We start from the raw sequence: 71,842 nt of genomic DNA on the forward strand, positions 1-71,842 counted from the left end.
ATGGTCTATATGTTCTTTCAGGAACCCTTCTTTCGGGTGGTCAAGGCTTATGTCTTGATTGTTCCTCCTAGGATGCCTTCTGGTCTTTGGCTGCCTATTTGTGGTTATGCTGATGATACTGTTTTGTTTGTGGGCTTCTGAGGGTACCGTCGGTGCTGTACAGGACCTTATTCTGAGAGTTGAATCAGCCATGGGGGCCATTGTTAATCGTGCGAAGTTGTGTTTGTTGGTTTGGGTGGGTGGGCCTCCCGTCTCATGTGGGAGGGGTCATGGTTTCCGGTGGTTTCTTTTCTTCGGGTTCTCGTACTCACCTGGTTTGCCTCATATGATCGTTCCTTGGAATTGAATTGGGGAGCTGTTTCTCGTTCTATTGGGGTTGCAGTGGGGTTGCTCTCGGTTCGTCCATTGACGATCTACCAGCGGGCGCTGCTGGCCACTTGCAAATTTCTTTCGGGGGTGTGGTTTGTAGCTCGGTGCTTCCCCTTATATCACAGGAGGGCTCGGGTGCCTGGAGAGTCGGATGTATCACTATGTGTGGTGCGGTCGGTACCATCTGGTTCGTCGTTCCACTTTGGTGTTGGATGTGCAGGAAGGGGGTGTTGGCATCCCTGACGTTCTAACCAAGGCCAGAGCCTTATTCTGGGTCTCGTTGCGGCAGGAGTTGGCGTTGAGTGAGGGGCTCAATGTGTTGAGTGTCTTCTTTTGTTCAGTTAAGTTTAGCTATTTGGTTGATTTAGGAGCTAGTCATGAGGTTGCTTTGTATACCCCTCCAGTGTACTCCTGGGTGGTGGAGATTCCCCGGACCCTCTGCCGTCACCCTGACTTTTTTTCTCTTTCGTGTAAGGCTGTGTATGGGGTATTGTTGTGTCGTGTGCGCCCTCGGGTGGAAGCCTTGTTCCTGTGCTGAGATTGGGGGGATGTTTGGTCGGTTTTAGAGAGGCGGCACTTTGCGCCGCAGCAGAGGGAGTTATCGTTTCGCTTCTTGCATTTCTCGTTGGAGACTAATGAGCGGTTGTGCATGCTTGGGTTGCGTGATTCTGCTGCGTGTGTGCACTGTGGCTTGTGTGAGTTGCAAGTGCATGTTTTTTTTATTTTTGTGTGTGTGTTCAGGGTTTGGTTGCATGATGTCTTTGAGGTGTTTTGTGGGCCTGCATATTGGGATGGTGTTTTGCGGTTCTTGTTCCTCTCTTTTCTGTAGGGTTCACGGAGGGTGCGTAATACTTTGAGTATTTTGATCGCTGATTATGTGTACTGTGTGTGGGTTGGGAGGCGGGAGGGTTATGGGGTTGCTCGGATTTAGGGTTACTTGCAAGGGCGGTTGCGGTTTACCTGGTGGTGGTTGCAGGGCGCTTTCCCAGGCGGACTTTTGTCGTTTGTTTATGAATGAGTATGTTCATGGGGTTGCTTTAAGGCCGGTGGATGGGTAGGTGGGTGGTTAGGAGTGTTTGTTTTTGGGTGGGGTTGGGTTGTCAGCATGTTTTCGGGGGTGGGGTTGTTAGGGTTGGGTTGGTGGTGGGGATGGGTTTTCCCTGTGTTACCCTTCCCTCCATCGGACCTCCTCTACGGCAGTGTGGGTGGGTTGTGTACTCACCTAGTTGTGCTTGCAGGGGTTGAGCTCTGGCTCTTTGGTCCCGCTTCTCAGCCGTCAATCAACAGGTGTACAGGTTCCTGAGCCAGGTTCTATCATATCTACACTTGAAACTGTGTATGGAGTCAGCCTCCACCACATCACTTCCTAATGCATTCCATTTGTCAACCACTCTGACACTAAAAGAGTTCTTTCTAATATATCTGTGGCTCATTTGGGCACTCAGTTTCCACCTGTGTCCCCTAGTGCATGTGCCCCTTGTGTTAAATATCCTGTCTTTATCAACCCTGTCGATTCCCATGAGAATCTTGAATGTGGTGATCATGTCCCCCCTAACTCTTCTGTCTTCCAACGAAGTGAGGTTTAATTCCCATAGTCTCTCCTCCTAGCTTATACCTCTCAGCTCGGGTACTAGTCTGGTGGCAAACCTTTGAACCTTTTCCAGTTTAGTCTTATGCTTGACTAGATATGGACTCCATGCTGGAGCCGCATACTCCAGGATTGGACAGAGATATGTGGTATATAATGATCTGAAAGATCCTTACACAAGTTTCTAAAGGCCGTTCTTATGTTAGCCAACCTGGCATATGCTGCTGATGTTATCCTCTTGATATGAGCTTCAGGGGACAGGTCTGGCGTGATATGAACCCCCAGGTCTTTCTCTCTCTCTGACTCTTGAAGTATTTCATCTCCCAAATGATACCTTGTATCTGGTCTTCTGCTTCTTACCCCTATCTTCATTACATTACATTTGCTTGGGTTAAACTTTAACAACCATTTGTTCGACCATTCCTGCAGCTTGTCCAGGTCTTCTTGAAGCCTCAAGCTGTCCTCCTGTCTCAATCCTTCTCATAATTTTGGCGTCGTCAGCAAACATTGAGAGGAATGAGTCTATACCCTCTAGAAAATCATTTACGTATATCAGAAACAGGATAAGTTGACGTACCACAGGGTTCATTCCCTGTGGGACTCCACTGGTGACTTCACGGCATTCTGAGGTCTCACCCCCTCACTGTAACTCTCTGCTTCCTATTGCTTAGGTACTCCCTTATCCACTGGAGCGCCCTACCAGTTACTCCTGCCTGTTTCTCCAGCTTATGCATCAACCTTTTATGGGGTACTGTGTCAAAGACTTTCCGACAGTCCAAAAAAATGCAGTCAGCCCATCCTTCTCTTTCTTGCTTAATCTTTGTCACCTGATCGTAGAATTCTATCAAGCCTGTAAGGCAAGATTTACCCTCCCTGAACGCATGTTGATGGGTTGTCACGAAGTGTCTTCTCTCCAGATGTGTTACTAGGTTTTTTCTCACAATCTTCTCCATCACCTTGCATGGTATACAAGTTAAGGACACTGGCCTGTATTTCAGTGCCTCTTGTCTGTCACCCTTTTTGTATATTGGTACTACATTAGCAGTCTTCCATATTTCTGGTAGGTCCCCCGTTTCCAGTGACCTACTATACACTATGGAGAGTGCTAGGCAAAGTGCTCCTGCACACTCTTTCAATACCCATGGTGAGATTCCATCCGGCCCAACAGCTTTTCTCACATCCAGCTCCAATAGGTGCTTCTTGACCTCATCTCTTGTAATTTCGAACCTATCCAAGGTTACCTGGTTTGCTGCCACCTCTTCTAGTGCCGCGACATTTCCCTGCTCTATTGTAAAGACCTCCTGGAACCTTTTGTTGAGTTCTTCACACACCTCTTTGTCATTCTCTGTGTACCTGTCCTCGCCCACCCTAAGTTTCATCACCTGTTCCTTCACTGTTGTCTTCCTCCTGAAGTGACTGTGTAGTAGCTTTGGTTCAGCCTTGGCTTTATTAGCTATATCATTTTCACACCTTTTCTCAGCTGCTCTTCTCACACTAACATACTCGTTCCTGGTTCTCTGGTATCTCTCTCTACTTTCTGGTGTTCTGTTATTACGGAAGTTCCTCCATGCCCTTTTGTTCAGCTCCTTTGCTTTCATACATTCGCTATTAAACCACGGATTCTTCCTTTGCTTCTCTGTTTTTTCCTGTCGGGCTGGGACAAACTTACTTACCGCCTCCTGACAGTCTTGGGTGACATAGTCCATCCTGTCTTGTACGGACTTGGTTCTGAGTTCTGTGTCCCAATGTATATCCCATAGGAATTTATTCATCTCCTCATAGTTTCCTTTTCGGTATGCCAGCCCTTTGTTTCCCAGTTCTTTTTTGGGGGTGATAATTCCTAGCTCAACCAGGTACTCAAAGCTCAATACACTATGATCACTCATTCCCAAGGGGGCTTCCAACTTAACTTCCCTTATCCGACTGATTTAGCGTAAATATCAGATCAAGCAAGGCTGGTTCATCCCCTCCTCTCATTCTTGTCGGTCCCCTTGACGTGTTGACTTATAGTTTCTTGTTGCCACATCCAGCAGCTTAGCTCTCCATGTGTCTGGGCCTCCATGTGGGTCTCTGTTCCCCCAATCTATCTTCCCATGGTTGAAGTCTCCCATGATTAGTAATCTGGATCCGATTCTGCTAACCACAGAAGCTGCTCTCTTTATTATATTGATGGTGGGCAAGTTGTTTCTGTCATATTCCTTTCTGGGTCTTCTGTCATTCGGTGGGGGGTAATATATGACTACTACTATAATTTTCGGTCCTCCAGTTGCCATGGGGCCTGATATGTAATCACTGAAACCTTCACAGTTCTGAATTACCATCTCTTCGAAACTCCAACCTTCTCTTAGTAGCAAAGCTACACCACCACCGCCTCTCCCTTCTCTCTCCTTCACTACATAGTAGTCCTGTGGAAACACTGCATTTGTTACGGTTTTCGTTAGCTTTGTTTCTGTGAGTGCTATTATGTCTGGGTTTTCTTCTAGTGCCCATTCTCCGAGTTCACTTGTTTTATTTGTAATCCCATCTATGTTAGTGTACATTGCCTTGAAGCTCACTTTCTTCTGTTCATTTTCTTGTCCTTTTCTTGGTAAGCATTCTTCTGGTGTGGGAAGCTGTTCCGTGGGTGAGAAGATCTTTGAGGTGGTTTGCAAGGTCTCAGAGGATTTTGGGGTGGGGGTTTAAGGGAAGAGGGAACAGGTAGGGTGAGGATTAAGGAGATAGGGGGGACTTTGAGGATACGGGAGGAGGGATAGGGAAGGTATGGGATGAAGGGGGAGGGGAGAAAGGTGGGAGGGGAGAAAGGTGGGAGGGGGGACATGATGGGAATAGGGAAGGGGTTACAGGGTCAGAATGGGGTGGGGGGCGAGGGAGGGTTGGGTGGGGGCAGGTACGGTGAGGGGAAGGGAGGGTTTCTATGCAGAGGGGGGGGTGGTGGTGTTGCCCTCCCCTCTGGTGTTGCATGGATGCTGGTTTTGGGTTCCCCTCTTGTCTTTGGGACTGTGATTTCCTGGTTTGCTCCTCTCTCCTTGCGCTTCCTCGTTGCCTCTGCTGCCCTGGCTCTTTCCTCCTTCGTCCTGTCCCTCTGCAGGAATACTTTTTTGTATCCCTCCACATGCTGCAGACGACTCTTTCTTTCGAAAATATCCTCCTTCGTGGTTTCGTTTGTAAACACCACCTTCACAAGTCAGTTTCTGTACTTGTTGTACCAACCCAACCTGAAAACCTTCTCAATGTTTTGTTTAGCCCCTTCCATCTGTAACCCCTTCAGTAGCCCATGTACTGCCTCTCTATCCTTGCTATTCCATTCTGGCCTGTTGGATCCTTCCTGTTCTTTGATGCCTACAACTACCACTAATCTTTTTCTCTCCAGCAGCTGAGTGGTGCACCTTGCTGCTTCCTGTGATGTAGCTGCTTGCATGGCTACCTCCCTCACTATGTCCATTGCTACTGAGCTATTTTTCAGTCTTTTCACAAATGTTTTAGGTACAGAGGCATTTCATTCCAATGTAACATTCCCACCTTCCCTTTGGATGATAATCTGATGCTCGGTCTCTATATTTTTCTCTGTGAGGGATTTGATCTCCTCCCTTGCTGGTGTCAGCTCACTTTGCAGATTGTTAATTGTAATCCTTATTTCATGCATCTCCCTCCTGAATTCCTCCAGAACTTGGGTTAACATTTTCTTCGTTTGTTCACTCTAGCTGTTCTCTGTGTCCCTGTTGCGTTATCCTGCCATTTTCCCCCTTGTCAAGAGAGAGAGCAAGAGAGAGAGAGAGAGAGAGAGCAAGAGAGAGAGAGAGAGAGAGCAAGAGAGAGAGAGAGCAAGAGAGAGAGAGAGAGAGAGAGAGAGAGAGAGAGAGAGAGAGAGAGAGAGAGAGAGAGAGAGAGAGAGAGAGAGAGAGAGAGAGAGAGAGAGAGAGAGAGAGAGCAAGAGAGCAAGAGAAAGAGAGCAAGAGAGAGAGAACAAGAGAGAGAGAACAAGAGAGAGAGAGAGAGAGAGAGAGAACAAGAGAGAGAGAGAACAAGAGAGAGAGAGAACAAGAGAGAGAGAGAGAGAGAGAGAGAGAGAGAGAGAGAGAGAGAGAGAGAGAGAGAGAGAGAGAGAGAGAGAGAGAGAGAGAGAGAGAGAGAGAACAGCGAGAACGTGTGTGTGTGCGTGTGTGCGCATGGGATGGGGGTTAAGAGTAGGTGGGTGAGGTGTTGTCTGCAGATTACGGCAGGTAAGAGAGGGGGTGGATTATGAGTGAGGTTTTATCCCCTTTCCCCGAAAGGTGTTAATCCCTTTTAGCCTGACTGGAAGTATGTGTGTGTGCATGTGTGTGTGCTTGGAAACATATGTGTGCATGCGTGCGTGTGTTACGGGGGTCCCGTAAGCATAAACTTCTACCTAAAATGAGCCACTTTGAGATTTTTTAATATATATATGATATCCTGAACAAGAATTTGATAATATTTTACCTCAATCTGTACACCTGATTAATTGACCAGAGAGGGATACATACCAGTCTGCCTCCCGCTCACACAACCAGATGAGTAATGATGATGTATGGATGACGATGGTGCTCCGTCGTTGTCTCCTACTAGGTGATTCATTAAGTGCTAGTAGATTGATGATGGCAGTTCTGCTCTGTCTACCCAAAGCTCTGGAGTCAGTCACTGTATCGTTGTGTTACAGTTCACTAATTTGCTGTACCACTGATCACAGTCATCACCCAACTGCACCAGGTCGACCCACCTGGCCGTCAGGTCAGGTCGCTCCACGCGGTCCTCCACACTGTATATGCACCGGTGATGCCACTATCTCCACTTTGGTTTCTTCGCACTATCGCTAGCGATATGACCATGCTAGCTACACACTGCGAGAGGCCACATATTATGATCTAGCCTCTATACTCCTTCAATGTCCTGAGAAATTGACGAATTTCCACGGACCTCACTAATCGTGTGTGTCTCCTACCGTTGGCGGCCTACTACTGTGTGTATGTATGTCTTATGCTGGAGCTGCTCCTGTGCCTGTGTGTGTGTTTTGCTTCCTGGTGCCTGCGTGTTCCAGTGGTTGTCTGTATTCACCTAACTGTACTCACCTAATTATGCTTGTGAGGGTTGAGCATGTGTGTGTGTGAGTGTGTGTGCAGTGTGGGTGTTTGTTCCTGGCTCCTGCATGGGCTTCTGCTTTTATGTTTCCATTTGGCCTTTTGGATTGACCTGGCCTGTGCTCCCTGTGTAGGAGCAGTGTGTGTTGCGATTTGCTCTGCTACCGTTTTTATTCAAGTAATTCCTTCTCATTCTTTCTGGTAGCGTGCTATGTCATTATGTGACTGTGTGGTTGTTGTGTGGTGCTGTTTGTGTGTGTATGTGACTGTTTTTATGTATGTGTTTTGTGGCTGATTGCTGTTCTATGCTTTTGCCTCTTTGTATATGGTCTGAGAGGCTGGTTGTTTTTATGTACTGTTGTGCATCTATGTATGGGTTGTGGGGCTGGTTGTATTTCTTTATTTATATCCTTCCAGCTGTCTGGGTATGTTTTATGTCCTTTGTTTTCTGTACATTTTGCTTTATAACCTTTCTGTTTTTTGTTGTGTATACAGTCCCCAATTACGGGTTTTATACTTTTTGTGGTTTGATGCATGTATGTTTCATTTTTTGTTTTTTTGTTTTATATGTCCTGTTTGTTTTCATGTATTGTTACTTTGTTATGTGTATCTTGTTTGAATTCATGTATTGTCTCCTTCAAACTTTGCCTGTTCAGTTCTTTGTCCCTTGTGTATTTATTTTGTAAAAAAATATAATCTATGGCGGTTGTGGTAAAGCCGAGCAAGGGTTTGCTCAGGCAAATTATACAATTGTGATTATCATAATGATTAAATTATGGTTAATCCAGCTTCCATACCCCTTGTTTAAATGTTAACCAATCCTCGAACTAGGCTCAATGGCTGCCGACCCCGAAGACCTTCATAAACGTTAAGCAGAGTATATTAGTTTTTTTAATATATAAATTATTAGTTTCGGCTACGACCTATAATTATATACATAACTATAATCTTTTGCATAGTTAGGCAAATAGGTTTTGTTTAATTTTTAGCAAATAACCTTTTGAAGTATACGAGCGTAGCATTTATGGAGTAGATTTGAGCAGAGGTTCAGTGATGGACAGTTGGAGATGTGCTGTAATGTCATCAGAGTCGTGAGTAAACATGTATTCATAAATGGTTTGGCTGTTGGATTAAGAAGCATTTGACCTTTGATGACAACGCCAGTGTGATAAATAGGAGAAAATGGAATTCTGTTAGTTTGAACGCTGTTCAAACGGAACCTTTTTTCTTCAAATGCTCGAAACGTGCAGCTATTAATGCCTTTCCGTGTATTAATAAAAGCCTGAACGCCTAATTTACCATTTACCAAACTATACACAATCCCAATAAAATGAAACTTTGAATGAATAGTATAAAATTGATTGATGCATCTTGGAGTTTGCTGCAGCTTGAGAGTAATGCTGGTGGATGGTTGGCCCCGTGTTGCTACTTGCTTAGACTCGCAGGCTGGCTTGTGGCGACCATGACTTGTGGCCCCCCTCCCCTGATTACCTATAGATTATTGAGGTTTAACGGCCCTGTCTCTCACCAGACATCATGGTTGTCGGTCTGGTCAACCAGGCTGTTTGATGAGGCTGCTTGTAACCTGGCTGATCAGGTATACTTTGCAAGAGTTTCAAAAGTTTACTTTTCAGTGCACTATGGGGAAGTTTACCTCCTACATGTTCCCCTAAATTACTTTCCAGTAAAATGAATTCTATCAGCTTAGTGAATGTATAAAATTATGCGAAATTAACCGAAATATTTATTTAAATAGACTGCAAATTAGAAGATTACTTAGGACGACCAACAAAAATTCACAACAGACCAATTAGTGCAGACTTAAGTCATTTGCCGCTTGGGAGGGGTCACCTGGAAGGTCAATTGGCTGAGCTTGTCTACCTGCCGAGAGGTCCACATCTATAATTTATAGTAAATACAGGAATGTAATTATAACAGTGAAATCACTAGTTTGTATCGGCGCATGAATCTCTGAATCTCAAGATCAGAGAATTAGCCTAATCTAATAAATCTAATATTATAAATTTAATGCATCTCACTACAGTAATTGTTCCACTTATTTATATGAATAGAAATCACTGTTCAGGATAAATTTACTTACTTGCTTTGGTGTAAGACCCCACTTAGTAACCAGGCTCTGGAATTAACATTTAATCACAATACTTGGTACATTTTTTTTGCAGGGATATTCCTGCGCAGGCCCTAAGCCTACTTGGTACAGGATCCCGGGTGCTCATGTCAGGGTCTTTTGTCGACCTTATATCTTCTGGTTGGCTGTTGCATGTGGCATTCACCTAGTTAGTACCGTTTACAGTAATGTTTGTGTGTAGAGTGGTTCTAGCACTTTGTTCGGTTATAAATTCTCTCTTGAACTGAATAAAGATTTTCATATTGAATGAATAACACCTGAAAATTAAGGCACATGGTATTAAAACTGGGAGGTAGGCTCGTGGTGCATCTTGTTGCAGGTTCCCCCTCCATATCTACCCCATTGTTACTGTGAGGGGGTTTGGTGGGCCGCTACCGGACGGACTGAAGCTCCATGGGACAATCCTCTGTCCTTTTGTAGCTTTATGCTCCTTCTGCTGTCTTCTCGAATTGTACCGGATCACTTTCCTTTTCCTTATGTTTCGTTTTTCTTCCCCCCCCCCCCTCTTCTCCTTTCTCATTGTCGTTTCCCGCTGACCTTTTGCCAGGCTTTTGGCATTCTTCTGTTTTGACGCCCGGGTGTTTGAGGAGGCATACACTCTCACCCATAGAACTGTGGTACCCGACGTCGCAAGCGAACGGAACGCCTTTTTATTGTCAATCCTTCTTTCATCACTGAACCCGATCTCGACGGACTGACGGTTCTTAAGGGAGCGTTTGTGGGGGAGTATACTCACGACACACCCCTGGGGGGCTCCATCAACACCGGCAACATGTCTCTTGTTGGGTGTCCTATCCTCTAATTGTGGCTCCGTGGTGGGTGTGGTACACATTCGTGAATGAAAGGCTTTCCTCTCGTTTTTTTGTTGACTACTGTTCCTTTTGTACCTTCTAGAGCCTGTGGGGTAGGCGAACCAAACCCCTGAGTCAGACTGTGTTGGAAGACTGGACTCTGTATCTCCTGCTACATTGGGCCCAGACCTTGCTCCTCCTTTGACCCTCCTGACTACTCCCCTCGGCTTCTCTCCCATCTCTGTGGTTGGGTCGAACCACAAGCCCCCAGTGGTGACTACCTCGACCCCTGGCCCGGCTCAGTATCTCATTGTGACTATTGAGCTTTATAACCCCTCTCTCTGGGGGTTCTCTACGCCGTCCCCACCAAGGCCACACATACACGATCCCTTCCCATACTAATGTGTACCATGCCTTGTTTGTTCCTGCTTCGTGGGCTAAATACTTTGATCTCCTCCCTCTGGATTCTACACCTCCTGACGATTTCTCCCTCCATAGGCACATTGTTGATTCTGTAATGCCTCTGTTACTTTCAACCCCACCTGTCTCGGAACACATGCCGTTGCAGCTGCTCCTCAGGATACAGCCACCCACTTGGCCACTTTATCCTGCCCTAGCAAGACCCGTGTTCGGGTCTCCAAGAAAGCTCGGTTAAATGCCAGTGTTGGCACTGTTGTCCCACAACATGTTGCAACCAGTTTTAGGAATCTACAGGACTGCCACAAAGATATTCAGCATATCCTCGAAGCCCAGGGCCATTCTGTCCTCCAGGTGGACACGTTTACTCGTCTCCCTCGTGGTCGTCGCCGTCAGCCCCTTTGGGTTGTGAAGATTACCTTTGATGGTAGGAGCCTTCCGCCCTCTGTCATTCTTGGTGGTGCCAGGTGCTCTGTCCAGAAGTACATTCCCTCTCCTCGGCTCTGTAATAAGTGCTGGAAATTTGGGCATGATGCCCTCCGATGCTCCAGTACTGTCTCTCTATGCCCCATGTGTGGGGGCGATGACCACTCTAAGACAGATTGCTCATCTCCCCAGGCTCCCTACCTCAATTGTGGTGAGGCCCACCCTACCTTCTCCCACACGTGAATCGATTACAAGCTTGAGGAAGCAGTCCTCAACTTGAAACATCGGGATCGTTTGGCTTTTCTTGAAACGAGGAGCCAATTCCGCTGTCTCCATCCTTTCACTGGCGTATCTTATGCACGCATGTTGCGTTCTACCTCTCCTCGTCCTTCCCTCCTTCCTCAGTCCCACAACCGTTTCCAGGCCTTGGACCAGGACTTGCCCACTGCCTCCTCCCCTGTTCCCTTACGTTCTGTCCTGGAAGATCTCCCTTCTGATTTTCCTTCTGGAATTTCCCCCCTTCCTACCCTGTCCGCCATGTCTCCTGTGTCTTCTTTTCGTTCTCCCCCAATCCTTCTTCCCGACCCACCCCACAATCTCTTGGCCCTCCACGCCGCCTGTCTGTCCAGGCTGATGTCCATCATCCTCCCAGCAATCTTCATGTTGTTCACTCCCGTTCTTTTTCTCCTGCAGAGACCATTGAGTCTGTCGCCCAGTACGTTGTTGCTGGAACACCTGTCTCTTTGAGTCAGAAACGTAAGCCTGGCTCCTCTCCGTCCTTCTACAAAGTGGGTAAGAAGGCCTCGCTTTCTTCCTCGCCCCACACCTCTCACTCTATCGCTACATTCCCTCCCATTTCGCCGGTCTGACCCCCTGTCCCAGCCATGAAGATTTCTTTCACCCCCGATTCCCTCTCGGTTACTGCCATTGCTGAGGTGCGCTTCCCGGTTTCTGCCCCACCCGTGTTGGAAATAACCAACAATTTTCATACATCCTTTGTATTTTATACAACTTCTTTGCATTAACAACAAACAGTTACTAAAATTACTAACTTGTAGAATTAACCAGAATAATATTTCATGCTACGCAGTATTCTAATCTACCCTAGTCTCAATGATGCCGTAATGGCACCAGCCAGCCACAGGAAAGATCTCCACATATGTTGAATCTAAACAGAGTCCAGTCAATTATTTTCCTTTACTAAGGATAATCGCTTATTAATAAGTTTATTTACATAGCACGTTACTGCTTACTGGAACTCGCTTATTTAGTTAAAATTCATCACTCCAGTGGAAATTATTAAAAGGTAAAATAATTCAATTTTATATTCCTTTCATTTATTTAAGCAGCGTTAATAAACCAACTTACGCTGTGAGAGGTTATATTATAACTTGATACATTTAATTGTGACATAGATATACGTCACAATCTCTTCCTTTCCAAATTAACCTCGAAATACCTAAATTCATTTACGCTCGAGGTACCTACAGAAAGTCGCGCATGCGCAATCGGGGGAACGAGGAGGGAGAGAGACACCATTAACAGCATGGTCGCCAAGAGAAGAGCGTGGGCATCCATCCTGCCTGAGTTACTGTGTTGCAGAGCTCCCACTTAACGACTCATAGTTACGTTATCCTTGCAACAGCGGGTGCGAGAGTTCATTGAAGTCTACATCTGCATTCAACACAAGTTCCGGCGAGCATAATTCCTTTGGTTTCCTACTGATATTTGTTAAAAAGTGCACTTATTTAAAAATTTTGTGCAGGTTGCTCGTCAACACGCTGCACGACAACATCATAACTCATGTAAGTTTCAATTAAGTCTAGGCTCCCACTTTTCTTCAGAAATAGTGGTACATTAATTCTAGTGTAGTACAGCTAACATTCGAACAGCTAAGCTGACTTCATGTTACTAGTAGTGTAGTATTAGAGATATACTAACATTTTGTCACATGAATGATTTTTATCAAAATTGCCATTTTCTTATGAGTGATATCCATTATTTACTAACTCCATTTTATATTTGATTCTATGCGTATGAACTATAACATGAATTTGCATTTACATTTCCTTCTAACGGAAAAACCAGCGTTAGACTATTGGTGCTAGGACATAATCGTTTGGCGTTAGTACCCCCCAATTTGTGAAAGTAAATTTGACTCCTATTTCACTATAAAATACAGTCCCATTAAGATTCAAAGGACACTAGTTCTTTGTATCAATATTAATCCACTTGCTCATCCTTTGGTTTCCACTTTTTCTCAAAAAGTGGTGGTCTTTCCACCACTATTGAAAACTATTGAAGTTTTCATTAATTATTTTAAATATTAGAGTCAGATTTTCCCACACAAATTTTGGTCCTTCGAATCTAGATAGCTGAGAATTAAGCTATCATACACGTTAACATAATTAATCATCTACTAACACTAATTATCCTCTGTTACTATTATTAGGCTATACATATATTTCATTTATGGCTGTCAGCAGACTTGCTCATATTATAGCCTAAACCACATTAAATTCTATGATTACTGATTCACCAAAATCAGTAAATTCATTAACATTTAAAGACCAGCATATTAACCCAAATTGCTGCTCTTATATAATATATAAACACCAACTATTGAGTGTCAATATTATTAGGCTATACACCAGTATATTCCATTATTTGCGGCTGTCAGCAGACTGTCCATATTACAGCCTAAAACTCATTAATTATTATCAACATTTCTGCTAATTCCTCATGTATAAAGTAGCATTAGTGGGACATAGCCAATTGCCCACAACCCTTAGACATATACCTCACACCGAGGTGAGGAATTTTTAAGTCTCCAGGAGCGACTGCTCACAATTTTTCTAACAATCCAGCATTAACACCTGCATTAGACTGGCCTCACCATCAAACCATAATTTATTTAGGTGGTAACAATATACATCCTACTCGCCAACCAGCTGAAATAATTAATCACTAAAAACTATTAGCAGTTCATTCAAACTAATTAGCAACTCTGTAGTATTCACATTGGTGGAACCTCACCATCTAAAAAGTGATAACTGTTGACGAGTGAGTCCCGAATATTACCAACGTTCTGCTAAATACATAAACTTTTGGCTGAGAAAAAGAGTGAGATTGGAAGCCACTTATATTCGTTTTACACCCAAACCACATCAACAGAGCTTGGCCTCAAATGGTGTGCATCTGTCAGGAGAGTCCAGGACCCATGTGGTCAGTATATTAGTCAATATTACCAACCATCACAAACTGTTGTGGCTAGCACGTCAAACTTAGTGTATATACTTATAATTTTTCACTTGTGTTTTTAAGTGCACATATTATATATCACATATATATCAAAAACAAATCCCAAAAATATAGCACTATATATCCATATTGCTATTTATTTATTGTTATTTACTATTGCTTACATATGCCAGCTTCTAAAAGGGGTAGGATATTTTTAGACTGTAATTGAACTGAAGTATGTACAAGTGCAGCCTAATCTATTTACTCTTTTCCTAGGTAGGAATTACTTAACGAGTACTGTACTAGACAGTGCTGATACATATATACTTTATTCAAATTTATGCTGATCCTAATTAGGGTGGGATCCATAAACATTTATTGTGTATTTACCATATTCGTGTATTTTTTAGTGCTACTGAATGTTCACTATCCCATCGAATGGTGATATTGAAGAGCTAAGCAAACGGATTCCAATAGTGACATTCAAGTACTACTCATATATTAGCTATTCATTGTTAGGTAGGTAAAACAATATCCAAATGAGGTAGTGTAGCCTAGACAATATATTACACTATTATATTGATGTTGAGCTCCATCAAATGAGCCAATATCCCAATTACATTATAACAACTATTTACTATCAGATCAGCCTTTATCCACCAAGATGGAAGCGGCTGACAGAATGAAAAAGACCCTTACAGGTCTGAAAGGTAACTTGATCCAACAGATTAACAAATGTCAAAATCGGTCACAACAGTCATCTGTTGACTATATTGAGCTAGAAAGCTACCTTCAAGTTGCCGAAAGTAAATTCAAGCAAATTAAGCAACATATGAATCTATACTTGTCAGAACTTTACAAAACCTCAATAGGTGAAACTGAACTTGATGATATGGCAAATAATTTAACCCAGTAATAAGATGTACAAATTAAACCTCAGTGTTAAAAGCAGAATTCAGGAGCTGAATGCTAAGTTTGCAATTAGGATAGCCGGAGATCCCCATTACAATGATATTGCTAAGAAAAAACTGAGCTCTGTGCTACTTTGAGGGGGAAACAGAAGCAATAAATGGCGTCGCAGATAAGTCTGCTACCTCGAAGAGCTTCACCTGCTTGAGCAAGCCAGTGAGCTCCTGCCTGTAGAGAGGTTACCTCCCTGGGAGGATGACTCATGGAAGATCATCAATGAAATGGCAATGAAAAAATCCGACATGTTACCACAAGAAATGAGGCACAAGTATCTCGAGGAAATTTATAAAGAAGCCGGAGATGAACTAGATCAAATCTACACTGACGGGTCATCTAATCCTGTCAATGGCAGGGCTGGTGCAGCATACACGGTAATCAAGGATAATACTTTCCAACGCAGAAATGAAGAAAAAGCACGTATTGAGAACTATGTCTCTTCAACACAAGAAGAGCTAACTGCTATTGTTATGGCGTTAAGGTTTCTTGAACAGAACACTAATGGTTATTATAGACTGTGGGTTGGTTGGTGTTGTCGTCGTTGATCCTTCTCTACGGACAACCCAACCCACAACTCGGCAGAGTGCTTATACTAGGAGATCACCCTTGGCGCTTCTGGCTCTTGGAGAGGGGCTCAACGTCACACGCTTAGGGGATGCGGCTCCAACACTTAGCCTCGTTGTCACGTGCACACACCCACTCGAGCCGCTGTGACTCCCCACTCTCTCCTTAGGTGATATGATCTCCTCAATCCCCTTTTTGACTTACTAGTATTACCTTTTACCCTGTCCACGGCAGTGGTTCTTGGTTCTTTCTCTCTCTCTCTCCTTCTTTACTACCTCCTGGGAAGCCTCACTAGGACAAGGGCAAACACCAGCAAATTGTGTCACATTTACTGGACAAAGCACATACACGATACATACACACATATAATAATAATGAATCCTATACTCGATAATCACAATCAGGTTGCACTCCAACACCATCAGAACTCTATTATCAGCTTATCAAGTGGTATCCTATCTCCTGGTTACCACCTGATACTATTAACCTCCTCAAGTTGGTCAAGTCTACATACACTGTTGCACTATCAGCAAGATAATATATATATAGAAAATCAGCATTTGAATGCAATCACATATATCAGTATAAATGTTCATTGATACACAACAATGATCCATCGATCACTGTCAGTCCTGGAACGCATACATCTGTAGGTAATCCAGCCTACGACTGTAACTCTAAACTTCAGTATAAAACACTCCTTGACATCAGAATACCAACAATCACTCACCTCTCACTGCGTCTTGCACGCTACTGACAACCAAACACTATCAACTCCCTACAAGTAATCCATCAGAACTTCCCCTTCCACCTCTGGAAGTTCACAACCCTAATATCCTTAGGTTCTTCCGGGCTTCACTACCAGGATCCTCTGCAGCTCCTCCAGGCTGCTATCATGAAGTTTCCTTGTGCAACTACGGTGCTTCACCCTTCTGTTAGGTTCTTCCACAGCTCTCTTGGCTGCTACACCATGAAGTTTCCCCGAGCAACTATGGTGCTTCTCCACCTCTGCAGAAGCACGTGACACTCCTCTTCACTGCTGCTTCTCCTCACAGCTCGAGGTCCTCTGCTCCGCTACCTTGGAGTCTCATCAGCTACTTCATCTGCTGGCTTCGAAGTTCTCAGCAACTTCTTCCCCAAAGAACAAACCTGCAACCCATCGACGTTCCAATAAAATGTTCCCCTTTAACACATAAACAAAAATAACCACACAATATGCTTGCCTCAAACCTCTATCTGTTCTCTACATACAGTGAGAGTGGACTCCCCCGTTTTGGGCGGGTCCATACTCCACCTCGCCGGGCGGCGGTCCTCACTCGCTGGGAGGGTCTTCCTCCATCCGGAGCCAGGCTCCCTCAGTCGTCCGCCAGAGCTCAGAGAGGACGGACGTCGCTCCGTGTTCCTCCCTCTCCACTCTCTTATTTCAGGCTTTCTGCCTTATTAAAACATGTCTAACTTATAAATAAACACTGCTACTGTCGCTGGGCACACGACCAACTACAAGTGATCACTATGAACTGGCGTATATCGTGCTTACCACAGATTAATTGGTCGAGGGCGCTTTCCCTCTGACGGCGTCTGGTCAGGGCGCTCCCACGGCCCACAATAATGCTTCTGGGCGATTTAATATCTGCTCGTCGACCAGGACTTGAGACCACAACGTTCCCAGCTCGATTCCACAGCTGGTACGTCCGCACACTTCTCTTCTCTTCGAGATATATCACTAGGGGTTCCCTTCTGGCGGGAGCTCAACGGAGCGCGGCTTCCCCCTGCGATGTCTGGCACTCAAGTGAGGTCAAGGTCCTCCAGAAGCGAGCCTCACGCCTCCAGCAAAATGTCCACATCTCCTAGCCAGTCATTTATCTATTTTCTTCTGCATTGCCCATAATCTCAAACTGTTATACATATCCAACCAGCCATTTTACATATGGGTTATCACCTCAATATTTGCTAGACCTTCTAATCAGGTCAGGCTTGACGAATAACTCTCAAGAAGGGAGACTCGTTTCTCCTGCAGGCTGAGATCATAACATGGTGCAGTGATTTGAACCGATTCAAAAGCAGCACTGCAAAGCCTAAATAAAAATCGGGCAGAAAATCTTGCAATAGTCGCTGAAATTAAGAGAGCTGTGAGAGTACTTACCAATCAGGGAAGAGTCATCAAGTTTTGTGGATCTCCTCCCATGTTGGAATATGTGGGAATGAACGAGCAGATGTGCTGGCTGCTGAAGACGCTGAAGGAGACCATATTGAATACTTCATACCCAAGACTCTACTACAAATTAGAGGTATTGTCAGGCAACATCACCGTGACAAGGTAACTGAGGAAAGGAGGATAGAAGTACAAACCAGTATATCTATACGATGGCACAACATGGTTGCAGCTGGCAATCCCAATCATTATGGCCGAAGAGGAGGACGACGAGGGAGAGAATCAGTAATAGCGAGAATCCGTCTTGGATACAAATATCCATGGAGATATGGAATGGAAACAACAGTTGATCAGCGAAGTTGCAGAATCTGTGGTGAGAGTGATGGACACCGCCTTGACCACTATCTACATGAATGTGAACACCTGAGAGAAATCAGAAGTATGTGTAGAATAATAAACCCCACATTGTTTGAGTTAGGAAAACACTATTTGTCTAATATTGATACTGTTCTTAAAAGATTTCCCCATTTTGCACCTGCAAGATAACGTAAGCTTTTAAGGGTTGATAAATGTTAATTTTCTTGTTTGAGGAGCTGTTCACTTGAGACAGTTAAGCAATTCCCAGCTGTGTCTGGGTACAAGAGACATGATGAACAACCCAGCGGGTTTTCTTCCTATTGGGGAGTGTTGTACATGCTGCTATGGCGGTGTGTCCACTCACAAGATGAGTGGCGCTGCCCAATAAACTCGCCCCTCGTGGCAAAATTTAAAAATTTAAAATTAAACCTCAACCCTTTAAGAAACTAAGTGCAAAAAATAATTAACCACAGCTTCTTCAGCATTTCCAGAGCTTGAAGTCAAATTACCCCATATAAGTCTACCTGCATTCTCTGGTAGTGAGAATGAAAGTTGGAATGACTTCTGGAAGAAATTTGTGGATGCAGTAGACTCCAAAACTAACATTCCTAAAACAACCAAGTTCACTTATTTGCAAGGTTTATTATGAGATGAAGCTTTGAAAGTAATCTCAAACATAACCCTGACTAGTGATGGTTACGACCTAGCTGTTCAATTGCTTAAGAGAAACTTTGGTAACAAAGAAAGGACTATTACTATTTTAATCCAAAATTTACTGGATCTACCAGCTGCTAACAATTCTACAGATTCTCTTCAAACCTTCAGACTAGAACTAAAGTCTCTACTCAAGGCCCTAAGCCTCGAAGTACAGATTAAACAGCTGAATGGATGACAAGAGTAGTTATAAGGCATAAATTACCAAGGGAAACCTTAGACAAATTGTGTACTTTGTACAATAAAGCCTTTCTGACCATGAACGAGATCACAGAAGGTTTACGCTCCCTAGTCGAAAGACAAAGAGCCAATCAAGATGGGCAACTACTGCAGTAAAACCAAATTCCAACAAACCTTCTCCTAAATGGAAATCTGGAAATGTAGGTATATACACCGTGAACCCATCAACCCAGTAGTGAGTGCCACTCTTACCACTTCTCTTGAAATGAAGAAGTGTTTGTCCTGCAATAATGAACATCTTACTTACAAGTGTAGTACTTACCCAGACTGTAATTCCAGTGCACATCGTTTGCAAGAATTACACCGATGCACAAAGTGCATCTCTCCTCATGACCCTAATAGCTATACTATCTCCTTACGTATGTGTAACAAGTGCAACATGGGTAGACACCATTACTCCATGTGTGGTAATGATCAATCAAGATCAACTAATCCTCATAAGAATTCTAGAAAATTTACATCTGTACAGTATTGCAAGGTACATCAAGACATAAGTGTACTTGCAACAGAGTCATGTAACACAACTACATTACCAACGGCTCAATTAAAACTAATCACCAAAGGATCTAGGATTTCCACTCGTGGAAATCGACTTGAGAATGGTCCAGGACGGACTGAAACGTCGTCGTCCCTTCACTTTCTAGTGTGTGGTCTGGTCAGCATTCCACTCATGGTCTCTTTGACCAAGGTTCATAGAAAATCTTTATTTCTCAACAGTTAGTTGATCAGTTGAAACTGAAGCCTACTATTCAAGTGAATATAAATATTTCTGGATTACTAACCAACAGTGGACCTCGTAACTACCAAGTTGTTAAAGTGTTGGTACGTTTAAGAGGCCGCACCAGCTCAATACAAGCCATAGTCGTCGTTGACAAGATTCCCTCTGATCTACATTTTACCGGTCCTGCTCACACAGTCAAATTTCTTAAATGCAGTGGTATGAGGCTAGCTGACCATAAAATAAATACAGACTGCCTCAACAACGTAGGTATTCTTATTGAAGCTGACTACTTCTGTAGATTTATTAATGGATGTACCAGGCAACGAGGTGTAAACTTGTTGCCGTCAGTTGTGGGTAAACTGCTCACAGGACCGGTGTTACGGCCCTATTGGGTCGAAACTGGGGTTTTTCTCTGATGTTATTAGAGTTTGGGTATCCGGCCCCAAGTTAGTAGTGGCTTTCAAGGGGTGTGTTCCGTAACGCAAGTAAATTGAAGGGGAAGGGATACAAATACACAATATTAAATATATAATTACCACCACCAATAAATAAATATATATACTGTCGCACGGGGGGGGGGTATAAATATTCAATGTGCAGAAACGTCTTTCTCTGAAGACGCGGAATGTTCCACGGTGCTCAAGATGAGTAGCCCTGGTTCTCTTCTCGTGGCCTCATGATGAATCCTTCGATTCCCTAGGCGAGTCTACCCTGGCCACAGGCCAGCCAAATCACAGTCCCACTGGGTGCACCGTCGTGGAGGCCTTCAACCACAAATCCAGCCTGTAGCTGGCAGGTTCCAATCAGCTCTGCTGCGTAAGCCACTCCACGACCGATACTAGGGTTGCGAGCCCTAGGCAGGAGCCTCGTGTGATTCCGCTGATCACTCTCCTCACCACAACACCCCTGTGACTAGTCTTCTCCACCAGTCAGCCCCGGGTACGACAATTCCTGGTTCTGCCACCTCACAGGCAGGCTAACACAACAATGTTCATCCGGGGGGTGACTCACAGCTTCTGCAGCAAACACGTGGAGATACTATGGCTGCCTTGGGTAGACTGATCCAACGTCCAATACAGCAGTCCCAGGTTGACTCTGTAATCAGACATGTCATCAGTACTAGGGACAAGGGCACCTCATTTACAGGCTTAGACACAAACGTCCACCTATCCACTCCATAGATGGCGTTGCTGTCTAAGCGCCACCACACCAGAGGTCAGCAGCGGCTACATTACTAGCTGATCAAGGTGGGAAACCAGCCCCTGTGGCCGGTATATCTCGTCCTCACTAGATGAAATCGTCCATTTGGAGGGGGTTTCGGGAGCTGGCTCACAGATGGCGTGGACATCACTGCTCCGTGCTACGACGCTGGGCTCGGGTCCGTAACAACCGGTGTTGATCCAACAAAAATCTAAATCTATTAGTAATCAACAAAATAATTCAATAGTAGCATGACTAGGCGTAGAGCAGTCACCACTACACATCAGCGACGAAACTGAGGATGATGAGTCTAATTCCCCTGTATACAAATTATGGGATTTGAACACTTGGGCATAGTCCCAGATCAACCTAGTCCAGACGACTCATGGACAGGCCAACAATATCCTAATACTGTTATTTTCAAGATAATCAATATTGGATGAGACACCCGTGGAAGCTGAACCACCCACAGCTTCCAGTAAATTATTTCATGGCCTCAAACCAATTAAATTCACAGTTAACTAGGCTATGGAAACAACCAGATAAATTAAACTGTATCATGACATAATACAGCAACAACTTACTAATAAGTTTATAGAAGTTGTTGACCAAGACAACAATAAATCAGGCCATTACTTGCCACATCATGCTGTCATGAAAGTTTCACTTATGACACCAATCAGGATTGTATTCAACTGCAGTGCCAAATTAAAGGCAGACAGCATGTCATTAAATGATTATCTACAAACTGGCCTTAGTCTAACTCAATTACTACAGGATGTCTTGTTACGATTTCGTTTCGGCATTTTCGCCTATACGGCCGACATTGGTAAGGCCTTTTTAAGTGTAGGCTTGCAAGAGATGGATCATGATTTTACTAAATTTCTATGGGTGAAAGATCCACAGGATTCCAATATCGACGTCATTACTTATAGGTTTGCCTCAGTACTGTTCGGAGCAACTTCTTCACTAATCTTACTCCAGGCTACTCTGGATACACGTCTTAAGAAGTCTAATAGCTCTTATAGGGCTGAGATTAGCAACAATTTATATGTCGACAATTTTTAAGGAGCCACTAACGTTGAAAATAAACTAGTGGAAATTTACCATGAGGCTAACCGTGAACTATTAGGAGCTTATATGCCCTTACAGTTGTAGGCCTCAAATAACAAACTGAACTAGATAATCGAGGAAGAATTCCCTGATTATATGGTGCCTCACAAATTGAAAGTATTAGGCTTGGAGTAGTATACTTCCACAGACAAATTAAATGTCAAGTCGGTGGAAATCAACAATTCACCCCTAACTATGAGAAAACTTCTTTCCCATGTCAGCAAACCATTTGACCTTCTAGGCCTACTCAGTCCTATTCTAATTAAGGGAAAACTCCTCATGCAGGAGTGCTGGCAAAATAATATGGGGTGGGATGAAACGTTGCCGGAGGATCTCCAAGAAAAATGGCAACAGTTAATTCCAGGTTACAGAAAACTTAGTATTCTACAGTTTCCTCGAAATGCCTTAGGATTGAATTTACCCACAAATTTACATGTGTTTTGCGATGCTTCAGGCAAAGCGTATGGCTCAGTAGCCTATCTGGTTAACACCCAACAATCATTTTTGCTTACATCTAAGGCAAGGATAGCCCCAATTAAAAAGAGGTCATTACCCCAAATGGTATTAACTGCCTTATGAGTAGGTGTAAGACTGGCTCATTGCCTGATCAAAACACTCAGTAATATTCACTTTGGTGAAATTGTAGTGTGGTCAGACAATGAAGCAGTATTACAGTGGGTAAAAAACGACAACAAAACTCCCCATGTCAGCAATCGAGTAAAGGAAATTCGAGAACTGTCTGCTGGTTACAAATGGAGACATGTCCCTATCAAGGACTATTTATCTAGAGGTTTAACTTTAAAACAATTAGTTAAAACCGAGATGTGGTTTACTGGATCCCAATGGCTAGTTAGTGGTCAGCGGCCTAAACAAAAGTCACAAGCCACTGTGACCAATATCACTACCCTTGTTGTAGATCCAGAACCCCCTCGAACTTTAGCTATCAATCCTCATCATTATTCCAATTTAGGTAAACTGTTACCGAAATGGTATTTGACTTCCTCAACAAGGCAAGGATCAAATATCGATTTCCTAGTCCAATCAAATATTGGGTCAACAAGCTCAACAAGAGACTTATGGGAAGGAATATGAACACCTCCTAGAAAAATTAAGTAAGTCTCTGGGCATTTGGTTTGATTCAGTTAATTATAAAATTTTGAGATGCGGTGGACGTCTGCTTCAAGCAGAAATAAATTTGGATACAAAGAATCCAATACTTCTACCACGTCACCACATCATCACTAAACTCATAGTTATACATTACCATGAACTTGGTACATTGCATGGTGGAGTATTAGATACTCTTACTGATCTTAGACAGAAATTCTGTCTTCCTCCAAGGTCGCTAAACTGTCAGATCCTTAATTAAATCTTGTGTAATCTGCAGGAGTATGATGGTCGAGTGTGTCCTTATCCAGGACCTCCAACCCAACCTAAGGAGCGAGTTGTCCACCTTCGTCCTTCTGAGACCACAGGTGTTGATTACACAGGAGCATTAATTATAACAGGCACTCCAGATAAAATTCTGGTGAAAGCCTACATTTGTCTCTTCATGTGTGCTACCACACGAGGCGTACACTTGGAAGTAACTTCTGACATGAGTGCCGAAGCCTTTCTCCAAGCCTTTCACAGGTTTGCTGCACGCAGATCTTGCCCAAAATGAATAATTTCAGACAATGAATCTAACTTCGTGGCAGGAGAAGCCTGCTTACAAGAAATATGGAACCATCTAGAAGTGCACTCTGTGATCAAACAGAGACAGTGCCACTGGAAATTTATTCCTCCACGAGTCCCATGGCAAGGTGGCTTTTATGAACGCATGGTAGGCACTGTCAACAAATGCTTGAGAATGGCACTTCACAGACAGAAAATTAGCCTCACCGAATTGCAAACCCTTGTCACTGAAATCGAGGCTCGAGTCAATAACAGGCCATTAACCTATCTATTATACGATTTCTCCCAAAGAGAACCCCCTGAGACCCCTCTCATTTGATTTGTGGTGGTCTTCTGAACCCCTCTAATATCTCTAGGAGACGAGAATCTAGCTGACCCTTCATGTGTCAAGGCGAGTGACTTGGTGGAGAGTTATTAACATCTTTCAAGAGTGATAAAGAAATGGAATGAGGTCTGGACACATCTCACCGCTCTAAAATAATACCACTATGAAGCTGCAAGCCCATACAATAAAGTTCAACTCAATCCAGGTGATCTTGTCCTAGTAGACAGTGATGGACCCAGGTCAGATTGGCCTATAGGCAAAATTGTTGAGATCCATCCTGAATGCCATGATATTTTACGAATTGTTAAGGTTCAGTGTCGAGGCACTACTACCTTACAAACGCTAGAAATATTAGTACCCTTAGAGTTAGTAGAACATGAATGCTCTACAAAAGTACCTATAACCCAAGTTTCAGAGGACAGTGATTCTGCCCAACAGAGCACAAGACCATCTACCATCTAGAGTCGCTGCTCAGAAATGTAAACTGAAACTTAAACAATATTTTGATTCTGCTTAGGTGTAGATAACTCATTATTTAAACTTGAGGTGACCATGCTGATGCAGTGTTGGGTTAATGTCCAGTAACTCGACAGTTACAAGTCACAGTGACCCTGGACAGTGACCTCATTGTATTGTCGAAGTCTCCTTGATCTTAAATGATCTAATTATACATATTTCATTTTGATATTATCATTCTGTTTCTTACTGATAATTACTCAATATTTTCAATATTTAATTATGTTCCCATGTTGACTTAGTCATATCTATCACAGATTTGGGACATTCATTAGGTGTGTACTAACATACTAATCTGCTAACCCATGAATATAACTTCAGGATAGAGAAACAGGTGCACGTTAGTATTAAGACCTGAACTACGACCCGAGTTCTCTCCTCCCGGAGTTATGTTGGAAATAACAAACAGTTTTCATACATCCTTTGTATTATATTTTGTCCAACACTGGGGTGTAGTGTTGGGCATCACAGGGGGGAGGAAGACTGACGATATGGTGTCTACACGGAAGCTTCATCACTGTTGTATATTGTGTGAGTACTGGTCCCTTATGTTCTAACATCACAAGTGTTGATAATTCTATTGTCTTGAGAGGGAAGATAGATTAGGATTTTTATATTGAACATAATAAAATAAATATATATTACAAAATTGTCAATCTGTTGTATCCATTCGTTCCTGTTAGTCATTCCTAGAGAGTTGCCAGTAAATAGTGGAAATCGGCCGTTCTCACTCCCCCCCTCCGTCTGTGATATCTTTAACTCATTCCTCTTACTTTCCCGTGACGGGTACCCTTCGCCGTCGGTCACTGTAAAGTACCAATGTTCACCAAAGGCAAAGGTGGTGGCGGCATTAAATAGTTTTAAATAACTTTAAGTTTTAGTCATAATTAGTAACAACTTGCTTAGTGGCTTGTATCAGTGGTGATAAATCATAACTACGCTATACCAGGGTAAGGTGCCTACCTCAGAATGTCTACCACATTCCGGGGTAAGGTGCCGACCTCTGACTGTTCCACATCCCAGCGTAAGGTGACGGTCTATGACTGTACCACATTCCAGGGTAAATGAAGACCTCTGAATGCTTGTACCACATCCCAGGGTCTGGAGCTGACCTCTGAATGCTTGCCCCACATCCCAGGGTAAGGTATCGATCACTGACTGCTTGTCCCACATCCCTGGGTAAGGTGTTGATCACTGACTGCATGACCCACATCCCAGGGTAAGGTGTCGATCACTGACTGCATGCCCCACATCCCTAGGTAAGGTGTTGATCATTGACTGCATGACCCACTTCCCAGAGAAAGGTGTCGATCACTGACTGCATGACCCACATCCCAGGGTAAGGAGTCGATCACTGAGTGCTTGGACCGCATCCCTGGGTAAGGTGTCGATCATTGACTGCATGCCCCGCTTCCCTGGGTAAGGTGTCGATCACTGACTGCATGACCCACATCCCAGGGTAAGGTGTCGATCACTGAGTGCTTGGACCCCATCCCTGGGTAAGGTGTCGATCACTGACTGCATGATCCACATCCCAGGGTAAGGTGTCGATCACTGACTGCATGCCCCGCATCCCTGGGTAAGGTGTCGATCACTGACTGCTTGCCCCGCATCCCAGGGTAAGGTGTCGATCACTGAGTGCTTGGACCGCATCCCTGGGTAAGGTGTCGATCACTGACTGTATTATCCACATCCCAGGGTAAGGTGTCGATCACTGACTGCATGCCCCGCATCCCAGGGTAAGGTGTCGATCACTGACTGCATGCCTCACATCCCATGGTCAGGTGTCGACCTATGACAAACACTTGCCGACTTGTGCAAACACTCCATGAAAATAAAAGGGCCCAGTGTTTGGAACTCAGTCCCTGATGAATTAAAAAATTATCCAACCTATGCCCTGTTCAAAAGTAAATCCAAAAGGACCTAATTTTATCCTCATTGTTTCCTGCCTTTTACTTCAAACTCGCACTGTATCTTGTACTACCCACTTCCCCAATATTAGGTCTTGAGATACATATCCCTACCAGTGTAATCATCTCTGTCAACTTATGTTGTAGTTATTTGTTGATATAAAACCTTGCTACATTGCACCTTTTCATCTTTCCTGATACGGTAAATTAAAGACCTTCCCGAAACGTTATGCGTGTTAGTAGCTCTACACGGATGTACTCAGCTTATGTAATCTCACTAACCCCTTGTACCTTCTTACAAATAAATTATTATTATTATTATTATTATTATTATCATTATTATTATTATTATTATTATTATTATTATTATGACTGCCTGCACCAAATCCCAGGGTTAGGTGCCAAACTGTGACTGTCTGTACCACATACCAGGGTAAGGTGCCGATCAATGACTGTCTGTGATATAATGGGGAGTGCTCGTCTGGCTCTGGGCGGAGGCGGACGTGTCGCCTGTGGGCTCCTGATTGATGGCTGGTGGTAGTTTGTGTTTGTGAGCGGACCTTTGGGGCCGTGGCGGCTGGAGGAATGGCTGCCCCCCCTCCCTTCTGTGAAGCGGAGGGATACCATTGGCCTAGAATTTACTGGCCCAGCGTCTTACCCTGCAGTTGAAGTGATCATGATTGATGTGTTGCGGGTGGATGTGGCGTCTGTGTGTGGAGTTACACTTGTATCCGGGAATCGAGCTGTTGTAAAATTCTTCTCCACGACTGTGTATCGTGACTTTATGGACCGTTATGGCGGGAGGACATTTACTCTGCCTGAGGGTGGTGGTTTGGTGGAAGTGTTGGACAGGTGCAGTGAGACTACCTATGTGGTGGTTCATGGTGCTCCCTTTGAGTTCCCAGACTCTCTTCTCCAACGTCACTTTACCTGGTATGGGCGGGTCTTGAGTGTCCGGATGAATGCAGTGTCCTCCGGGCAGTGGAAGGGTATCCCGAATGGGACCCCACACTGTGGCGCTGCTCTTGAAGGACCCCATGCCTTCATCTCTCCTACTTTTAGGCTTCAATGTACACGTCTTCTATAGGGGTCAGCCCCGGACTAGTTTCTGGTGCGGACTCTCGGGCCATCAGGCTGCGGGTTGTGATGCGAGCTGGGTCGGGCCTGTGAACCCCTTCAGGGAGGAGGATTTTCCCCGTTGGCGGTCCTTGACCTGTCAGAAGGTGCTGCTGTGGTGTGTGATACTTCCCCAGTCATCTGGTACCCCGTTGCCGGTCATCGATGTGGCTGTGGGTGTCGGGGTGGTTGTTAGTGCATCCCCAACTCCAGCACCTCAGCTACCCCTGCCCGCCTTGTCTCCAGTGAAGTCTCCAGTTGTGTCTCCTGTGGTGTGTGGTCTCGTGCTCCCGGACGTCGAGGCTGTGCCCCGGCCTGTACTGTGTCCGGCAGCTGTGTCTTCGACCCGTGTCGACGTGCACGCTGTAATGTCTCCTGCGGTGTATGGTCCTGTTCCCCGGGTTGATGAGGCTGCGATATTGAGTGTACGCTGCATGGAGTTGCACGATCAACCAGAGGTTCTGCTACAGTGCCTCCTGGCGGGGGTGATAATTCTGACGACCTGCGACCTCTGTCCAAGCGTTTGCAGCGAGCTTTGAGTCTGTCTCCGCCTCATGGTGAGGCCTAGGCCGACGTCTGGGATTTTGGGGACTCCGGGAGTTCGTCTTCTGTGGATGATGATGTGGGTGACGATGTTGGAGTGCCTGCGGCTCCTGTGGGCCGTGTTGCAGCGGTGGTGGGATTGTTGCCTGGCCCTGGTCCTGTATCTTCTCCGGCTGCCTCTGCATCCCCGGTTGCTGGTTCTTCGATTTAAGAGGTTGTGGCACCGGCCGAGGTTGCAGGAGAGGGTGGGGACCTGGTGCTGGTTCTTAAGAAAGATTCAGTTCCGGCGGCCCCGGTGCCTGTGGCGTCCATGTCTGTTCCTTCTGCACATGTGCCCTTGGTGATGCCGACCGCTGCGCGGCTGCCCTCTGCCCAGCCGTCCTTTGTTACTCCGCCCCCTGTGGTGTCGGCCCCTGCACGATCGCCCTCTGTGATTGTGTCCCCTGAGACTCTGCTCGCTATGTTGCCACCCGGCTCCTGTGCTTCAGTCCCATGTGGTTCCACCTTCTGTACCGAAGAGCTCTGTGCGGCCTCTTCCAGTGACTTCCGCCCCCGTGGTGGAGGGCGCCAAGCTGGATGTTCCTGACTTCATGCATCGACCGCGAGGATCACGTAGTCAACGTTAACACGTGTGTGGAATTGTGGACTCGGTGGGATGCCTATAGGAAGAAGTACCTACGGCGTCTATATCCGGATAAATATGAGGATGATTAACTGTGTGTGGTTCTTGTTTTGTGTTGCTTTATTTCTTTATTTGTTTTGATGTGCTGTGAGCTAGAAGTTCATTTTTCACGTGTTTCTTGTACCTGGTTCTTGTTGGGCTATAGTGCTCTGGTGTTTTTTCTTTTCTGACTATTTCATTGTTACCTATGTTTTTGTTACTATTTTGTGTTTTGTACGACTTTTGTTTGTGTGTTTTCTTGTTCTAACGTTTGTTCCTGTGTTTCTTGCCTAGACAATGTGATTGATGATGATGTTTTTCTATTGTTGTATTTGTGTTTTTCCAAATAAAAAGAAAAAAATGACTCTGTACCACATTCCAGAGTAAGGTGCCGGCCAATGACTGTCTGTACCACACCCCAGGGGTAAGGTGCCGACCAATGACTGTCAGTACCACATCCCAAGTTAAGGTGCCAACCAATGACTGTACCACACCCCAGGATAAGGTGCGGACCTGTGACTGTGTGTACCACACCCCAGGGGTAAGGTGCCGACGAATGATTGTACCACATCCCAGGGTAAAGTGCCGACCAATGATTGTACCACATCCCAGGGTAAGGTGCCGACCAATGACTGTACCACATTCCAGGGTAAGATGCCGACTATAATTAAGTAACCATGTTGATGGTAGTGGGTGTTGTCAATACACTGCTTAGCGTTCTCTGCTGACGCTAGACAAATCTGTGGTTGATGTTCGTTTGTCTAACTTAGAAAACCTTCACTCTGTGACCTTACCTATTGATGCTGATACTGTTTAAGTTGAGAAAACCTACACATTACCACGCTTGTGTTCTCAATAAAGCATGTTAATGTTTACGCTTCCTTACATAGTGCACATGTAAAGATTCATTAATTGTTAGGTCCGGTTTTGGTGAGATCGCTGCACAGTTCCCTCGTTCTCACATGTAATGACCAGTGACCCGCACACTATAGATACCAGCCACTAAAATGTGTCCTCCAATTACAGGTCATTGTCCTCTAGAGTTAAGGTTTTTACACTTATTGTGGAGTAAACCCCTTTAATTTATACGTTTTTTCAAGCCTGAAAAACAGCGAGATTTTGGGAAACAACCCGAATTAATGTTAATAATTATTTAGACGAAGCATTCTACTGTTCTTCCTTAACATAACTTTTGTGCCTCATTTTTATCTGTCAACTTACAGCTGTTTTTTATTATCTGTAAAAGATAGACTAAGGTTAATTAGTACACTGAATTGGTATCACTAGATGGATGAGAGCACTTCTTTAGCAGAGTTGGTAACACTGGGGTGTTGACTTGGGTGGAGCCTCAGCCAATGACAGTTCATATGTGTTGCTTGTGTTGGTGTGAGCTGTTGTGCTGCTCCTCCTCCCTCCATCAGTGTTACCTTCAGTGTCAGAAGGTGAGCTGTAGTGTATAGACGTATTTAAATTATTTTTCCTCAGGGAAGACTATAGTTAAAGTGTGAAAATAATTTAGGGATTGTATAACTGTTTTAGTAACTTCGTATAACTACAGTCTATTTGCCAAATGCAGTAGTTTTGTTGAAAGAGTGAGCAGAGTGTATTTGCTCTGTATTTGTGAAAGATGCTGTGATTGGTGTAATTGTGCAATATGAGTAGAGAAATTCACAAATGTTTGTAGTTATTGCCGACGTTGTGAGGAGGGAATATAATGTTGGAGGGACTGTGAGACGAGCAGCTCTTACTTCTCATCGCAAATATGGTTCCTGTACGCTGTAAATACTACCTTCCTTTCCATGTTGTATTCTGCTCTTTGTAGAGCAACTCGTTAGTGTTTGGTGTCGTGCAGGAATAGCATAACAATACAGTGGATGTCACATTTAACTTAGAGAATGCAATATTGATCCGTCTCTATTATGGGTTAAATTGGCTTCTGTGCGGACTTCCAATAACTGCGTTGAATTGGCATATTTTTTAAACTGATGGCAACACGCCCCGCCAATGGCAGGGAGTTTGTATTACAGCATTTAAAAAAAAATCATTGAAGATACCTTGATTCATTGCAGACATTAGGCCACTTCTTAACATCGTGAATTGTGTATTTAAAATGTATACCACCTCCTTCTTAGTCCGTCGGCTTGTGATTGAAGGTGGACTTCTAAGTTTTGTGAAGATAATATACCAACTGTGTTGTTGTAAGTAGGTTAAGATTTTACCACCAGGTTAGAGCAGTCTTAGTGAGGTTATATTTACATCTAATGCATCGTGCTTATCGACCGTTGTAAGATATCTTGAATACATAATTACTAGGTTTAAAGATTAACAGTTATTAAAGTGCGGCATTTGTGTGAATCAGATCAGATATTCCTTAAAAGTATTTCGGATTAAAGTGTAAACTTATATGGCATTATTTCAGATTATACTGTGCTTTTGAGTCTTAAACAGGCAGGTGTTGCATGGTTCAGTATGTGGTGTGGTAGGTCTGGTGACTTTAATTTTCTCTTCCCAAACATCCCCACCCCAAGAGTGGCGACTGGTGGCGCTGGTTACGCTAGATTCCCTATTCTAAAATTATTTGTTTTGAAATGACAATTTAGTTTTTTTGGTATAGTAATTCTTTTTACATAATTTGTATTGGAAAGTGCAGGAACCGGTGAAGCTTTGACACCTCCCCGACCCACATAGTCTACACATCTTCCCTAATATTCCCCACTTAATACCCTTGCCAAGTAATTGTTCATACCGCCCCCCTTTCCCGGGGTCACGTATAAAACAGGTCATCAGCCGACACAGCCTTGACCACCAGTCATGTCACCCATGCTAAACCCTTCATCATCGCCATCAGTTTGTAAACATGTTTAATAAGGTATTGCCATTTTACCTCACTGTTGTAATGCCTGACATAGACGAGGAATTTTCAAGAGTTGACTGCCATAACGACCCGTGTAGTTGTACCTAGGAAGATGACTACGAAGCTGGCTAGTGGTCACCGGGTGGAGGCCATGAGCGAGGAGTGGCTGGCAAAGATGGAGGAGGAACAGACGCTCTACAACCATGGTATGGTCCGCCTCAGGCCCGGAGGCTGGCTCTACCCGACGCTCTTCACCAAATATGCTGACACCATCTACAACTTCAAGGTGTGTTGTCATTGTTACTCTGAGACTTGAATATTGGATATATACTTGGTCCGAGGGGGAGGGGGGACTGTACTTGGATCCCTCGCCCCTGGTATATATGTGGGTAACAATTGTATACACTTGTGTTCTCTCTAATGTATACTACAATAAGTTTCTCTTCAGTTCACTGAAGGTGACGTACTTGTGATGGGAATGCCCAGGTCTGGGACGACCTGGATGTTGGAGTTGGTGTGGACTATGCTTCACAACCCCGACCTGGACAACCAGAGGGCCGACCTGCCCATCTTCATCAGAGCACCGCATATAGAGTATGACATTCTTATTAGTTTATCAGTGTGATTGTCTTCGTAACGCCTGGGATCAGTGGTATAATAACTATTGTAGTCAGATTGCGCCTAGTAAATCAGTAGGATTGTTTTTTTAATTAGTTCTTGGCTCATTAAAGTTCTCAGAGCCCCGATTTAGATAGCTTTTCTATGGCAACTACTTTATTGCAATGATAGTTCAGAAAGTGGCAGTAAATTCGCAAATTTGTGGACGTACCTTAGACAAAATTCTGTTAATTTTGAAGACCAGATAATATTGGCGAAGATTTTACAAATGTTCTTAAGTATTTCTCGTAAATAATTTAACTACTTTATATCTCTGCAAAAAAAGACAATATTTGTTTTTTGGATGAAATTTCATAAAACGGTTACACTGCTGCTTAACATTGCACCGGATGTGGATAAAATGGTGTTGGCTGCTTAAGATATTTTAATCAGACTGGGTGCCGGTATATCTTTAGCATTTCCTGTGTTAGTACTTTACGTTCTTAGACTAGACCTAAGATGGATTGTTCTATGGTTGTTCAGATTAGTGCGTAAATTTTTTTGGAGGGGAATTGTATGGGGAAATAATGGTTATTACGACTATATATAACTTGGGAGGGGTCAAGACACATTTTGCGAGAGTTTGTACTTTTCTGTAATACGGCCTCACCCCAGCTTGACTGTAAAATTAGGTAATGCATTAGGCTCAAATACAGTTTACCTTCTACTTCGTCTTGTTTCACTGCATCATTTCTTCCGCCTCTAAGAGTTGTGTGAACATTCCAACTAATTTTCATTAGTGGGGAAAAGGGGGTTGGATTGTAAATTCATTAAAAGATTAATATTGTTTAAGGCGGTGCTGGGCGAGGAGAATTTTTATAAAATGTTTGGTGGACACAGAGGTCCTAGCGGACTAAATACCAGTGTTGCCAAAAATAAACTTAACCTATAAATAACTTGCTGTCATAAATTTCTTGATACGTTACTACTGGTTGGGATGCGTACCCTGGCTACACTGTTAAATGCATTTCTAAAGTCACTTAAGCCTATTATCTTAAGCTTTAGCGACTAACTAAATTGTACCAATGTTGGTATATATACCAAATGGGTATTTGGACCAGTTATCTTCATGATTGGTCCTAATACTTTGGATCCATACTGTAATTACATAAATTCAGGTCTTGCGTGTGAAACAATCGCTTCGGATGTCTTGTGCATATATTTCTCTTCTAACACTTTGTGCGTGTGAGCAAAATTAATGACTCGGGTGATTAGTTCTCTTAATCATTGTTGGATAATCCTGTTACCATTGATGCCAAACTGTCCTAAATTTACTTTTCACTCTTACACTACATTGTTGTTTACAGTAAATGGTACTTTTGACAAAACCCATCCCTCCCTGTATTGGGAGTACTTACAGGAAGGATGAAGACAATAGCACATACAGACGTACAACTTGATTTAATTAAGTAGGATTCGATACTATTGAATTTAGAAAAACAAATTTTCTACTTTAGTTGCTAAGACGACTAACCTTTCCTAGGTCTATTACATGCAATCCATGTTTAATTAAGTAAATGTGCTATACTGGGCATTGGAATATTTTTAAATATTTTTGGACTAAAAAGTGACTAGTGGAAAAATTCTACCCAATTGCTTAGAACGTCAATCATTGTAATATGGTGCACATGGTTTTTGTAAGTATCTTATTGTGTCTAGCCCATTCTCCTATGAAGTAGTAAAAGGTCTGATATTCTGTGGCAGAATATAGGGCGTGGGTATAGGTCATATTCCAGTTGTCAAGTGAAGCCTAATATTGGTTTTAAGATGGTGATAGTTTTGTGACAATTAGCTTTTGGTATAAATGTCTAGGTTACGTAGTTTGCGCACGTAATGTTAATGCGTGCTTGAATGTGAAGTTGCTGCACTCAACAGTCAAGTTTAAAAAATCATGTGATTAGTCAAGAACAATTCGGGTATCGGTTGCAATGTATGAAGGATCCTATATTTGTGCTGCTGGATGGGTTTATATAAAGAAATGTTACCAGAACTTATCGCATAACTGATGAATGGTTTAAGAAACGACTGAAATGTATTGATTCTGAAGCAATAAAATTATTTCAGTTCTGGTAAAGTTTAGTACTTGTAATAACAACATTCCAGCTTTGACATGATGCTTGACAGCAAGACCATAAGAAGCACAGTTGAGAATCCTCAGCCGATGACAGAAATGTTTCGTCAAATGTGTCCAGGCAAGAAGGTAGAAGACGGAGTGTTTCTGCAGATTAGCGAGGCTTTACCTGCTCCTAGAGTGATGAAGACCCACCTGCCCACCACCCTCCTGCCGCTTACCCTACCTCTAACCACGAAGGTCAGAGTTGGCTACTGTAATCTAATGGTTTTATGGGAATAAAATGGTTTGATTTGCCATCACTGCTTCATGGAGCATACAAGAAAATCTTGGACTGTTTGTAATCAAACGATTAAGGTGTTAGTTAAATTAGGTACAAAAGATAAAATGTTCAGTAAAATGTCGTCTAATCCAGCAGTTCCTAATGCTTCATTTAAAGTTTAATGTTTCAATCTAAATATTGGCAAGACTTTCCTTAAATAACTTGATCAAATTTTAAATGTGGGAGCTGTGTAGTGGACATGAATTGACCTTCCTTTCCCTCCTTGAGCCCCTACCAACTTTGGTTTACCTGTTGACGGGTTTTTTCCAATAACCCCCCCCCCTCCCCCTCACCATCCCTGTCTGGTCCATTGTTTCCGTGAGGGGGTATTTTGGTGGGCGGCTGCCGCCGGAGTGTAATACTCATTGGGACAGTCCTCTATCCTTTTGTGGCCTTGTGCTCCTGTTATCCTCACGAATTCTGCCGGGCGACTTTTCCTTTTCCTTATGTTTCGTTTTTTCTCCCTCTTCTCCTTTCCAATTATTTGCTGCCGACTTTTTGCCTGTTTTGACTATTCTTTTTGGCCTTTTTATGCCCGGGTGTTTGAGGAGGCTTACTCTTGCACCCGTTGAATTGTGGTAGCCACGTCGCGAGCGAGGGTATGTTTTCATTGTCAATCCTTCTTTTGTCGCTGAACCTGATATTGACAGACTGACGGTTCTTAATGTGGTGTTTGTGAAGTGTGTACTCGTGACGCACCCCTAGAGGGCCCCCGGCAAGATTGGCAACATGTCTCTTGTTGGGTGTCCTGCCTCTAATTGTGGGTGTGGGGGCACATTCGTGAATGAAGATCTTTACTCTAGCTTTGTCACATTCAGCTTCTCTTCTACCTTCTCAAGCTCGTGGAAGTGGGCGACCAAGCCCCCGACTCAGATTGTTGGAAGACCGGGCTCTGTAGGCTCTAGCTGCATTGTGCCCCGACCTTGCTCCTCCTCCTGACCCTCCTTACTACTCCCTTTGACTCCACTTCCTCCTCTGTAGTTGGGTCGGGCCACAAGCCTACAGTGGGAACCGCCCCATCCCCCTTTCTTGCTTTATAACTTGCTGATATATTACCGTGGTATCGAGTCTGAACATGCCATGAAAGTTGAAACTGGAGTTCAGGATCTTGGGGTACTTAAAATCTTCTTAACGTATATGGCTCCTCCTCCTCCTTGTCTACTATGAGAAACGGTAGAAATCAGTTTGATATTCGGCTAATAGTTCTGTTTTCTACATTCATCCTTGTTTCGTAAAGTGCAATAATATCTAGTTTGTTGAGATAAGAGCACTTAAATAGCATTGTTTCTTACTCTTAACTGTTAGTATAATATACCTTAAGTGTTTTATTTTGAAGCTCTTCTCCTTCCATGTACGCTTTGCCAATTAATCCCCCCCCCACCAGCACAAACGTTTACTGCCCCCTTCATGTCAATTCCCATACCACTAACTATTAAGTGTAACCAAAAACAAACCCCTCCAACCATGTTTCCAAAGAGTTGGCAGCCGCAACAACCCCAGTTCTAGATAAATGCACCCAATCCCAAGCATACATGCCATTTCTTTAAGTGTTCAGTTACCAATGAATGATATTGCATTTGATTTAAAATGTCAGGTCGGTAATTGAGTCCTCGACAACCATAAATTTCGAACTCCCTTACTCAAAAGAATGCCACGTATGATTGGGAGTCGTCCCTTGCTCCTAATTATATGGCGGTCTTTAACCTCTGTATCAGTTCCTAACTCGTCCTACAGCATTTCCACCTGCACTCAAAAGGAGTTTCCATCTCCATCCATATAATCATACTTGTTTACTATATCCCTGCTAAGTATACTATATTTACTACTATCCCTGGATAGTAAACCCTTAATTAACCTGTTCCTCCTCCTGACACAAGGCTCTATCCAAATACCTTGCCTGGGAATCTCCCACAACCATAATTCACTTAGCTGCTACTTTTACTTGGTGAGCAGATTGAGGGACCGGCGCTCATTTTGTTTTGCCTTTCAGGCAAACTGCTGGCTCCCTACAGCACTTTTAGCTCTTTTGCTGTGTTGGAAGGAAGTTTTAGAACACGGGTAGGAAGCCTTGCCAGTCTCTTCTTATGACCCCCTGTCCTTTACGACATTCAAAGGAAAGGTCTTCTTAATACTGGTCTCATCCTGCGTTTCGTCTTGACATTGTTTCAGCTGTCATACTTCCTCCTGTAGGAAATCTGTCTTAATGATCTCTGCGTAGATTCATCAGTTCCTTAACTACACCTCTGCCATAGGTGTTGGAAATTTGGACATGTCACTAGAGCATCACAAGAGGTAGTGTCCCTGTGTGGAGACAGAGGCCATTACAAGATCGAATGGTTTTTTCTCCCCAGTCTCGCTGCATGACTTGCGGTGACGCCAACCCTGCCTTCTTGCGCTCATGCATACACTAAGAATTTGAGAAAGCCATTCTCAACACTAAATATTGTGATCAGATTTTTTCCCCTGGAGCAAGATGCAAAGGTAAATATCTCAACTCTTTCTGACATGACTTGAGCTAGTGTTGCATCACTCTTCTACTCCACCACTCGCCCCCTTTCTAGCTTCCACAACAGTTGCCAGGCCTTAAACCAAAATATCTCTAACTCCGTTTTACGATCCTCCCCATTCTGACCGCAGAATCTTCCTCGCGGTTCCCTACCAATCTTCTCCTGCCGTTTAGTTCATTATTTCCTCCCTCTTCTCTCCGCTGCAGCATTCCTTTCCCAATCCCATGTCTATTCTCGGCCCTCATTTTTATTTCGCAGTTTCACAACACGTGACCGATGTCATCCTCCTGCCGGTCATCTCCGTGTTCTCTAAAGATCTTTCTCTCCAATAGACTGTGGAGGCTATCGCACAGTACATGTCTCCTGGTACTTGTACATGTCAGAAGTGTAAACCTGGATCCTGTCTTGGTTCCCAGCTGGTCAGAAGCAGTATGTCGATCCCCCTACTTTCTACTTTTAGCTTTGTCCCAGTTTCTCCTCCCATCTGTGGTGGAGTAAACTTCCCCACTGGAGATGCCCACACAATAGTTCTCCATCTGACGCTTTCTTTGATGAAATGTATCCCACTCTTGTCTTTATCTTGTATTTATTTGGCTTCCATGCGGCGGTTCTTGCCCTCGATAACATTTTTCTATCCTTGTAATATTTTTCACCCTTCCTAGGCGAGTTTGTTACTTCTGATCTGGATCTTTAATTTTTTCTTCGTCTCGGGAAACGCGGAGGTGTTCCTTGCTTTAAATCAGACTGCTCGGAGTGCATGCTGTAAGCGTGCAGCCTGGAGGAAACGCCAGCGCCAATAAACGCAGACTCTCGTATATGATTTGGGAAAGAGTGCAGTGGCCTATGGGGCCATCAGTGCGGCTAAGCAGAAGTTTGGAATCTTCATTAATGATGATTGACACTGCTATCCCAAGATCTGAAATTGCCTAATATAACGAGTAAGTTAGTTCTAGATTTCTCCAGTATTTCATCTCCAAGGTTCTGTTGTGGCAGATCAGATGTCGGTCGCGTCCGAACTAGGTTCAAACATTTCGGCTGTTGGCTCTGTTTCATTTATTCCTCCCTCTGTCCTTTTTCGGAATCCCCTTCTTGAATCTTGTCCCTTTGACCGTTTTGCATACATCTCCAGCTATCCCAAGAATTTCTCTTGTAACTCGTCTACTCTGATCGTCTGCTGTTCTATGGCAGCGGGCTCTGATGACATTCTGACTCTATGGCATCTCCCTCCATGCACACTTTATTGGCCGAATAGTTATAACCGTATCTGGGGGAAGGGAAGGGTCGGGTCGAGAAGGGTCGTCAGTTCCCGGGAGTGACTTCAAGCAGGTGTTTTCCTTGTCAGAAATCAGGTTCACTTGGGACGAGAGAACCTGGATATGACGCCACTTCGAGATGACACTGTCCCAACCTAGTTATTTAGGTCTTCGTGGCAATCTCCCTCTTCCTGCAAGGCTCCCTCTTAGTCATTCCCTTAGAGCGAGGCTTGGTACCACTCTCGCTACCTATTTTCGACAGTATGAAAGGGTACCCCCAAATCAGTGTTCTCAGCACTTTATTTTTCCTGGTTGCCTTCAATGGTATTCTTTCCAGCCTTTCTTCTAGGCATTTCTCCACTTCTATGTTGATCTTACCCCTCTGCTATGGAATTGAAGCAGTGTCATCCTGGGGCCACCAATTATGGCTCAAGTTTTCTACTACAGATGTATAAAGGTTACGACTTTTACTAGGAAGAAAGTTTCTCGTCCTTCGTTTTTGCGTTATTGCAGTCCTCTTTGTATACAGTTTAACTTTTGCGGTTAATATTTGACAAGATTGTCTTGGTGGCCTCCCGTCTCTTGCCTCGCAGTTGAATGTTTTAAGGCCTTTAACTTAGTTTTGTCCAATACTACTTGGAGAGATGTGCTACTCTATTTACATTCCTCTCGCATGCTGTCGAAACTGTTATGACTCTCGTTTACTCGTCTGATTCTCCAACTCCTCGTCTTGATGATCTTCACCATACTAGGTTACACCTCGGCTCTGGTGTTCGGGCCGGTACGGGATCGTTAGACTCCTGACCGTGTGTTTTTATTGGCATCCTGGCTTTAAAAGATCGTAGTGATCCCTACTGTCCATGCTACCTTGCGCAGTCCCTACAACACTGTCACACTCGCTTGTGTTGTGCTTTGATCGTTGCCTCTTTCGTAGGCCCCTGTTCCTCTTGACCTTTTAACCGTTTTGTCTCGCTTGCAAGATAGTTAGTTGCCAATATTTGTGTCGGTCCATCCTAGCCCCCCATTGAGAAGTCACTATTACAAATCTTTGCAAAACCTAGACTCGCATTGCAAAGGCTTCTACTCCCTCCTACAATTGTGATTTTTTTTTCCCCTCTCTCTCTCCTCTCCACACTTTTCACACAACTGCTACGTTGCAATCTTCACAGATGGGTCCAAGTCAGCCGACGGTACAAGCTACTGTTGTAATTCTTGATCACAACTGTTGCCTTTCCCTAGAGACCAGCATCTTCCCGACAGAACTTTGCCATTTTGTCTGCTCGATTGCTTTCTCAATGTCTACATTGCTTTGTCATTGTAGTGAGCCTCGCAGTGCCCTCCTGGCTCTTGACATTTTAAGTCCATCCTGTGGTAGTAGAAATTCCAGGGTTTATCTCTAGCAAATTTAAAATGGTTTAGTTTTGCATTGGTACCAGCCATATTAGTTTTTCTAATGATCCTGCAAATTCTTCTTCTGAGGAGGCTTATCTGCACTTGGTCACTTTCCCACACAGGCTTTCCTTGATTTTTACAAAGTCATTAATTCGTCAGTGTCCGTTGACAGGGTCGTCGGTCATGTTATTGGTAACACTGAATGCTCTTAAGGGTAGTCTGTCTTTTGCACCACCGTAACTGGCGGTGGGGAAACGGCTGTGGCCAGGTTACGTATTGGCCGTATTAGTGTTTTCCCGGGCACTCGATGGAGTGCCGCCCTGCTCCTTATTGCCCCGAACTGCATTGTCCCTTTTACGGTTGTGCATATCCTTGCTGAACGTCATAACTTCTAGGATGCGTGTTGTTTCTTGCCTGCCACTCATAGTAATTTGTCCCATGATATAATCCTTACCCTGCAAACTCACAACATAATGGTCTTTATTGATCAAATGTTGTTATAAACTTGAAAAATGTGGATAGAAACTTTTCAGTGCAGTGAGGTGTCTTTGTCACTTTGTAGTAGACCGTTACCGTTCTAGATCGAAATGTCCTCCAAAAGCTATGTGCATCAACAATGGTGATGTCCACTGTACATCTATTGTTCATGTTAACACTTGTATAGTGCATACATGGTCCAGAAGCTATCATTGTCAAAGGGAAGTTGCAGGAGGGGGGGGGGGGTGATAGTACTTAAAATCGTGTATTGCATATATGGATATCTATAGAGCTATTGTGTATATATGTAAAAATATATTTATTACACAATTGAACACAAATCTAGGGATACATGTTTGATAAGATTAGATTTGATACATAAGTATTCCCACTTATGTTACTTTAAGAAACTTCTTAAAGCTTGCTAAATGTAACTTGACCCATGAGAGCTTTTACTTGTATAAACCTAATTAAGGTCTAGTTATGACTGTTCTTTCGCTGGCCTTCATAAGAGATGGCTCCAGCTGAACTTCCAGTCGGCCTACATTGGACATAAGAGCTATGACCAGATTTTACTTTTGGGTTCCGAAGGGAGCCCGTGTTCAATAGTAGTTACCCTTAACTCCTATTAAACCATGGTGTAGTAAAGTCTTGGTTGGATATGTATTTTAAATTGTCTTGCTTCTGCTGGGCATCTTTTCCTTTTCCTTCTGTTTCGTTTTTCTCCCCCCTCTTCTCCTATCTGCTTGCCGTTTCCTGCCGACCTTTTGCTCGTTCTGGTTCTTCCCTTGGACTTCTTCTACTTTGACGCCCGGGTGCTTGAGGAGGCATACTCTTGCACCCGTTGAACTGAAGTACCCGACGTCGAGAGCGAGGGAACCTTTTATTGTCAATCCCCACTTCGTCACTGAACCCGATCTTGACGGACTGTCGGTTTCTTAAGGTGGCGTTTGTGGGGCGTATACTCACGACGCACCCCTAGGAGGCCCCGACGAGATCGGCGATAGCTTCTTGTTGGGTGTCCTGCCTCTAATTGTGGCTCCATGGTGGGTGTGGGGGCACACTCGTGAGTGAATTCGTAATTTCGTCAAGATGATAACCCCTGTTTCGGCTGCTTCTGGCTTACCTTTTCAGGCTCGTGGGGTGGGCGACCAAGCCCCCGAGTCGGTCCGTATTGGAAGACCGGGCTCTGTAGCCTCCGCTGCATTGGGCCCCGACCTTGCTCCTCCTTTGGCCTCTCTGACTCCTTCCCCTGGCTCCCCTCCCTCCTCTGTGGTTGGGTCGAGCCCCAAGCCCCCAGTGGTGACTACCTCGTCCCTGGCGCGGCTCCTTCTCTAGTTGTTACTACTGCGCCTTTTAACCCCTCTCTCTCTGGGGGTTCTCACCGCCGTTCTCGTCACGGCCGCCCTCGCTCGATTCCTTCCAGTTCTGCTACCTATCAAGCCTTGTTTGGTCCCGCTTCGTGGGCCAAATATTTTGATCTCCTCCCTCTTGATTCTGCGCCTCCTGACGATTTCTCCCTTCATCGACATCTCATTGATTCCGTGGATGCCTCCATTACTTTTAACCCCACTCGTCTCGGTACGCGTGTCGTTGCTGCTCCTTCTCAGGATGCTGCTTCCCGCTTGGCTGCCTTATCCTGCCTTGGCGAGACCCCCGTTCGGGTCTCGAAGAACGTCCAGTTGAATGCCAGTGTTGGCACTATTTTGCTCCCGCCCCATGTTGCGACCGGTGTTCGGGACCTACGCGACTGCCACGACGATATTCGACATATCCTCGCTGCCCAGGGCCATTCTATTCTCCAGGTGGACACGTTTACTCGTCCCCCTCGTGGTAGTCGCCGTCAACCCCTCCGGGTTGTGAAGATTACCTTTGATGGTAGGACCCTTCCACCCTCTGTCATTCTTGCTGGTGCCAGGTGCTCTGTCCAGGAGTACATTCCTTCTCCTCGGCTCTGCAACAAGTGCTGGAGGTTTGGGCATGGTGCCCTCCGCTGCTCCGGGACTGTCTCTCTCTGTCCTTTGTGTGGTGGCGAAGGTCACTCTTAAGTCGGAGTGCGCTTCTCCCCAGGCTCGTTGCCTCAACTGCGGTGAGGCCCATCCTACCTTCTCCCGTGCGTGTGTCCATTACAAGCTTGAGGCAGCCGTCCTCAACTTGAAGCACCGGGAGCGTTTATCTTTTCGTGAGGCGAGGCGCCAGGTTCGCCGGCTCCCGCCTTACGCTAATATCTCTTATGCTCGCGTGTTGCGCTCTTCCTCTCCTCGTCCTTCCTGCCTTCCTCAGACTCACAACCGTTTCCAGGCCTTGGACCCTGATGCGCCCACTGCCCCCTCCTCTGTCCCTTTGGGTTCTCTCCCGAAGGATCCTCCTCCTGGTCCTCTGTCTGGGGTTCCCCTTCCTTCTACCCGGTCTGTCGTGTCTTCTGTGTCTCCTTCCTCGTCCCCCTCCGATCCTCCTTCCCATCCTCTTCCTCCATCTATCGGCTCTCCCCGCCGCCTGTCGGTGCGGGCGGATGTCCTTCGCTCTCCTAATGGCCGTCGTGTGTGCTCTCGTTCGGCTTCTCCTGTTGAGACACTGGAATCAGTTGCCCGGTACGTCGTTGCTGGGACACCGGTCTCTTTAAGTCAGAAGCGTAAGCCTGGCTCCTCTCCTTCCTCTTCCCCGGCGGGTAAGAAGGCTTCGCTTTCTTCCTCAGCTCCTCCTTCTGGCTCTGTTGCTCCTTCCACTCCCGTTTCAGTGCTTGCGCCCCCTGTTCCTGCTATGGAGGTTTCTTTGGCCCCTGCTTCCCTTTCGGTTGCATGCTCTTGCTGGGGTGCGCTCCTCTCTTTCTACTCCCCCTCTTCCTGCTGCTGTCCTTGACTGCTCCTCTCCGTTGTCTCCTCCTCCTCCTCCTCCGGACCCTGCCCGCCCACCTCTGATCTGTTCTCCCGTTTCCTTCCCTCCGTCTTTGCTCAGTTTACCCATGCCCCCTAACCCTGACTTTGCTGACCCTGATCCCGACCCTGATATTCTTTAACGTGCTCTGTTGGTCTTTCGCCTTTGTTTCTTCCTTGTTCTCTGTTTTTGTCCTTTCTCTTCTCGTCGTTGTCCATTCTTCAATGGAACGTTCGAGGTTATTACGCCAATTTCCTCGAACTCCAACTTCTGGTTTCGCGGTTTTCGCCCCTTTGTGTCTATCTCCAGGAGCCGATGCTTGGTGCTCGTCCTGGTCGTTTTCGTGGCTATTCCTTTCTCTCCCCCCCCCCCCCCCCCAGCCATTGCTGGGGCTTCTAATTCTTCTGCTCTCTTGATTCGGGCTGATGTTCCCTTTGTTCCTTTACTTTTTCCTTCGCCTCTCCATTGTTCTGCTGCTCGTATCTTTGTGGGGAAATGGTACACAGTTTGTTCCATTTATCTCCCCCCGAGTGTCCCGCTCTCTCTTCCTGATTTGAAACACCTCCTAGACTCCTTGCCGGAGCCTGTGCTCCTGCTGGGTGACTTCAATTGTCGTCATTCTCTTTGGGGTGACGTTCTGACGAATACCCGGGGTCGCCTCCTTGAGCCGTTTCTCCTCTCTTCTTCCCTGTCTCTTCTGAATTCTGGTGAGCCCACTCATTTGGACTCTCGAACTCGCACCCTTTCTTGTCTTGATCTTTCTCTCTGCTCTTCTTCTCTTTACTTAGATTTCACATGGCAGGTTCTTGATGACCTCCATGGAAGTGATCATTTCCCCATCCTTGTTTCCTTTTTCTCTTTTCGCCCTTCCCTCTCTTTCCCTAGGTGGCAGTTTGCTAAGGCGGACTGGACCCTGTTTTCCCTCAGTGCTACTCTCTCTGACCTCTCCCTTCTGCCCCTCTCTCGCGCTCTCCTCCTTTTTCATGACACTGTCTTCGACGCTGCCCTCCGCTCTATTCCTCGCTCTTCCTCTCGGGGTCCACGGAAGTGCGTTCCCTGGTGGAATGCGGACTGTGCTCGGGCTGTCCGCTGTAAGCGTGCAGCCTGGAAGAAGCACCGCCGTAGGCAGACAACCGATTCTTTTCTTTTCTTTCGGAAAGCGAGTGCGGTGGCCCGTAGGGCCATCCGTACGGCTAAACGTGAATGTTGGGCATCTTATGTCTCGACAATTACGTCCGAAACCCCTCTGGCCCAGATCTGGAAGCGTATCCGCAAGATAGCGGGTAAGTTCGTTCCCGATGTTTCACCGGTCCTTCACCTCCATGATACTCTTGTGGCGGACCCGTTGCAGGTCGCTTCCGAACTGGGTTCCCACTTTTCTTCTGTTAGCTCTGGTCTTCATCTTCCCCAATCTTTCCTTCTTCGTAAACCTGTCCTTGAGTCTCGTCCTTTAGATTTCTGCACTCATCTTCAGCTTCCCTATAATGATCCCTTCTCTCTCTCTGAACTTCGTTCTGCCCTGGCCCTCTGCGGTTCTACGGCGGCGGGCTCCGATGGTATTCATTATGAGATGCTTCGCCATCTCCCTCCGAGCACGTCTCAGTATTTACTGAGTCTGTATAATCGGATCTGGGAGTCGTCGTCAGTCCCTGAGGACTGGCTCGATGCCGTTGTCCTCCCTGTTCGCAAACCAGGGTCTCTGGGTACTTCCCCTAAGGACTTTCGCCCTATTGCTCTCACAAGTTGTGTCTGCAAACTCTTTGAACGTATGGTTAACGTTCGTCTGATGTGGTTCCTGGAACACCATCACCTCCTCTCCCCTTCTCAATTTGGTTTCCGCAAGTGCCGCAGCACGACAGATGTCCTGGTGAACTTGGAGGTCTATATACGTACTGCTTTTGCTGCGAAGACCTCCGTTGTTGCCGTCCTTTTTGACCTAGAAAAGGCTTACGACACCACTTGGCGTTATCATATCCTATCTCAACTTCATTCTTTTGGCCTTCGTGGTCATCTCCCTCTCTTTCTCCGCAGCTTCCTCTCTCGTCGTTCCTTTCGGGTGCGCCTTGGTACCGCTCTCTCTTCCCCCTTTTCAGCAATACGAAGGTGTGCCCCAGGGTAGTGTTCTGAGCACTACTCTTTTTCTGGTTGCCCTCAATGGTCTTCTTTCCTCTCTTCCTTCTGGTGTCTTCTCCGCTCTCTATGTCGATGATCTTACCCTTTGTTGTCAGGGTGATGATTCGCCTCTCCTTCAACGCCGGCTTCAACTTGCGATTGATGCCGTGTCGTCTTGGGCCACAGGTCATGGCTTCAAGTTCTCTACTTCTAAGACTTGTGCCATGACTTTTACGCGGAAACGGGTTGTTCTTCGTCCCTCTTTGTCACTTTATGGTCATCCCCTTGAATACAAAGATTCCGCGAAGCTTTTGGGGTTATTCCTTGACACTCGTTTGTCTTGGCCTCCCCATATCTCTTACCTCCGTGTTGAGTGCTCTAAGTCCCTTACCCTCCTTCGGGTCTTGTCCCATACTTCTTGGGGGGCAGATAGGCGCACTCTCCTTGCTTTACATTCCTCTCTCGTCCTGTCTAAGCTCGATTATGGTTGCCCTGCTTACTCGTCTGCTTCTCCTTCTACTCTTCGCCGTCTTGATGCTTTGCACCATACTGGGTTGCGCCTCAGTTCTGGTGCCTTTCGTTCGACTCCCGTCCTTAGCTTGTATGTTGACACTGGCTTCCTGTCTCTCCAGGACCGCCGTGATCGCTACTGTCTTCGCTATCTTGCGCGGTCCTTGCAACATCCTTCCTCTCGTCTCTGTCGTGCTTTACCTTTTACCCCTCCTGCGGTTCCTGTTCCTCTTCACCACCTCCCTCTTTCTGTCCGGTTATCTCGCCTGCAGGATTCTCTTTCCGTTCGTATTTCTGATGTTTCTCCTCGTGTTGTTCCTTCTTTGCCCCCGTGGAGGGTCCCTCTTCCGCGGTTTTGTACATCCTTGACTCGTATCACTAAAGCTTTTACCCTCCTACAGTTCTAAAACGCCTTTTCCTCGAGCACTTTTCTTCTCACTCCCGCTCCGTTTCTGTCTTCACCGATGGGTCTAAGTCAGCGGACGGTGTTGGCTACTCTGTTGTTTTTCCTGATCGCACTTATATGTGTCGCTTGCCTCCGGAGACTAGCATCTTTACGGCGGAACTTTATGCTATTCTCTATGCTCTTCGTCTCCTACTTTCTCGTTGTCAGTCTTCCTTTGTGGTTGTTGTTGACTCTCGTAGTGCCCTCATGGCTCTCGGGTGCTTTAATCCAGTTCATCCGGTAGTTGTCGAGATCCAGCATTGGCTGTTTCTCGTTCACAGTAAATTTAAGTCGGTTGAGTTTTGTTGGGTTCCCAGCCATATTGGCGTGTCTTTAAATGAGCGTGCGGATGCTGCCGCTAAGGAAGCTGTCCGCTCTTGTCCCATCTCTCGTAAAGGCATTCCGTATTCCGACTTTTACCCGGTTATCCATTCCCGTTGGCAGGCTTCTTGGTTGTCTGTTACTGGTAACAAGCTACGTACTCTTAAATGTTGTGTTTCCTCGTGGCCGTCCTCCTTCCACCGTAACCGGCGGTGGGAAACAGCTCTAGCGAGGTTGCGTATTGGCCATACTCGCTTAACCCATGGTCACTTGATGGAGCGCCGCCCTGCTCCTTATTGTCCTAGTTGCATTGTCCCTCTTACGGTCGTGCATGTCCTTCTTGAATGTCCTGACTTCCAGGACGAGCGTGTGTCTTGCTTTCCGACCGCCCCTCGCGGTCACCTGTCCCTCGATAGAATTCTTGGTGACTCGGATACTTTTGATATCGTTCGCCTTATGCGTTTTTGTTCTCGTATTGGCATCCTTGGTGATATTTAGCGCCCTCTGATTATTTTGCGTATTTGATGGTGCTACATAGCCTTCCCGGTTTGGTGCCTTCTTTTGATAATTACTTACTTACTTAAATTGTCTTGAAAAATAAATTTACGTCTTTAACCCTAAATTTCAATCATGGTTATTTGATGGTTTTTCAGGTGGTGTACATTGCTAGAGATCCCAAGGACGTGGTTGTATCGCTATTCTATCACTTCTGTAACGTAAAGTTCCACAACTATACTGGCACCTTCGACAACTTCGTCAAGCATTTCATGAACAATGATTGTAAGTAAATCAGTTGTGGTGTTTGAGAAGCCTCGACAAGGTGGCACAAATTAAATGCTCGGATGAAGCTAACACGATCAGAACGTAATATTTAAGGTGTAAAAAATACTATTCATGCGACTTGTTATATCATTGCCAACACATTAGTACAGATTTTACAAAGTGTAGCACCACACGAGGACAATTGGTATGCTAAAAGTCCCCCCCCCCCCCCCACACGGTCATTTAGTATCCACGACTCCACAACTTGTGTATTTGGCAGCTGCCAGTTAACTATAGGTGCAAGTTATAATTTGTTTCCATCCAGGGCATAACTTCGTAAATTGTTACGGTTGTTAGTGCTTGTATTTGGTAGTTTTAAATATTAATCTTTCCGTTCTCCTGCTGAATGGTAACTTTAGTGTTGAAGAGGCTTCTATACTGGGCTATAGGTCTGGTGGGTTACTAGACACTTGGTAGTCTGTTTGGACAAATTGGCAGATGGATTAGAACCTGACGTTGAAGTAGTCTATTGCCTTGTACCACCAATGTGTATGCTGGTTTACTTTTGGTTTACAACTTTGGTGTCGTAGTACGATGGCAGTTTAATTGCTGCTCCTACTTGATTTACTGGTATACTTGGACTTGTGGTTAAGCAGGCATAACATCGGCACATATGGAATCTGGTGACATCTACTTAGTTATTGACCTGACCTGTTATCTTAATTAGACGTGTGTTCTGCATCAGGTCATGTACCCCCATGGTGGACCTCATGGTGGACCCCATGGGGGGGCCTTACCAGCTATGCAGCAAAACGTGTTGTTTTGGACTCGTAATTTCCCTAAAATCGCAAAACGGGGCCTTTTCTAACACCTGAGAAACCCTTTCCCAATCCTACTTTCTGCCAAACGTGTTGGTCAATATCATCTTGGTCACATCACCGATGACATCAGATGTGAGTCACATCTGATACACAACGAGGTTGCCTCTTCCGAACATGTATTCCTTAGTGTCTTTTCTCACTCAAATTTCTTGCTAATCAGCCTACGATCACGCAAATTGGAGCCAGGCACGATCCTCTATATCAGGGTCACTGTGGTGATGAGGAAATACTGATAACACCACGATAACAGGGTTGGTGATGAGAGGCACGGCCGCCACCACCTAACACGTCTTGCTCTCACATCGCCGGTCCTAGACTGCCTTTTGGCGGCCTAGGGGACTCGCAAGGACGCCCCCCACCTTGCCATGACCAATTAGAGCAAAGCAGGCGAGCCTACGATGCCACTTCCAAACACGGACGTTCCCGCCCAAAAGTCAAGAGGCTGACATGCCTCGACGAATGAAGTCCTTGGCCTTGTGGCATCTCGTGACGTGGTACAGGGTGGGGGAGGCCCAGGAGGAGGATGACTTCACATCGCACAGGATGGGGGGACGCGACGCTGCCTGAAACCGTTGGCTGCCAGTTTAAAACCTACCTCTAAACATTTCTCGGTTAAACCTGTTAAATCTTGTAACTCTTCCCACAGATCAGTTGGACTTTCTTGTAGTCTAAATACAGCTCTCACTTTGGGGTTTGTGCAGGCCTTCACATATGGGCATGTAGTGTGAGAACTTCTTTTCTCTAGCGTGCAGCACACTTTGGCCTAATATAGAAAAACTAGCAGAGGAAATTTTCAGTCCCTCACACTGGGTAGTGTTGCCGAGGAAGTGTGATGTTCATAGTATTCTCTCCTGATAGCACTTGGCTGACGAACTCAAGATGTGTTGATGGGTTGGGCGTTTGATTAGGACTTCAAATGGTGGCAGAATCTTGCCAGTCTGTTAAATATCATCCTCGGACATGTTCTGTATTCGGTATTTCCTTCTTTATTGGAAGGAAAGCGTGTAAATGTTATAAGTAGGCGAATCCAGCTTTGTGTGTGTACGTAAGTACTCGACTAGTTGTGCTTGCGGGGGTTGAGCTTTGGCTCTTTGGTCCCACCTCTCTACAGTCAATCTACTCTTGAACAGATTCCTGAGCTTCTGAAGCGCCCTCATATCTACATTTGAGGTTGTATATAGTCTGCCTCCACCACATTCTAGTGCATTCCCATTACCAACTACTGATACTGAAAGTTCTTTCTCAGTCTGTGGCTCATTTGGGTACTTGGCTTCCACCTGTCCCCCTTGTGAGTGTACCACCAGTTTTAAAAAAATATATCCTTGTCTACCATGTAAATTCCCTCGAATTTTGTATGTACTGATCACGTGTCCCAGAGCTCTTTAGTCTTCCATCTACGTGAAGTGCAGTTCCCTCACCCTTTCCTCGTAACTTGTGCCTCTTGGTTCTGGGACTAACCTAGTGGCATAAATCAACTTTTTCCGTCTTCGTCTTGTGCTTGGCAAGGTACGGGCTTCATGGTGGAACCGCATACCGTGTTCAGGTTTGAGTGTTGTGCAGTGTTGTAGGTAGGTACCTTCTGTGTTTGGACAAATGGGATCAGGCTGCTCTAGCCAGTTAGCGTAGGTGGTTAGTATTGGCCACAAGTGCAAGTATTTGTTTTTTCTTGACAGTTTAGTTGTAGTTCTCCTCGGTAGTAGTGTAATAGTGTACGATACTGCGGTCTGCAATAACTCGGTGTAGTCTTGAAATTTTAACTTCTAAATAATTATCAAATATTAATGTTCTTTAGCTAATTGCTTCAGTATCAGAAATAACTGCATTTTATATAGCTTATTATACAAGTATATTTTGGAGATAACTATATATTGCGAAATTTAATGGCTTAACCTTTTATTTACCCATGTAAAACATAGTTAAATGTAATTCGTATCTACAGTGTTGTACTGTCCCTACTGGCCCAACCTGATGATGGCCTGGGGGCAAAAGGATGAGATCTTTTTGCACTTTGTGTTTTATGAAGACTTTAAAGCTGACATAAAGAAGGAACTTGCAACACTGAATGAGTTCTTGGGCACCAAACTCTCCCAACAGCAGCTTGATAATGTAAGTCATGATTACTCCTCCTATTAATGATTTCACATCTCGAAGTTAACTCACGGTTTTAGGGGGTAGCTCACGGTATAAGGGATGCTGGCCTAAGTTGACTCAGAACTAGTCTGGAGTAAATATTTTATCCCACTTACCGAGTGGGGGGAGGGAGGTGTTGCCCCAGGGCTGTTCTGGGACCTATTTAGCAATATTATATTTTTTTATGGTGACATTGATACATCATTATTTGCTAATGTTCAAACTATAAAAATCGGGCAGAACATGAATTGTGAACACACAGGACAAAAGACTACCTAAGGTTTAAAAATCTACGGAAGACTGGCAGAGGGAGTTCATACATTGAAGAAAAAACAAATGGAGGGTTGTAGTGATAAATATCAATCGCTCATTGGAGCTTTGAAAGTGTAGTGACGATTAAAATAACTACATCTATAGTTACAGATTAAAGTGATGTGATGGAAGTATGTGAATGGTGGAATGGGAGAAGAGTAATAAACCTCGTATGAATATAAAGTACAATATACTGCACATTACTCATTGGTTTAGCTTAGTATCGGGAGACCTGGGTAAGACGCGACACGGACTGTGTGCCTAGTTGTACTCGCCTAGTTGTCTGCAGGATCGAGCATTGACTCTTGGATCCCGCCTTTCGAGCATCGGTTGTTTACCGCAATGACTCCTGTCCCATTTCCCTATCATACCTGGTTTTAAAATTATATATAGCATTTGCTTCCACAACCTGTTCCTGAAGTACATTTCATTTCCCCACTACTCTCATGCTAAAAGAAAACTTCCTAACATCTGTGACTCGTCTGAGTTTAAAGCTTCCATATATGTCCCCTCGTTCTGTTATTCCGTGTGAACATTTCATCTATGTCCACTCTGTCAATCCCTGAGTATTTTAAAAGTTCCTATCATGTCCCCCCCCCCCCCTCTCCCTTCTTTCTAGTGTCGTAAGGCACAGTTCCCTCAGGCGCTCCTCATACCCCATCCCTCGTATCTCTGGGAAGAGTCTCGTTGCAAACCTCTGACCCTTTTCCAATTCCATTATATGCTTCTTCAGATGGGGACTCCATGATGAGGCGGCATACTCTAAGACTGGCCTCACTTAGGCAGTGTAAAGCGCCCTAAATGCCTCCTTGATCTTGATAAAATTTCGGGGCTTTAGTGTCCCTGTGGCCTGGTCCTCGACCAGGCCTCCACCCCCAGGAAGCAGCCCGTGACAGCTGACTAACACCAGGTACCTATTTTACTGCTAGGTAACAGGGGCATAGGGTGAAAAACTCTGCCTATTGTTTCTCGCCGGTGCCTGGGATCGAACCCAGGACCACAGGCTCACAAATAGTGTGCTGTCTGCACGGCCAACCGGCTCCCAATCTCTGGCTCCGGCTCAGTTGACTACTATTGTGCCTAAGGAGCCGACCGGCTCCTTACTTAGGTTTCTGAATGATGTTCTAACTTTTGCCAGTGTAGAGTACGCTGCTGTCGTTATCCTATTTATGTGCCTCAGGAGATAGATTAGGTGTTACATCCACTCCCAGGTCTCTTTCGCGCGTCGTCACGGGTAGGCTAGTCCCCCTTCATTGTGTACTGTCCCTTTGGACTCCTATCTCCTAGTCCCATTTCCATAACTTTACATTTGCTCGTGTTGAATTCCAGTAGCCATTTCTCTGACCATCTCTGCAACCTGTTCAGGTCCTCTTGGAGGATCCTGCAATCCTCATGTCACAACTCTTCTCATCAACTTTGCGTCATCCGCAAACATCGACATGTAGGACTCTACGCCTGTAAACATGTCGTTAACATGTACAAGAAATAGAATTGGTTCCAGCACCGATCCTTGTGGTACTCCACTTGTTGCTGTTCGCCAGTCAGACTTCTCGCCCCTTACCGTAACTCTTTTGGTTCCTTCCTGTTAGGTAGTTCCTTATCCATGCTAGGACCTCCCCCCCCCCCCACCCCCACCTGCCTCTCGAGCTTGAACAGCAGTCTCATTTGCGGTACTGTGTCAAGGCTTTTTGGCAGTCCAGAAATATGCAGTCTGCCCAACCATCTGTCCTGTTTTATCCTCGTTACTTTATCATAGCATTCCAGAAGGTTTGTTAGGCACAATTTCTTTGTCCAGAACCCATGTTGATGTTTGTTAACAAACCTAATGTTCTCCAGGTGTGCAACCAGTCATAGCCTAATTATTCTTTCCAGTATTTTACAGGGGATGCTTGTCAGTGATACGGGCCTATAGTTAAGTGCCTCCTCCCTATCGCCTTTCTTGAAGATCGGCACGACATTTTCCTTCTTCCAGCAACTGGGCAATTCTCCCGACATAAGTGACTCATTAAAGATCATTGCCAGAGGCACGCTGAGGGCCTGCGCTGCTTCTTTTAGTATCCATGGTGATAATTTCTCTGGTACAACTGCTTTAGTTGCATCTAGAGTTGTAAACTGTCTCATTACCTCCTCTGCTGTCACCTCCTATATCTGATCGTCTTTCATCTAGGGTAACCCCTTTCAACAATGGGAGCTGGTCAGGCTCGGTAGTAAACACTCCATGGAAACTGGCATTCAGTGCCTTGCACATTTCCTTGTCACATTCAGTATATGCCCCCCTCTGTCTTCCTTAGTCTTGTCACTTGGTCGTTCACCGACATTTTTCTTATGACTGTGTAGTAACTTGGGTTGTTTTTTCACTTTGATTGCAATATCGTTCTCGTAGTCCCTTTCCGATGTTCTTATGTTAATGTAATCGTTCCTAGCTCTGCATCTGATCCTGTTTTCCTGTCCTTTGTCTTCTGTACTTCCTCCACTCCCACCTGCTGGCCATTTTTGCTTCCTGACACTGTCTATTAAACCATGGGTTATTATATTCCTACTTATTTTTTTCCCTTTACTGTTGGTATAAATCTCTCTTCGGCCTCCTGGCATTTCTGTATGACTAGGTCCATCATACCTTGGACTGTTTTTCCTCATTTCTTCCTCCCACTGCACTTTACCCAGATAGTCCCTTATCCTCTTATAGTCCCCTTTCCTGTAGTCAACTCCTTATCCAGATCTCTTGTCCCATGGTCATAAGTTTGAATTCCATCATGTAGTCAAAGACTAGGACACAATGGTCACTGGCCCCTAGAGGTATTTCATGCTCTAAATTCTCTTCTACGTCCTGGGTGAAAATCAGGTCTAATAGGCTCGGTGCATCTCCTCCTTTCCCTTGTTTTCCTTCACATGTGTTAGGAAATTCCTGTCAATAACATCTACTAATTTTGCTCCCCACGTTTCGTCCCCTCGATGGGGATTCCTTGATTCCCAATTTCTCTCAATGATTTAGGTCCCCCATGATCAGCAGCTTCGCTTTCATTCTGTGGGCTAGTGTTGCTGCCTTCTTCAGTTCATCTATACATTCATAAGTGTCTTTTTTTTTTTTTTTTTTTTTTCTTTTTTTTCTTTTGCGCACACCACAGAGGAAGCACCCTGTAGCACCTATCCAACTCCCAGGAACCTATTTACTGCTAGATGACATGAGCATTGGGGTGAAGGAAACTGCCCATAGTTTTTTCGCCGGCGCTGGGAATCGAGCCCAGAACCACAGGGTCCTGGGCTCGATCACGCATCCAGCGTTCTGTCCAGTCAGCCACTGACCCCACACATCATTGTGCGTGTGTGTGCAAGGGGGGGGGGATATCTAGGTATTCACTTAGTTGTGCTTGTGGGGGTTAAGCTCTGCTCTTTCGGCCTGCCTCTCAACTGTCGATAAACTGTTTCTACTAATAATAATTTTTTTTCCACACACCACCAGGAAGTGGCCAGTGACAGCCAACTCCCAGGTACCTATTTACTATTGGGTAACGGGCATAGGGTGGAAAAACTCTGCCCCCTCGTTCTCTCGCACACAGGGGTTGTGTGTGTGTGTGTGTGTGTGAGTGAGAGAAACCTGTTGTTTGAACCTGTTGTGGTCATAATATTGGTTCCTTTCGCCAGGTTGCCGAACACTGTTCTTTCTCCTCGATGAAAGCTCGAAGTGAAAAAGATGCTGCAAATTATCACCAAGGTGCCCAGAAGAGCGAAGGAGATTTCTTCAGGAAAGGTGTGTGGAAATAGTTAAGATTCTAATTGGCAAGTCATCTGTAATACTTAAGCATTGTTGCTGGAGCTTTTGAATTCTGAACGTTTTGGCTTGTCCGGGTCAAGTGCAGTTCTCTTCCTTAAAGAACCATATTAAGAAATAATCAAAGTGACGATGTTTTAGTTGTTTCGCACTTTAATCAGTGAGATAACTGACAGCCATCAGGATATTTGTAATGCTTCCTGTGATCATACCATGGCTAATTCCACCAGAGTGAGTGACATTTCTTTCTCGAGGAAAGAACACAAATTAACTTAAAATGTTTTAGGCTCTGCTCTGTACCCTGGTGGACCTCAACCTTTATAACTACTAGTTAAGTGAGAGCAACGGGTACTGTTGCAGAGATTTTTACTATTGGCAACTGTGATTGAGCGTTTCAGCGGAGCTGTGATTGGGATGACCTACGTGAGGAATATTTGGTAGTTATAATTTCATTGCTTAACACTAGGCTATGCTAGTCCGTCTGTCAGTGCGGGCTGATGTCCATCGCTCTCCTAACAGCCGGCATGTGTGCTCTCGTTCAGTTTGTTGAGATGCTGGAATCAGTTGCCCAGTACGTAGTTGCTGGTACACCGGTCTCTTTCTCAGAAGCGTAAGCCTGGCTTCTCTCCTTCCTCCTCCCCTGCGGGTAAGAAGGCTTTGATTTCTTCCTCGGCCCCTACTTCTTACTCTATCGCTCCTTCCCCTGCTATGGAGGTTTCTTTGGCCCCCGCTTCCCCCTCGGTTGCTGCCCTTGCTGAGGTGCGCTCCCCTCTTTCTACTCCCCCTCTACCTGCTGCTGTCCTTGACCGCTCCTGTCGGTTACCTCCTCCTTCCTCTTTCTCCTCCTCAGGGTCCCGCCCTTACACCTCTGATCTGTTATCTCGCTTCATTCCCTCCGTCTTTGCTCAATTTACCCATCCCCCCTAACCTTGATTTTGCCGACTCTGATCCTGATCTTCTTTAATGTGCTATGTTCCTCTTTCACCGTTTTGTTCCTTGTTCTGTTGCCTTTTCTCTTCTCGTCAATGTCTATTCTTCAATGGAACGTTGGGGGTTATTACGCCAATTTCCTTTAACTCTAAATTCTGATTTCGCGGTTTTCGCCCCTTTGTGTCTGTCTCCAGGAGCCGATGCTTGGTGCTCGCCCTGGTCGCTTTCGTGGCTATTACTTTCTCTTCCCCCCCCCCCTCTCCCCCAGTTGCTGGGGCTCCTAACGTTTCTGCTCTTGATTCGCTCTGATGTTCCCTTTGTCCCCTTACTTTTTCCTTCGCCTCTCCATTGTTCTGCTGCTCGTATCTTTGTGGGGAAATGGTACACAGTTTGTTCCATTTATCTCCCCCCCCCCCCCCCACCCCGAGTGTCCCGCTTTTATTTCCTGATCTGTACCTACTGGACTCCTTATTGGAGTGATTTCCTGCTGGGTGATTTCAATTATCATTCCCTTTGGGTTGATGTTCTGACGAACACCCGAAGTCGCCTTCTTGAGCAGTTTATCCTCTCTTCTTCACTGTCTTCTGAATTCTGGTGAGCCCACGCATTTGGTCTCGGACTCGCACCCTTTCCTGTCTTTATCTTTCTTTTTGCTCTTCTCTTTACTTAGATTTCATGTGGCAGGTTCTTGATGATCTATGGCAGTGAACATTTCACCATCCTTACCTTTTCACCCTCTCCTTCCCTAGGTGGAAGTTTGTTAAAGCGGACTGGAACCTATTTACCATCGGTGCTACTCTCTCTGACCTCTCCCTTCTGCCTCTCCCTCGTGCTCTCTTCCTTTTTCATGACGCTTTTTGACGCTGCTCTCGGCTCTCTTCCTCTCTTCCTCTCGGTCAACGGAAGTGCATTCACTGGTGGAATGCAGACTGCTCGGGCTGTCCGCCGTTAGCGTGCAGCCTGGAAGAGACCCCGCTGTCGGCAGACAGTCGATTCTTTTCTTTGCTTTCGGAAGGCGAGTGCGGTGGCCCGTAGGGCCATCCGTACGGCTAAACGTGAATGTTGGGCATCTTACGTCTCCACCATTACGTCCGAAACTCCTCTGCCACAGATGCTCCGCCATCTCCCTCCGTGCACATCGCGGTATGTACAGAGTCTGTATAATCGGATCTGGGAGTCGTGGTCAGACCCCGAGGACTGGCTCGATGCCGTTGTCCTCCGTTCGCAAACCAGTCTCTCTGGGAACATCCCCTAAGGACTTTCGCCCTAATGTCCTCATAAGTTGTCTACAAACTTTGAACGTATGGTTAACGTTCGTCTGATGTGGTTCCTGGAACACAATTACCTCCTCTCCCCTTCTCAATTTCGTTTCCGCAAGTGCCGGAGCACAACAGATGTCCTGGTGAACTTTGTCTATATTCGTACTGCTTTTGCTGTGAAGACCTCCGTTGTTGCCGTCCTTTTTTACCTGGAAAAGGCTTACGACACCACTTGGCGGTATCATATTCTGTCTCAGCCTCATTCTTTTGGCCTTCGTGGTCATCTCCCTCTTTTTCTCCGCAGCTTCCTCTCTCGTCGTTCCTTTCGGGTGAGGCTTGGTATCACTTTCTGCCTCTTCAGCAATACAAAGGTGTGAAGTGTTCTGAGCACTACTCTTTTTCTGGTTGCCCTCAATGGTCTTCTTTCCTCTTCCTTCAGGCGTCTTCTCCGCTCTGTCGATGATTTTACCCTTTGTTGTCAGGGTGGTGATTCTCCTCTCCTTCAACGCCGACTTCAACTTGCGATTGATGCCGTGTCGTCTTGGGCCACAGATTATTGCTTAAAGTTCTTTACTACTAAGACTTGTGCCATGACTTTTACTCGGAAACAGATCGTTCTTCGTCCCTCTTGTCACTTTATGGTCATCCCATTGAGTACAAAGATTCCGCGAAGCTTTTGGGGTTATTCCTCGACACTCATTTGTCTTTGTCTCCCAATATCTCTTACCTCCGTGTTGAGTGCTCTAAGGCACTGACCTCCTTCGGGTATTGTCCCATACTTCTTGGGGAGCTGATAGGCGCGCACTCCTTGCTTTACATTCCTCTCGTCCTGTCTATGCTCGATTATGGTTGCCCTCCTTACTAGTCTGCTTCTCCTTCTACTCATTGCCGTCTTGATGCTTTGCACCATACTGGGTTGCGCCTCAGTTCTGTTGCCTTCAGTTCGACTCCCATCCTCAGCTTGTATGTTGGCACTGGCTTCCTATTTCTCCAGGACCGCCGTGATCGCAACTGTCTTCGCTACCTTGCGGGTCCTTGCAACATCCTTCCTCTCACCTGTCATGCTTTAGCTTTTACCCCTCCTGCGGTTCTTGTTCCTCTTCACCACCTTCCTCTTTTTCTGGTAATCTCGCTTACAGTATTCTTTCCCCGTTCCTATTTCTAACATTTCTCCTCGTGTTCCTTCTTTGCCCCCGTGGAGAGTCCCCGTTCCGCAGTTTTGTACATCGTTGACTCGCATCACTAAAGCTCTTACCCCTCCTACGGTTCTAAAACGCCTTCTCCTTGAGCACTTTTCTTCTCACTCGCACTCCATTTCCGTCTTCACCGATGGGTCTAAGTCTGCGGACGGTTTTGGCTACTGTTGTTTTTTCCTAATCACACTTGTGTGTCGCTTACCTCCGGAGACTAGCATCTTCACAGCGGAGCTTTATGCTCTTCGTCTCCTTCTCTCTCGTTGTCAATCTTCCTTTGTAGTTGTTGTTGACTCTCGTAGTGCCCTCATGGCTCTCGGGTCCTTTAATCCGGTTCATCCAGTGGTTGTCGAGTTCTATCATTGGCTGTTTCTTGTTCACAGTAAATTTAAGTCGGTCGAGTTTTGTTGGGTTCCCAGCCATATTGGTGTCTTTCAATGTGTGCGGATGCTGCCGCCAGGCTAGTTGTCCGCTAGTGTCCCATCTCTCGTAAAGGTATTCCTTATTCCGACTTTTACATGGTTATCCATACCTCCATCCTTACCCGCTGGCATGCTTGTTGGTCATGTTACTGGTAACAAACGACGTTCTCTTGAAAGTAGTTCTCGTGGCCGTCCTCCTACCACCGTAATGGGAAACGGCTCTGGTGAGGTTGCGTATTGGCCATACTTGCTTAACTCGTGGTCACTTGGAGCACCGCCCTGCTCCTTATTGTCCTAATTGCAATGTCCCTCTTATGGTCGTGCATATCCTTGTTGAATGTCCTACTTCCGGGATGAGCGTGTCTTGTTAACCGAAAGTTTCCCCCCCCCCCCCCCCCACGGTTGCTTCTCTCGATCGTATTCTTGGCAACTCCGATACTTTTGATATCGGTCGCCTTATGTGTTTGTTGTCGTGGTGGCAACGATGGTGATATTTAGTGCCCTCTGATTATCCTGCTTATTTGATGGTGCTACATAGCCTTCTCGGCTTGGTGCCTTCTTTTTGATAATTGCTTGCTTCGTTGTAGCTGTGATACCCCATATTCCCAACCCTACCTGCTAGTTCTCTATAGATTTTTTTTTCCTCGGCCCTTTCTCTCTCGAAGAGTGCATCAAACTTGCCTGGCGTTAGTCTTACAACCGATCATAGTCGCTATGATCGGAAAGTTTGCTCGGCCACCTTACTGGGTACAATAAGGCGGCTTTCAGTGTAGCAATTGTATACAAAGGGAGTTGTGTAGCGTTCTGATGCCTCTGGCGAGATGTTATTCAATATTTCAGATGTGTGGCTTTGTAAATAGTTCAATTGGTGTCGAGCACTTTAACTTCTGTCGTGTGGTTTGGTTCAGGTAGCCGAATGCGTGTCCTATAAATGTAAACAAGCTTTGTATTAATGCTGACTTTGCTGATATGTTGATAATATTTGGGCTTGGTCTTAAGATCCTATGTATTTGCTCCTTGATGTTTTAAACGTTTTCAGTCTCGGCGGCACCTTTTCAATCGGGAACTCCTCCCTCGAGTTCTGGGTTTACAGCATTTTGTCTCGCAGGTCTCGATCTTCACCCCGTTCCCTTTCAACGGTTTCATTTAGCCAAATGACTGGTTCATATCATGAGTGCTGTTGTAAGTATACAGTGGAACTAGAGCCCACCCAGACTTTGATAATATAAACATCGTTTTTCATGGTTGCCTTGGAATCTTCCCTCATCCGGAGTTATAAGTGTTAAATATAGTCATTGAGGGGGGGGGGGGGCGGCGGCGGCCTGTGAGAAGGTGCACTTTTCCAACAGCATGTGGTTTGTTGACGGGATCCAAACAGCTGCTATTGTTGGTCTTTTCTCGATATTAAAGGTACTTGGCTTTACTTCACGAATGTGTTTTTATCGCCTTGGATTTAGAATGCTTTCAAAGCTTTAGCACACAAACTGATGGGTAGTTTGGTAGGTGTGGTCAGACCCCATGCATGGGAACAACTTGGTCAATCGAGGAATGGTTAGTAAAAATGCTTGACAAGTTGGAAAAACAAATTGTGCATAATTCACTAACTTTTCTCTGAATTATGTTTTCCCAGGTGAAATTGGAGACTGGAAGAACCACTTTTCGCCAGAGCTCGAGCAAGAGATGAATCTGTGGATCGAGGAAAATTGTGGAAACACAATTTTCAAATGATACTCTAGTCTCTGAACATGGCTCCGGAAAAACTTGTTAAATGATTTAATTTTAATGGCTGATAATTTGTTTATAGGCAAATGTTTTGAAATAATTTCTAATGCCTTCAATAACTTTAATATACTCATGGGTGTAATAAGTTTTGTACAGTAAACATAATTTACTGAAATTAAGCATCTGAACTTTGCTCCTAAAATTCGGTTCAGTAATACTTTCATCATAATTTCATAGCTCTAGCATGCAGTTAATACTTGAATTGGATTCAACAGAGCAAGCATACTTATGTGGTTTTCAAATTAGTGTTAGGCATTAAACTACTTTAATAGCAAAGTTTTTAAATATCAAGTCAGATTACTTTAAAGTTTAACAATCCGTTTTGCTATGTTTTCTGCCTTGGCTGTGACTCCTGCCCACACCCAGAAGGTTACACATGAAGGCAATACAAACGACCATGTATAATGTACTTAATAGTGCCTTTCGTTATTCGGGTACGGATTGTGCAAAATTCCCCCTGGCGGGTAGATAGTCATGAAATGAATAGTTATCCATTTGGATGTTAAATTTGTTTAATAGAAATTAAAAAACTTTTATTCCTGTGTTTTTCTTACCTCTACTAGATTTATTATTGCGTAAGGTTTTGACCCAATTTTTTATAAGACTGCCAAAATGTGGTGTAATGAATAGTAAGAGGTGGAACCTTGTGTGGCTGTTGCACAGGATTGTAAAGTTTTCTGTTGATTTCCCCCTCCCCATCCGGCCCGTTGGCGTCGTGAGGGGGCTTGGTGGACGGCTGCCGGAGTGTGATGCTCCGTGGGGCAGTCCTGTCCTTTTCTGGCCTTGCACTCCTGCTGCTGTCTTCTCTAATTGTGCCGGTTCGCTTTTCCTTTTCCCTATGTTTCGTTTTTCTCCCTCTTCTCCTATCTGCTTGCCGTTTCATGCCGACCTTTTGCTTGTTCTAGTTCTACCCCCTCCCCGCTCAGCTCGTTGTCGCCGTCTGGGGGCTTAGTGGGCGGCTGCCGGAGTGTGATGCTCCTTGGGACAGTCCTCTGTCCTTTTCTAGCCTTGTGCTCCTGCTGCCGTCCTCTCCAATTCTGCTGGGCATCTTTTCCTTTTCCTTCTGTTTCGTTTTTCTCCCCCCTCTTCTCCTATCTGCTTGCCGTTTCCTGCCGACCTTTTGCTAGTTCTGGTTCTTCCCTTGGACTTCTTCTACTTTGACGCCCGGGTGCTTGAGGAGGCATACTCTTGCACCCGTAGAACTGCGATACCCGACGTCGAGGGCGAGGGGAACCTTTTATTGTCAATCCCCTCTTCGTCACTGAACCCGATCTCGACGGACTGTCGGTTTCTTAAGGTGGCGTTTGTGGGGCGTATACTCACGACGCACCCCTAGGAGGCCCCGACAAGATCGGCGATAGCTTCTTGTTGGGTGTCCTGCCTCTAATTGTGGCTCCATGGTGGGTGTGGGGGCACATTCGTGAGTAAATTCGTAATTTCGTCAAGATGATAACCCCTGTTTCGGCTGTTTCTGGCTTACCTTTTCAGGCTCGTGGGGTGGGCGACCAAGCCCCCGAGTCGGTCCGTATTGGAAGACCGGGCTCTGTAGCCTCCGCTGCATTGGGCCCCGACCTTGCTCCTCCTTTGGCCTCTCTGACTCCTTCCCCTGGCTCCCCTCCCTCCTCTGTGGTTGGGTCGAGCCCCAAGCCCCCAGTGGTGACTACCTCGTCCCCTGGCGCGGCTCCTTCTCTAGTTGTTACTACTGCGCCTTTTAACCCCTCTCTCTCTGGGGGTTCTCACCGCCGTTCTCGTCACGGCCGCCCTCGCTCGATTCCTTCCAGTTCTGCTACCTATCAAGCCTTGTTTGGTCCCGCTTCGTGGGCCAAATATTTTGATCTCCTCCCTCTTGATTCTGCGCCTCCTGACGATTTCTCCCTTCATCGACATCTCATTGATTCCGTGGATGCCTCCATTACTTTTAACCCCACTCGTCTCGGTACGCGTGTCGTTGCTGCTCCTTCTCAGGATGCTGCTTCCCGCTTGGCTGCCTTATCCTGCCTTGGCGAGACCCCCGTTCGGGTCTCGAAGAACGTCCAGTTGAATGCCAGTGTTGGCACTATTTTGCTCCCGCCCCATGTTGCGACCGGTGTTCGGGACCTACGCGACTGCCACGACGATATTCGACATATCCTCGCTGCCCAGGGCCATTCTATTCTCCAGGTGGACACGTTTACTCGTCCCCCTCGTGGTAGTCGCCGTCAACCCCTCCGGGTTGTGAAGATTACCTTTGATGGTAGGACCCTTCCACCCTCTGTCATTCTTGCTGGTGCCAGGTGCTCTGTCCAGGAGTACATTCCTTCTCCTCGGCTCTGCAACAAGTGCTGGAGGTTTGGGCATGGTGCCCTCCGCTGCTCCGGGACTGTCTCTCTCTGTCCTTTGTGTGGTGGCGAAGGTCACTCTTAAGTCGGAGTGCGCTTCTCCCCAGGCTCGTTGCCTCAACTGCGGTGAGGCCCATCCTACCTTCTCCCGTGCGTGTGTCCATTACAAGCTTGAGGCAGCCGTCCTCAACTTGAAGCACCGGGAGCGTTTATCTTTTCCTGAGGCGAGGCGCCAGGTTCGCCGGCTCCCGCCTTATGCTAATGTCTCTTATGCTCGCGTGTTGCGCTCTTCCTCTCCTCGTCCTTCCCGCCTTCCTCAGACTCGCAACCGTTTCCAGGCCTTGGACCCTGATGCGCCCACTGCCCCCTCCTCTGTCCCTTTGGGTTCTCTCCCGAAGGATCCTCCTCCTGGTCCTCTGTCTGGGGTTCCCCTTCCTTCTACCCGGTCTGTCGTGTCTTCTGTGTCTCCTTCCTCGTCCCCCTCCGATCCTCCTTCCCAGCCTCTTCCTCCATCTATCGGCTCTCCCCGCCGCCTGTCGGTGCGGGCGGATGTCCATCGCTCTCCTAACGGCCGTCGTGTGTGCTCTCGTTCGGCTTCTCCTGTTGAGACACTGGAATCCGTTGCCCGGTACGTAGTTGCTGGGACACCGGTCTCTTTAAGTCAGAAGCGTAAGCCTGGCTCCTCTCCTTCCTCTTCCCCGGCGGGTAAGAAGGCTTCGCTTTCTTCCTCAGCTCCTCCTTCTGGCTCTGTTGCTCCTTCCACTCCCGTTTCAGTGCTTGCGCCCCCTGTTCCTGCTATGGAGGTTTCTTTGGCCCCTGCTTCCCTTTCGGTTGCTGCTCTTGCTGGGGTGCGCTCCTCTCTTTCTACTCCCCCTCTTCCTGCTGCTGTCCTTGACTGCTCCTCTCCGTTGTCTCCTCCTCCTCCTCCTCCGGACCCTGCCCGCCCACCTCTGATCTGTTCTCCCGTTTCCTTCCTCCGTCTTTGCTCAGTTTACCCATGCCCCCTAACCCTGACTTTGCTGACCCTGATCCCGACCCTGATATTCTTTAACGTGCTCTGTTGGTCTTTCGCCTTTGTTTCTTCCTTGTTCTCTGTTTTTGTCCTTTCTCTTCTCGTCGTTGTCCATTCTTCAATGGAACGTTCGAGGTTATTACGCCAATTTCCTCGAACTCCAACTTCTGGTTTCGCGGTTTTCGCCCCTTTGTGTCTGTCTCCAGGAGCCGATGCTTGGTGCTCGTCCTGGTCGTTTTCGTGGCTATTCCTTTCTCTCCCCCCCCCCCCAGCCATTGCTGGGGCTTCTAATTCTTCTGCTCTCTTGATTCGGGCTGATGTTCCCTTTGTTCCTTTACTTTTTCCTTCGCCTCTCCATTGTTCTGCTGCTCGTATCTTTGTGGGGAAATGGTACACAGTTTGTTCCATTTATCTCCCCCCGGGTGTCCCGCTCTCTCTTCCTGATTTGAAACACCACCTAGACTCCTTGCCGGAGCCTGTGCTCCTGCTGGGTGACTTCAATTGTCGTCATTCTCTTTGGGGTGACGTTCTGACGAATACCCGGGGTCGCCTCCTTGAGCCGTTTCTCCTCTCTTCTTCCCTGTCTCTTCTGAATTCTGGTGAGCCCACTCATTTGGACTCTCGAACTCGCACCCTTTCTTGTCTTGATCTTTCTCTCTGCTCTTCTTCTCTTTACTTAGATTTCACATGGCAGGTTCTTGATGACCTCCATGGAAGTGATCATTTCCCCATCCTTGTTTCCTTTTTCTTTTTTCGCCCTTCCCTCTCTTTCCCTAGGTGGCAGTTTGCTAAGGCGGACTGGACCATGTTTTCCCTCAGTGCTACTCTCTGACCTCTCCCTTCTGCCCCTCTCTCGCGCTCTCCTCCTTTTTCATGACACTGTCTTCGACGCTGCCCTCCGCTCTATTCCTCGCTCTTCCTCTCGGGGTCCACGGAAGTGCGTTCCCTGGTGGAATGCGGACTGTGCTCGGGCTGTCCGCTGTAAGCGTGCAGTCTGGAAGAAGCACCGCCGTAGGCAGACGACCGATTCTTTTCTTTTCTTTCGGAAAGCGAGTGCGGTGGCCCGTAGGGCCATCCGTACGGCTAAACGTGAATGTTGGGCATCTTATGTCTCGACAATTACGTCCGAAACTCCTCTGGCCCAGATCTGGAAGCGTATCCGCAAGATAGCGGGTAAGTTCGTTCCCGATGTTTCACCGGTCCTTCACCTCCATGATACTCTTGTGGCGGACCCGTTGCAGGTCGCTTCCGAACTGGGTTCCCACTTTTCTTCTGTTAGCTCTGGTCTTCATCTTCCCCAATCTTTCCTTCTTCGTAAACCTGTCCTTGAGTCTCGTCCTTTAGATTTCTGCACTCATCTTCCGCTTCCCTATAATGTTCCCTTCTCTCTCTCTGAACTTCGTTCTGCCCTGGCCCTCTGCGGTTCTACGGCGGCGGGCTCCGATGGTATTCATTATGAGATGCTTCGCCATCTCCCTCCGAGCACGTCTCAGTATTTACCGAGTCTGTATAATCGGATCTGGGAGTCGTCGTCAGTCCCTGAGGACTGGCTCGATGCCGTTGTCCTCCCTGTTCGCAAACCAGGGTCTCTGGGTACTTCCCCTAAGGACTTTCGCCCTATTGCTCTCACAAGTTGTGTCTGCAAACTCTTTGAACGTATGGTTAACGTTCGTCTGATGTGGTTCCTGGAACACCATCACCTCCTCTCCCCTTCTCAATTTGGTTTCCGCAAGTGCCGCAGCACGACAGATGTCCTGGTGAACTTGGAGGTCTATATACGTACTGCTTTTGCTGCGAAGACCTCCGTTGTTGCCGTCCTTTTTGACCTAGAAAAGGCTTACGACACCACTTGGCGTTATCATATCCTATCTCAACTTCATTCTTTTGGCCTTCGTGGTCATCTCCCTCTCTTTCTCCGCAGCTTCCTCTCTCGTCGTTCCTTTCGGGTGCGTCTTGGTACCGCGCTCTCTCCCCCTTTTCAGCAATACGAAGGTGTGCCCCAGGGTAGTGTTCTGAGCACTACTCTTTTTCTGGTTGCCCTCAATGGTCTTCTTTCCTCTCTTCCTTCTGGTGTCTTCTCCGCTCTCTATGTCGATGATCTTACCCTTTGTTGTCAGGGTGATGATTCGCCTCTCCTTCAACGCCGGCTTCAACTTGCGATTGATGCCGTGTCGTCTTGGGCCACAGGTCATGGCTTCAAGTTCTCTACTTCTAAGACTTGTGCCATGACTTTTACGCGGAAACGGGTTGTTCTTCGTCCCTCTTTGTCACTTTATGGTCATCCCCTTGAATACAAAGATTCCGCGAAGCTTTTGGGGTTATTCCTTGACACTCGTTTGTCTTGGTCTCCCCATATCTCTTACCTCCGTGTTGAGTGCTCTAAGTCCCTTACCCTCCTTCGGGTCTTGTCCCATACTTCTTGGGGGGCAGATAGGCGCACTCTTCTTGCTTTACATTCCTCTCTCGTCCTGTCTAAGCTCGATTATGGTTGCCCTGCTTACTCGTCTGCTTCTCCTTCTACTCTTCGCCGTCTTGATGCTTTGCACCATACTGGGTTGCGCCTCAGTTCTGGTGCCTTTCGTTCGACTCCCGTCCTTAGCTTGTATGTTGACACTGGCTTCCTGTCTCTCCAGGACCGCCGTGATCGCTACTGTCTTCGCTATCTTGCGCGGTCCTTGCAACATCCTTCCTCTCGTCTCTGTCGTGCTTTAACTTTTACCCCTCCTGCGGTTCCCGTTCCTCTTCACCACCTCCCTCTTTCTGTCCGGTTATCTCGCCTGCAGGATTCTCTTTCCGTTCGTATTTCTGATGTTTCTCCTCGTGTTGTTCCTTCTTTGCCCCCGTGGAGGGTCCCTCTTCCGCGGTTTTGTACATCCTTGACTCGTATCACTAAAGCTTTTACCCCTCCTACAGTTCTAAAACGCCTTTTCCTCGAGCACTTTTCTTCTCACTCCCGCTCCGTTTCTGTCTTCACCGATGGGTCTAAGTCAGCGGACGGTGTTGGCTACTCTGTTGTTTTTCCTGATCGCACTTATATGTGTCGCTTGCCTCCGGAGACTAGCATCTTTACAGCGGAACTTTATGCTATTCTCTATGCTCTTCGTCTCCTGCTTTCTCGTTGTCAGTCTTCCTTTGTGGTTGTTGTTGACTCTCGTAGTGCCCTCATGGCTCTCGGGTGCTTTAATCCAGTTCATCCGGTAGTTGTCGAGATCCAGCATTGGCTGTTTCTCGTTCACAGTAAATTTAAGTTGGATTCAGTTTTGTTGGGTTCCCAGCCATATTGGCGTGTCTCTAAATGAGCGTGCGGATGCTGCCGCTGAGGAAGCTGTCCGCTCTTGTCCCATCTCTCGTAAAGGCATTCCGTATTCCGACTTTTACCCGGTTATCCATTCCTCAGTCCTTACCCGTTGGCAGGCTTCTTGGTTGTCTGTTACTGGTAACAAGCTACGTACTCTTAAATGTTGTGTTTCCTCGTGGCCGTCCTCCTTCCACCGTAACCGGCGGTGGGAAACAGCTCTAGCGAGGTTGCGTATTGGCCATACTCGCTTAACCCATGGTCACTTGATGGAGCGCCGCCCTGCTCCTTATTGTCCTAGTTGCATTGTCCCTCTTACGGTCGTGCATGTCCTTCTTGAATGTCCTGACTTCCAGGACGAGCGTGTGTCTTGCTTTCCGACCGCCCCTCGCGGTCACCTGTCCCTCGATAGAATTCTTGGTGACTCGGATACTTTTGATATCGTTCGCCTTATGCGTTTTTGTTCTCGTATTGGCATCCTTGGTGATATTTAGCGCCCTCTGATTATTTTGCGTATTTGATGGTGCTACATAGCCTTCCCGGTTTGGTGCCTTCTTTTGATAATTACTTACTTACTTGTCCTGTCTAAGCTCGATTATGGTTGCCCTGCTTACTCGTCTGCTTCTCCTTCTACTCTTCGCCGTCTTGATGCTTTGCACCATACTGGGTTGCGCCTCAATTCTGGTGCCTTTCGTTCGACTCCCGTCCTTAGCTTGTATGTTGACACTGGCTTCCTGTCTCTCCAGGACCGCCGTGATCGCGACTGTCTTCGCTATCTTGCGCGGTCCTTACAACATCCTTCCTCTCGCCTCTGTCGTGCTTTAACTTTTACCCCTCCTGCGGTTCCTGTTCCTCTTCACCACCACCCTCTTTCTGTCCGGTTATCTCGCCTCCAGGATTCTCTTTCCGTTCGTATTTCTAATGTTTCTCCTCGTGTTGTTCCTTCTTTGCCCCCCCTGGAGAGTCCCTCTTCCGCTGTTTTGTACTTCCTTGTCCCGTATCACTAAAGCTTTTACCCCTCCTAGGGTTCTAAAACGCCTTTTCTTTGAGCACTTTTCTTCTCACTCCCGCTCCGTTTCTCTCTTCACCGATGGGTCTGAGTCGGCGGACGGTGTTGGCTACTCTGTTGTTTTTCCTGATCGCACTTATGTGTCGCTTACCTCCGGAGACAAGCATCTTTACAGCGGAACTTTATGCTATTCTCTATGCTCTTCGTCTCCTGCTTTCTCGTTGTCAGTCTTCCTTTGTGGTTGTTGTTGACTCTCGTAGTGCCCTCATGGCTCTCGGGTCCTTTAATCTGGTTCATCCAGTAGTTGTCGAGATCCAGCATTGGCTGTTTCTTGTTCACAGTAAATTTAAGTCGGTTGAGTTTTGTTGGGTTCCCAGCCATATTGGTTTGTCTTTAAATGAGCGTTCGGATTCTGCCGCCAAGGAAGCTGTCCGCTCTTGTCCCATCTCTTGTAAAGGCATTCCGTATTCCGACTTTTACCCGGTTATCCATTCCTCAGGCCTTACCCGTTGGCAGGCTTCTTGGTTGTCTGTTACTGGTAACAAGCTACGTACTCTTAAGTGTTGTGTTTCCTCGTGGCCGTCCTCCTTCCACCGTAACCGGCGGTGGTAAACAGCTCTGGCGAGGTTGCGTATTGGCCATACTCGCTTAACCCATAGTCATTTGATGGAGAGCCGCCCTGCTCCTTATTGTCCTAGTTGCATTGTCCCTCTTACGGTCGTGCATGTCCTTTTTTGAATGTCCTGACTTCCAGGACGTGCGTGTGTCTTGCTTTCCGACCGTCCCTCGCGGTCACCTGTCCCTTAATAGAGTTCTTGGTGACTCGGATACTTTTGATATCGTTCGCCTTATGCCTTTTTGTTCTCGTATTGGCATCCTTGGTGATATTTAGCGCCCTCTGATTATTTTGCGCATTTGATGGTGCTACATAGCCTTCCCGGTTTGGTGCCTTCTTTTGATAATTACTTACTTACTTTGCACAGAACATCCAGTCTGGGAAGGGTGAAGTGATGCTTGATGGTTTGGGCTTGGAAGGGGGTGTGGGGGTGGATGGGGTGAGGGTAAGGTCATCCCAGAACCTAGTCCATCTCACTAAGCCTTAAACCACCACGAAGGTTAGACCCTAACGAGACGGATTGATGTTTCACTTTTCAGGAGTCTTGAACATTCTGTGACATTGTCTTGCTATGATAACGCTGTTGTGTGTTACAAGGTCTGCACAGCAATAATGGGTGTAGGAAGAAGAGGTGAAAGAGATTGAGTAGACACGCATACATTTCAATGATATTTATTTGGACAACAGATGTTGCGATCACAGTTAACAAAATTTTTTAGGTAGTGATCACGTCTCCAGTGTCGATGTGTCGACTTATATTGAGTTTTGTAACTAGCTCGTCATGATTGTAACTTGCTTAGCTAAAATGAATTGCGTCCTTGTCCCCTTTGTGTCTCTGCAAGCCTTTACTACCCATATGACTAATCACCCTGTGTGATTGGGCTGTTTAGCATCACGTAGGCAGTTCTTGACACACTATGTAACCCGCATATAATGTAGAGAGAAAGAGAAGCTGTATAAATAATCAGATAGTTTGTTAATCAATGTGTGCCAAACTCCCAGAACTGCATTTTGGAATTTGTATGTTGCGCTCATGGCTAACCTTTGAGAAAGAACATTGTCACACTCAATGCTATGTCCTGGTGTGTCAGGAGAGAGTGATGGTTGGAAGGGGGTGTGGGAGGGGGGGTTGGGTTGGAGCGTGGATATGGGGAGGCAGTAATGTCTCTTTAACCTCAGTTAGATGATGCACGGCAAGAAGGGAAGTCGCTCTCACCCCCAGGCCTACATTTGGGAATTGTATGTTGAGGTCATGGCTCATCTTAGAGAATGAACAGTGACACACTCATTGCTATGTCCCGTGTATCAGGAGTGAGAGTGTGTGAGTGAGAGTGTGTGAGTGAGAGTGTGTGAGTGAGAGTGTGTGAGTGAGAGTGTGTGAGTGAGAGTGTGTGAGTGAGAGTGTGTGAGTGAGAGTGTGTGAGTGAGAGTGTGTGAGTGAGAGTGTGAGAGTGAGAGTGTGTGAGTGAGAGTGTGTGAGTGAGAGTGTGTGAGTGAGAGTGTGTGAGTGAGAGTGTGTGAGTGAGAGTGTGAGAGTGTGTGAGTGAGAGTGTGTGAGTGAGAGTGTGTGAGTGAGAGTGTGTGAGTGAGAGTGTGTGAGTGAGAGTGTGTGAGTGAGAGTGTGTGAGTGAGAGTGTGTGAGTGAGAGTGTGTGAGTGAGAGTGTGTGAGTGAGAGTGTGTGAGTGAGAGTGTGTGAGTGAGAGTGTGTGAGTGAGAGTGTGTGAGTGAGAGTGTGTGAGTGAGAGTGTGTGAGTGAGAGTGTGTGAGTGAGAGTGTGTGAGTGAGAGTGTGTGAGTGAGAGTGTGTGAGTGAGAGTGTGTGAGTGAGAGTGTGTGAGTGAGAGTGTGTGAGTGAGAGTGTGTGAGTGAGAGTGTGTGAGTGAGAGTGTGTGAGTGAGAGTGTGTGAGTGAGAGTGTGTGAGTGAGAGTGTGTGAGTGAGAGTGTGTGAGTGAGAGTGTGTGAGTGAGAGTGTGTGAGTGAGAGTGTGTGAGTGAGAGTGTGTGAGTGAGAGTGTGTGAGTGAGAGTGTGTGAGTGAGAGTGTGTGAGTGAGAGTGTGTGAGTGAGAGTGTGTGAGTGAGAGTGTGTGTGTGAGTGAGTGAGTGTGTGTGTGAGTGAGTGAGTGTGTGTGTGAGTGAGTGAGTGAGTGTGTGAGTGAGTGAGTGAGTGTGTGAGTGAGTGAGTGTGTGAGAGTGAGAGTGTGTGAGAGTGAGAGTGTGTGAGAGTGAGAGTGTGTGAGAGTGTGTGAGAGTGAGAGTGTGTGAGAGTGAGAGTGTGTGAGAGTGGGAGTGTGTGAGAGTGAGAGTGTGTGAGAGTGAGAGTGTGTGAGAGTGAGAGTGTGTGAGAGTGAGAGTGTGTGAGAGTGTGTGAGAGTGAGAGTGTGTGAGAGTGAGAGTGTGTGAGAGTGAGAGTGTGTGAGAGTGTGTGAGAGTGTGTGAGAGTGAGAGTGTGTGAGAGTGAGAGTGTGTGAGAGTGAGAGTGTGTGAGAGTGAGAGTGTGTGAGAGTGAGAGTGTGTGAGAGTGAGAGTGTGAGAGAGTGAGAGTGTGAGAGAGTGAGAGTGTGAGAGAGTGAGAGTGTGAGAGAGTGAGAGAGTGAGAGTGTGAGAGAGTGAGAGTGTGAGAGAGTGAGAGTGTGAGAGAGTGAGAGTGTGAGAGTGTGAGAGTGTGAGAGTGTGAGAGTGTGAGAGTGTGAGAGAGTGAGAGTGTGAGAGTGTGAGAGAGTGAGAGTGTGAGAGAGAGAGTGAGTGAGAGAGAGAGTGAGTGAGTGAGTGGGTGGGTGGGTGAGTGGGTGGGTGGGTACACCCTATTACCGTCACTCCCCCCAGCGTGTTGGGGATGGTATGTGGAACAGGCGGGGCCTGCTGACAGTAGCTACATCTCCCTTTCCTTAACGAAACCACAGTCGGTAATGGATCCCCGGGCACTTCCGCCCGTGTAGGAGGAAGTAATGGCAGTCAATGCCCACCGTCGATATGGTTGCTTGTGTGAGAAATTTTTTAAAATATTCAGCAAAGAATGTTATAAAAGACGCATATGTTCTCTTTCACTAGCGAGAAAACGCAAACATTCAGGCTGAGGTGTGTGGTATGTCAAAACTCTCTCAAAGCAGGCCTCCAGACCCATTCCCCTCATGGATCACCACCAAACACAGCTGCATACCTCGAAGAAAATAATAATGGCCGTCATAAACCGCAAACCCATTCCACCCTCACTTCTAACCACAATGACCCTCCAACCCTCTCACGCTTAGGGGAAGCTCCCCTCACCCCTCCCTCACCCATCCCCCACCCCATCAACATATCCAGCTATGTTGGGACCCCTCACACCTCCACCCACCCTCTACATGGCATTACTTACTCATCTATTAATCAAACTATAATCTACACACATGATTAACTCCACGGCAAACACTCATACATATTCATCTACTCTTATACACATATTCTTCTCATCATATTCCTTACCCCCCCACATAGCCCACATACTCTCCTACCCCTCACAACATGACCC

The 71,842-nt window shown here is 46.1% G+C and overlaps 1 protein-coding gene across 1 annotated transcript; it reads left to right on the top strand.

Moving 5' to 3' along the window:
* The first annotated feature begins 30,214 nt into the window (after positions 1 to 30,214).
* LOC123761287 (sulfotransferase 1E1) lies at positions 30,215 to 60,619 on the top strand. Its single transcript, XM_045747213.2, has 8 exons — positions 30,215 to 30,290; positions 31,811 to 31,988; positions 32,151 to 32,296; positions 34,463 to 34,670; positions 47,297 to 47,423; positions 50,226 to 50,392; positions 54,371 to 54,476; positions 59,932 to 60,619. The coding sequence occupies exons 2-8, from the start codon at positions 31,815 to 31,817 to the stop codon at positions 60,027 to 60,029; spliced, it is 1,026 nt and encodes a 341-aa protein (XP_045603169.2). The 5' UTR covers positions 30,215 to 30,290; positions 31,811 to 31,814; the 3' UTR covers positions 60,030 to 60,619.
* The last annotated feature ends 11,223 nt before the right edge of the window (positions 60,620 to 71,842 follow it).

The sequence above is a fragment of the Procambarus clarkii genome, chromosome 7, assembly GCF_040958095.1.
Source record: "Procambarus clarkii isolate CNS0578487 chromosome 7, FALCON_Pclarkii_2.0, whole genome shotgun sequence".
Lineage (NCBI taxonomy): Eukaryota > Metazoa > Arthropoda > Malacostraca > Decapoda > Cambaridae > Procambarus > Procambarus clarkii.

What these genes read in the sequence shown, in the direction of transcription:
- LOC123761287 (XM_045747213.2), top strand. Translation starts at nt 31,815, where the DNA reads ATGACTACGAAGCTGGCTAGTGGTCACCGGGTGGAGGCCATGAGCGAG. An exon ending in ACACCATCTACAACTTCAAG is followed by an intron (nt 31,989 to 32,150) that starts GTGTGTTGTCAT and finishes GTTTCTCTTCAG; the next exon opens with TTCACTGAAGGTGACGTACT. An exon ending in AGGAGATTTCTTCAGGAAAG is followed by an intron (nt 54,477 to 59,931) that starts GTGTGTGGAAAT and finishes ATGTTTTCCCAG; the next exon opens with GTGAAATTGGAGACTGGAAG.